This window comes from Prunus mume, linkage group LG8 (genome assembly GCF_029339155.1).
Source record: "Prunus mume cultivar Tortuosa linkage group LG8, ASM2933915v1, whole genome shotgun sequence".
Classification (NCBI taxonomy): domain Eukaryota; kingdom Viridiplantae; phylum Streptophyta; class Magnoliopsida; order Rosales; family Rosaceae; genus Prunus; species Prunus mume.
Genome location: NC_142705.1, coordinates 18,277,928 through 18,350,016, shown reverse-complemented (window position 1 = coordinate 18,350,016; position 72,089 = coordinate 18,277,928). Strand labels below are relative to the sequence as shown.

Genomic DNA, 72,089 nt, shown 5'->3' with positions numbered 1-72,089 from the left:
AGAGCAAATGACGCATTATTGATGCCACAAATGACAAATTTCTCACCCTCACAAAAAACAAATCAAACCCAACAAAATCAATCGGCAAGAGTGAACTTACCTCTCAAAGTCAATCGAGCTCCAAGTCAGTCGACTTCAAAGAATGTGGTGGACATTAGAGAGAATGTGGGAGACTCCATCTCTACCAAAATCGAGGAACAACTGCAGCAGCACGAAAAGAGATATGCTACTTTGTTTTCATCTGGAATCTCTTCTGCTGAAAGAAAAAGAGAAGGGGTTTTCACTTGAATCATAGAATCAAAATAGGGCAATAGCTAGGTAAAAGCCATTAATCATCATACCGAGAATACCATAGATCGCAGGCCTCCCAAGGAGCTGATGACAATGGAGCGATTATAGAGTTTGGGAGCTTTGGATCTTTCTAATTGTGAATTTGCATTACATTAAAAAAAAAAGAGGATTGTGTTCTTGAGTTTTTCACAGAGAGGGAAAAATCTTTAGCTGAAGTTGGGTTTCCAAATGGGTCAGATTTCAACCCGGTTCTACATGCACCCTCTTTTAAAACTCACCGTTGGATGAAATCCAACGGCTCTTACATACCCTCAAAAAAACCCTTATAACTTTCCACTCACTATAGAAGCACTCACCTCTAACACACAAGGTTCGCCTCGTGGGGAAAAATCCCTTTGTCCCATCGGAAGTGTAAATCCTGAAAAAGGAGAAGAGTCCCATCGGAAAAGTCCTCCCCGAGGAAAAGTCCCATCGGAAAATTCCCCTCTGTCCCGTTGGAAAAATTCTCCTCTTCGGAAGCAAAGAAAACAATCGGATTGTTCCTGTCCCCATCGGGGGCCAAAGAAAACAACAAATGTTCCTTCGGACGCAAACTTGACTCTGAAGAGGAGATGGTGGAAGAGTCCGCATCGGAAGCAAAGAAAATAAATTGTGTCCCTTCTTCGGAAGCCAAGAAGACCAGCAAAGAAAATAACCTATAGAAACAAAAGTGCGCATATGCTAAGCAGTGAATATCGATGGTGAAATATGCCAAATTGAGCCTCTACTATCTGTTTGATGAAATGCCTCTATGAGGGTCTCTTTGTCTTTTCTCCTTTTCTATTAGTACGTTGGCTGAAAAACAACTGAATTTCAAAGCCAAGAGAAGATTTCGATTTGTATGCAATTGAATAAGAGTTTCACTTGTTTGAAAATTTTAAATGTCTCTCCATTCAAGTTTGTTTGAATTTGCGCTTGGATTCTTTTAGTTAAGAAATAAACCACGATATGCCTCTCTTAGTTAAAGTTGCAATTCTTTTAGTTCTCAAGAAGTACAAGGATCACTTGAATTCAAAATCATTTGATCATTTAATTAATGGTAGTTATTTTAGTGTTTTCTTGAAAATCATGTTTGTCTATTTTGTTGATCACAACTAGATGTGTAAATGATTTCAATTTATCTAATTTTTTTTGTAAGGATGATCTCTTAATAATGACATGAAAAATATATAATTTGAATTGTTGAAAAAAAAATATCATAATGGACCTTGAAAGGTATTCTTATTTGAGGGATCCCGAGGTATCTTTAGGTTTGGTATTTTTGTATGTTTGTGATCTTAAAAAGACCCTTAAAGGTATCCCTCAATAAAATTCTATGTATGCGTATGTTACATGTTCTTCACGTGTAATACGGATAAAGGGTCATTCGGAAAGAAATGTCCTTGAAATCCATGAAATTCGACCTGAAGTTTCCTTCGGAAAAAAATCCCTTTGTCCCACCAGAAAAAGGTCCCTTCGGAATCAAAGAAAACAAGCATCTACACAATCCTGTGCTGAGAGAATAAGTAAAGAGGCACTCGTAGGTTTGTTAGTTCTCTCTCTGGCATGGCTCGTTTCTTGCTCCATTGCGCAGATACACTATGCCACACTAATTGTGGGAACACATATTTTGCTAGCCAATAAAAAGACGACACATGGAAAAGGAATAAGTAAATCTCCATTTCTATGTTTCACTTTCAACAATCTTACACTACTACATTTTACTATTTGCGCGATGAAGGGAAATTTGTCGCGCAAAACACACTCTAGCGACAGGAAAAAAAATTCGTCGCAAGCAAGACGAAATCTTGCGACGAAATATTTGGTCGCGCAAAGACGCTAGCATAACAAACAATTGGATCGTCTCGCAAAATGGGGAAGAAAAACTCGGGTAAATTTTTTTTGGTGCCAAACATTTGGGTGACGAACTATATCGTCGCGCCAGGATATCTTGCGCGACGGTTTCAATTTTCGTCGCGTAAAAAAACTTCGATCACGGGTTTTTTGGCGGCAAATTATTGCGCGATGGGGATACGTTTCGTCGCGCAAAGTATGATGTCGGCACGTTCCCGGGTGACGGAAATTTGGGAATGCGCGACGCCGTTTAGAGTTTGCACGATGATAGAGATCTTTTCGTCGCGCAAAAGTCTGATGTTGATAGGTTTTTGCGTGACGAAAAAAGGTTATTTCACGCAACGAAAAAAATGTTTTGCGCGACAAAAATGGTGTTTCGTCACGCAAACTTCTTCTACATAACTGAATATGCCATTGCAGAGGCATAAATCAAAAATTTTTAAAACCTCTCTCTGTCTGTCTGCGCTGCTACCTCTGCTGGGAATTCAATACGCTCATTGGGTAAATATTATTTGTCGTTTGTTTAAAAGTATTAATGTAAATTCGTACTAACGCTATTAATTTTGTTCTCATTATAGATATTTGTAATTTGCAATTGATAAGATATGTTATTCATTTTATATTAAATTAATTACATTATGTTGAACTTAGTTTGTTATATTTATATTTTTTGTTGTGAAATTATATTTATATTATGTTGTTAAATTGTGCGTGACGTAGCACAATGTGTTGTGATGTACGAAGTTAATTGAAATTAACTTCGTACTTTTATTATTGTTTTTTAGTAACACTTAGTTTCCCATTCGAGATTAGTTGGATTTCGTGCATGGATGCGTAAAGCATGACTGCGGTCCAATTAATTCTTGAATTGTCCCATTATTTGGACAGTTTGGTAATGCATAGTATTGTCACGTAATCTACGGCTACAGGATTAGGTTTCGATTGTGGAGATTTCGGTGTCATCTCGCACGTTCTTGGGTGGTACGTAGGTATTTATACCTATGGCAACCTCAAGAACTGATCGAGATGCTGACGAAAATTCATCCACGTCCGAAATCTAATCTTATGTAGCCGTAGGTTACGTGGCAGGACTATGCATTCTCGAATGGGATAGGGCCCTTACCAGAGGCATAAGGTGACATTATAACTTCGTATGAAGTTGTTGTGATTGTTGTGTTGTGATGGTGGTTTCAGGAATTATGAGGAGAAGGTGGATACAGAACTCGAATATATGCGCAGACGAATACTTGGATGGAATCGAGGATTTTATTGAGTTTGCACGTAGACACAACCCGGGTGGAACTAGAATCCGTTGTCCTTATAGGAGGTGTAACAATATGTTGTGGGAGACAATTGAAAATGTTGGATTTCATTTAGTAAGGAATGAAATGATTGAGACATATAGCATTTGGAACCTTCACGGGGAACAATTAGACCATGCTTCGTCTTCAAATGCCACAAGAGTGGACAATATTGAACCTATTGTGGATCATAATGATCAAGTTATGGATATTATACAGGATGCTTTTCCATTTGCATCGACCACCATCAATCAAGAAGGGGAAGATGACGTGCCTACACCAATAGATAGTACGGAGTTTGAACAATATGAAAAATTGTTAAAAAATGCCAACCAAGAGTTATACCCGGGGTGCGAGAGCTTTTCCGTTCTCAAGGCCATTGTGGAGCTAATACACGGAAAAATAAAGTATCGTATGTCGAACTTGTGTTTTGATTACTTTTTGGGGGTTTTCAAGAGAATACTTCCGACAGACAATTGTTTGCCGAAAGACCATAGACAAGCGCAAAAGGTGTTGAATGGTCTTGAATTGAGTTATGAAAAAATCCATGCTTGCAAAAACAATTGCATGTTATTCTACAAAGAGTATGAAACATTGGATACATGGCCTATATGCAAAGAGTCGAGGTTCAAGATAACATATCAGAATAGAACGACTAAGATCCCACAAAAAGTCATGCGTTATCTGCCCCTAAAACCTAGGCTACAACGATTGTATATGTCGACTCATACTGCCACAGACATGAGATGGCATAAGGAAAACCGGGTAGACGACGAAGTGATGCGACATCCTACAAATGGGGAGGCATGGAAAGAGTTCGATCAAACATTGCTCGAGTTTGCTGCTGATCCCCGAAATGTTAGATTGGGACTTGCCACTGACATATTCAATCCGTACGGGTTCTAAACCAACACCACAACATTTGGCCGATTTTCGTATTCCCATGTAATTTGCCGCCTTGGAAATGCATGAAAAAAGAATACATGATGATGACTGTTTTGATAACTAAGGATCCTGGCAGGTCAATCGATGTTTACTTAAGGCCGTTGGTTGATGAGCTCAAGGATTTATGGACAAACAGTGTGCGCACGTACGATAAAGCTACTGGGAAGATGTTCACTTTGCGGGCAGTAGTGATGCGGACTGTGAATGATTTTTCCGCATATGCAATGGTTTCTGGGTGGAGCACAAAGGGTTATATGGCATGCCCTGTATGCAAGGAAGATGTAACTTCTGGTTGGCACGCTGGAAAAGTTTGTTGTCTTGGTCATTGGAGATGGTTGCCATGGAAAAGCATAAAGAGTTTGACGGGAACACAAAGCATCGCCTCAGACCTAGAGAATGGTTCATGATGAGATCTTTGAACAGCTTAACCGCTTGATTTTTCTCTGTTGGGAAAACAGTTACTTGGACCAGACCTTTTACACATTTGAACTGGAATCACAAGTCTATGTTTTTTGAGCTCCCATATTAGTCGAAACTAAAATTGAGGCACAATCTCGACGTTATGCATGTTGAGAAAAATGTCTTTGACACATTGATGGGCACGATTCTAGATATCGAGGGTAAGACAAAGGACACGATCAAAGCTCGTCTTGATTTGGAAAGAATGGGCATACGAAAAGGTTTATGGATAAACATGGACGGTGATAAAGCTAGAAGGGATCTGACATTTTTTTCTATGAAACCGAATGACAAAAAAGATTTTCTAAAGTTTGTATCGTCGGTAAAGTTTCCCGATGGGTATGCTTCTAATATCGCGCATTGCTTGAATGTTGACAGGAGTACATTTAATGGACTAAAGAGCCATGACTGCCATGTGTTTATGCAACAGCTACTTCCTGTGGGTATTTGACACATTTTGCCAGAAGATGTAGTGAAACCAATCATGTTGTCCAAATTTTTTTCCCAACTGACGGCAAAAACATTGCGAAAGACAGACATTAATCAGTTGTGCCATGACATTGTCCAATTCCTATGCAAGTTCGAGATGATATTCCCTCCAGCTTTCTTCACAAATATGATCCACGTGATGGTTCACTTGCCAGAAGAGACATTGCTCGCTGGTCCTGTCAACTATCGCGGAATGTATTCAATAGAAAGGTATATAATCCTCATCATTTGTTTATGCATCCTTATATCACGCTCGCGAATTTGTATCGTTTCTTTTTATTTTGCCAGGCTTCTTGGAGAGTTGAAAACTGACGAGTGCATGGCCCGAAGGATCAATTATAGAGGCTTGGGTTCAATATGAGTCGCTTACTTTCTGTGGAATGTATTTAAAAGATGTGGACACGGCTTTCAATCATCCTCAGCGTAATAATGACGGAGGTCTAAGAAATGAGAGACTTTCTGTTTTGCCCAAAGCGCACGACCTTTTGGAGATCCGGTACGAGGAGAGTCGGTTTCCAGAAATGACATGGAGGTAGCGCATTGGTTCGTACTTTACAATTGTGATGAGATAATGGCATACTTAGATGAGCATGAAGTGATGATGAAGTGAGAACATCCATCACATTTGTATGCCAAGACACACTGTGATTTGTTTCCACAATGGTTTTTGGAATATGTAAGTTATAAGTGTTTTGTATTTGTTATATATATATATATTGTATTATTTAATGTTATCAAACTACCATGTGAATTCATTTGTATAATATTAGGTGAATAAATTGAAATCATCGAATTCACCCTCTTACAGTGAAGAGTTATATAATTTGGCGTTCGGCCCGATTCGCGCTGAATTATTCTCGGGTTGCCATGTTATCGGCGTCAAGTTTTTGGGGACTGCACGAGATGACAAGTTGAGTACGCAAAACAACAGTGTCTATGTCCCAGGTGGTGGTGAAAGTACAGACATTGAGTTCTATGGCAAACTCACAACTGTCGTGCAATTGCTTTAGAAAGACCGATACCAAGTGATCATGTTTAAGTGTCGATGGTTTGATACAAACCCAAATAGGCAGGGAAGTGTTAAAATAGACCATGGCTTACTATCAGTGAATATTAACAGAACTTGGTATGATGACGACCCTTACATTTTGGCAAACATGGCAAGACATATTGTGTATCTAGATGACCCTAAAGTCGGAAGCGGTTGGAAAGTTGCTCAGCAGATGGATCAGAGGAACGTGTATGCTATACCAGAACTAGACCCAACTGACAACGACGTCGACAACGTCACTGACCAATGGTTGGAATCTTCCATGGAAACTGATGCAGAAACACTTTGAGATACAAATGTTATACAAGACCCGTTTCAGCTTCAAGGAGTGTCTTCAATCGAAATACCGATTCAGTCAATTACAATTGACCTCGGTGATCTTCCGAGATACGAAGTTCTAGTGGGCCCGAACAACGAAAGTGATGAGGAGGAGGATTGGGAGACCGAAAGTGATGATAGCGAGGATAACGAAAGTTATTATAGTTCAGATGATGAATATTGCAATTCATTAGCGACTACCCATGTAAAACATAGTAAATGAAATTTGTTGTAATTTAATTATGGTAGTGTAAATATGGCAATCACAAATTACAATCAAGTTGCACACAAAATTTGCAATCACAAATTAAATTACAACATGTAATATATAAATTTAAATTTAGATATATACCTAAATTTGAAAACATATTTGAATATGTCTATTTGATTTTCAATTGCCATTTATGAATATAAAAATTACGGTTTCTCTTTTTTGTGTTTAAAATCTTCAAATTGAATGAATACCACTTGTAGATGATTTTTTCATTTTTGGTTTTGTTTGAAGGATATTATAATATTAAACACTATTGTTATAAATTTATTGTATATTTCTCCATGTATATATATATATATATATATACATATAATTTAATCACATATGTCTCAAGTTAAATTGATTTATCATAATTGATGTTAACATTTTAATATAACTTACACCTTTGACCCAAAACAAGACTATATATTTTTTGCCAATAGTCTTAAATTAATATACTCCTATGTTAAAATTAATCTATTGGAAAAAATTATATATTTTTGTAGAGAAAAACAATGTATATTTTTTCTTTTTTCAATAGTCTTAAATTAATATACTTCTATGTTTAGCATATGAATATATGAGTACTGAAATAAAACATATATAAGACCTATAAACAAAAAACAATGTAATTATAACTAAAAATTTGAAATTTTCGGAATTTCAATGAAATAACAACCTTTGCGACAAAATTATTAAATATTCATCGCGCAAAGTGCACATGAATCTATTAAATATTTGTCGCGCAATCTCATTCAGTCCTTTTACAAACCTGGAACACTTAGCATAAATTTTGGCCAGAGGTTTGTGCGACGCACAATCTCTTCTACGTCGCGCAAAGTGCACAGAACAAAGACTTGCGCGACGAATTTATTAAATGTTCGTCGCGCAATCTCATTCAGTCCCTAAACCCTAAACCCTACTCCCCTCGGAACACTTAGTGAAATTTGTTTTACCAGAGGTTTGCGCGACGCATAACTCTTCTATGCCGCGCAAAGGGCACATACCAAAGGTTTGCGCGACGAATCTATTAGATGTTCGTTGTGCAATCTAATTCAGTCCATAAACCCTAAACCCTAAACCCTACTCTCCCCTTGAACACTTAGTTGAAATTTTTTTTACCAGAGGTTTGCGTAATGCATAACTCTTCTACGTCGCGCAAAGGGCACAGACCAAAGGTTTGCGCGACGAATCTATTAGATGTTCGTCGTGCAATCTCATTCAGTCCCTAAACCATAAACCCTAAACCCTACTCCCTTCGGAACACTTAGTTGAAATTTGTTTTACCAGAGGTTTGCGCGATGCGTAACTCTTCTATGTCGCTCAAAGGGCACAGACCAAAGGCTTGCGCGACGAATCTATTAAATGTTCGTCGCGCAATCTCATTCAGTCCTTTTAAAATTGTGTGAAATGTGTATAAAGTGATCAAAATAGGCAGGGATTATGTTCTATGTACATATACATGAAAATGTAAATAGTGTGATCGCATTTAGTTTCTCAAGTTTTAGTTACAAAGATAAACTAATTACATGTTTTATATACCATTTGAAAAGTGTCTATCTATTTTTGGTTATAATGAGTATACATAAGAAGTAGACACATGCCTATATATATATATATATATATATTAAAAGTTTATTATTATACATATATTTGCATATCTATATGAGTATATATTACTTTATTAGGACCATGTATTTTTTGCCAATATGCTTGTTTGAATATAATATGTGTGGTTATTATAACCTAACAAAAACATAAATCATGATAATTAAGAATATATAACTTTAAGACTATATGTTTTTGAAAAATATACTTGTTTGAATATAACAAAAATGCATATGTGTTTGTTATATCCAAATATAGGGAGTCTAATACTATTCCATTTTGTACTCTATGCATGCATGTATTTTTTGTAGTTTATAGGAAGTTTAAAATTTAATTTTTTTTAAAAAAACACTTACAAAAAAAGTTTATTAAATGGGACCTAACAATTGTAGTATTCTAATTATCTAGAGCAAACATCAAGTTATATTTATACAAACCAAGATTAAACATATATTTAATTACATGAGACATAAACTCTCTCCCTATATATATTAATTAAAACATACATATAATTATAAGTAATATGTAATTTATAGGAAGTTTAAAATAAAATATATATATATATATATAAACCTTTGCCTTTTGTTGGTGAATAGGACAAAAATTAATTAAAAAAAGCAAAGGGCAATACGGTCATTTTACTGTGCTACCTACTAGGACAGAAAAGAACAAAGAACATAAGTAGGGCAAAACCGTAATTTCACTATTCCTAAGTTACAGTGTAACATATTTTTGGCGGAATAACAACCTTGCGCTGATTAAATAAAATATTGTTGTCAGCGCATTGCAAGAACAAAGGCTTGCGCGATTTATTTGTTATATTTTCATTGCGCAATCTCATTCAGACCTTTCACTCTCACCCCCCCTGAACACTTGGTTGAAATTTTTGCCAGATGTTTGAGACAATCTTGCGCGACGCAAATCTTGACTTCATCGCGCAAAATGATCATATCTTTCAATAAACCCTAAACCCAAAAATTTCTGGCGTCATAAGAAGCTTGCTCGACGGTTTTGCCCCTCGTCATGCAAGGTCACCAAAATTTGGGCGGAAAACAACCTTGCATGACGTCATTTTTTTGGTTCCGTTGCGCAAGGTTGATTAAAACGGACCTCGCGTGATGCATTGTACCCGTCGTCGCACAAGGTCACCAAAATTTGGGCGGAATGTAATGAAAATTTGGGCGGAAAACTACCTTGCACGACATTATTTTTTTGGTTCCACAAGGTTGATTAAAAGGACCTTGCGCGACGACTGCACTCTTCGCTGCAAGATCCGTTAAATTTTCAGAAAATTGAGACACCTCCTTTCTTCCTCACTCTCCTCTCTCGCTCTAAACAAATTTCTCTCCGCCACCACCACCCCATCGCTCGCTGGAAAAGGACAGGTCGCCACAACCTTCGGCCCAGAGGTTCTGCAGTCAATCACGCCGAGTTTCACCGAAAGCTTGGTTTGGCGATTCTTCGCTCACGACTTCTCTCCTCCGCCACCAATTTCGACGCCTGTATGGTTTCTGGACTATCTTTTGTGCTCTAGCTGATGGTTGATTAGGATTTGGATAATTGTGTGAATTGGTTTCTGGAATTTAAACCCTAGGTTTTGGCCGATTTTTGAATTCAAATTCCGGCCACTTTCGGCCATTTTTCGGGGTAAGTCCAAGAACAAAAGTGCCTCCAAATGATGTTTTGAACCTAGGGTAGGAACCTTGGCCCTTAGTTTTTAGAATTTTCAGGCGATTCTTATAGCTTTGGACACCCAAAGATCGCCACGGATGTGGTGGCGCGTGGGGACTATGGCAAGCAAGCATTGGGTCCCGAGCATATTCCTATTTGTCATGAGCTTGTAGGTGTGCTCGGATTTTAATTTGGTTACAGTTTGAGTCTCGAACGGATTTCGCCTATTGTGCAATTTTCAGGTTTGATATGTTCAGACCGTTGGATCGAACTCAAACTCACGTATGTTGTACCTTGTATTTCTTTGATCGTGTAGGATTCGACGGATCGTGGATCGGAGTCCCGGATACTTTGAAATTGCAAACCCTAGGTTATGCTCGTAATTAATTATTTAAAATTGTTAATGAAATTGTATAACTTATATATATATTCTAAATTGTATTAATTTGTGTGTGTACCCTTTGGAAATTGTGCAGATGTCAGACCTGATTAGACGTCGAGGTCGGTGACTACTACACCGAAGTTCGAGCCCGGCCACCGCATATGCTAACATCGCACCAAAGATCGATGGCATCGCGCGCTTGTCCTGGGCCTGCGTCATCATATTCATCGCTGGCGCAGTCGGTTAGTGCTAGGTGGCGCATCGCCTGCTATAAAGACCGGACGATACTTCATCGCCTCGATGTCACAAACGGTATAGATATCCTTCAACTGCAATTTTTTTTTTAATTTTTGTGTGATGAGAATTTTATAGTTAAATTTGTTATTTATTTAACATTAATGTCATATTTCTTTGTAGCCAAGAAGAACACCGAGGGCGTGTCGCCACCGAAGACGGCGAAGGTCACCCGTGACCAACATATATCAAGATCGGATACGACGCGCACCATCGCTGCACCAATGGTGGAGTTGCATAGCTCCTTGGCCCACGACATTGGCCACGTCGTTCGGACCCATTGCCCGATGCAATGGAAGTCTTGGAAATGCCTGACGAGATCAAGATGGAGGTTCGCGGCCATTTGTCGGTGTGTATCCTACCTTTTAATTATTTTTCTTTCAAACTTTATATATTTATATTACTTAATATATGTAATTAATTTATTGCAGACGAACTATAACTTAGAGGACCTCGACAAGGAGTCGCGGCGACGTCAATGCACTCTTCGTGAGAGGTACAACAAAGGAAGAGTGATGACTTGCACCACCATTTTGAGGACTTTGATGATTCGCAAGTTGCTCTTCAGAGGGTTGCCGGAGGAGCCGGAAGGCGGGAGGATAGTTTGGTGTGACTCGCTACCATTTTCAGGCGCCCGATTATGTGGTATTTTTTAATAATATTTGTTTAATTATTACATATTTCTTATTAATGTTTATTTCATTTTTTATATTTCATTATTATTTAATTTTTTATATTTCAACTAATACGTTTTATTTTTTGTATATCAGAATAAAGCCCAAGTGAATAAGGGCAATAGGAAGAAGAAGGCTCTTCTCCACCATTCCTGTTCCAGGCCCTTCTCATATAGGATGGATGCAAGACGGCGGGTAATAATAAAATATTTAATTTTTAATTTTTAATATGTCATTATTATTAATTTATTTTTTTCATACTAATATTTTTCTTCTCTTGTTCAATTTAGGGGGGGTCGAAATTCCCAAAGATCGACGTCTTTGGTGACGTTTATGTTCGGCCTGAGAATGAGTTGCCCGAGTTCCTTCATGTAAGTATTATTTAATTTTAATTCTTATGTTACGCATTCAATTGTATGCATGTTTTAATTTGTATTTTATGTTATGTTAAACAGACGACGATGGTGGAGAAGAGCTAGTTGGTTCTTCAGGAGTCCGCCTCCCAACTTCCTCCCGAGACTCCAATCAAGTCTATGGATCCTCCACAGGATGCTGAATTTCAGATATTGACGAACGCATTGGATCAGACTCTCGGGAGGAGGCCGGGAACATATTGTCGAGGGATGGGGAATGCCCGACAGAGGGAACCTAGAGCACGGTCATCGTCGCAGGCAAATAGTCAGGTGACTGTTTTGACATCACGGGTGGCCGAGTTTGAGGGTCAGATGTCGGTGATTCTGTAGTCCTCGCACGTTCGCATTCCAATCCCGAATTTTGTGCGCTGACTGAGCCCGCCCAACCCGAGCATCCCCAATGACCACAGCCCCGAGACCCCCAGATCTCCGAGCCGCATATGCCAGACGACCATATAGACTTCGGAACATTATTTGATTTGTTTTTTATTTTCATAATTATTCTTTTAAATATTTCTCTTGTAGTATACATTTATTTTATTTTATATAATAAATGTATTCTTTACAATTCATTTTAGTATTGCAATTTCATTTTATTACCCAAAAAAAAAACCAAATTTATTTTTTTACAAAATAAAAAAAATGTAATATTAAACTTAAATTCGCTTTTTAGAAAAAAAAAACGTAAGAAATTTGTTTTTAATTACATTTAATTTACGCTTGGCGATTTAGCTCACGCCTAATAATATATGCGCATAACTGATTTTTTGTTGTGCAATATGTTCGTCGCGCAATGTTTGAGCGACGAATTTCACTTTGTCATGCAAAACAAATTAATCACTCGCGACGAAAAACTTCGTCACAGGTGCAAAGGTTTGTGTGTCGAATGCCTGTGTCGCCCCTAAACCTTTCTCAGAACGGTGTGCTATGTTGCACTTTGCGCGACAAATGTGAATAATTGGTCGACAAACCATTTCTGCACTTGCTGACGCAATGTTTTGTCGCTACATACATGCGACTTATAAATAACTTTGCGTGACAAATATACTTCGTCGCAGCAAGTTGTAAAATGGTAGTGTTAATACTTGGCATTACCACACACGATTTGCTCATTTAATTTCTTGTAAGTTCTTTCATTTTTACTATTCTGTTCGTATGCGCCTCCATGCGTGCGAGGTCTTTTTAATCACACGAGACTTAAATTTTCCATATATATATATATATATTATGTTTTCTATATTTAAATAATGTTCAAATTTGTTTCCATCTTTGCAGGGCATGATCAGAAATCAGTCTCGAGGAGTATGAAGACAAGCATACAGATTCATCTGTAGCCCATGTTGAATTTTTCTTCATCCACTAAAATTGGCAAACCACTTGGAATAATTGTTATCAACTTTTATTCATCCACTATATTTTTTCCAGCACTAACGCATTGTTGAAGCTTTTCTTTCTCCGATAAGATTTCTTCCTTTTTATGCCCGCTTTTCATAGTTGTTTGAATGGTTTGGTCTTGTCTTGTCCATAGAAAATTTTCCAACACCAATGCAAATGGAGCTTTCTTTCACACTATCAAAAGTGGCCTCTGAATTTTTGAAACATTCTCATTTTGAAGTTATTTTCTTTCTCTGATATATAGCTTTTGTTTACTTTGTGTCGTGGATTAATAGGTTGTGTCATGTATTGTCATGCGACAAATTTTTTCGAAATTTTTTGACATAATACGATGGCAGAGATCAAAATGTGCGAGTCAAAAAATTAATGAGCACATTCATGTGAAGACTTTGGAAAAAAAATAGTCCACCGTGAAGCTTTGTCTCCTTTTTTTTTTTTCTCCCTGTAATGACATCTTCGCGTTTTATTAACATTCAAAATTGTGTTTAGAGTTTTATGCATCCACTACAATTTTTCCGACACCAAGACAATGATGGGTTTTTATTTTCTTCCGTGATATGATTTCTTTCTTTTATTCACACTTCCAAAATTGTTTGACCTTTTCACTCATCCATTATCCAACACTCACAGTAAAGCTTAATTTTTGAAGTGGCTTCTGTATTTGGTTCTTCTTTTATGCATTCTTTATATAAACGAAACTCTGTTTCTGATTTTGACAGCAAAAGAAAAAAACACTTGGTTCCTGATTCCATTGATTTCTGCAGCTGGGTTGGCTTACATGCAACCATTCCACCAACTGGGCTGTGGGTAAGCTTGTCCCACATCGATCCATCGGCCGAGTTAACTCCTTATAATTGAGCTCTAACACACAAGGTTTGCTCGTGAGGAAAATCCTTTGTCCATCGGGTGGAAATCTCAAAAGGAGAAGAGTCCCATCGAAAAAGTCCTCCCGAGGAAAAGTCCCATCGAAAAATTCTCCTCGTCCCGCTTAATAAGTCCTCCTCTTCGGAAGCAAAGAAAACAATCGGATTGTCCTCGCTCCTATCGGGGGCCAAAGAAACAACAAATGTGTTCGGAGGCAAACTTGATTCGAAGAGGAGATGGTGGAAGAGTCCGCCAGCAGAGAAATATCCCACGAAAGGCTAGGCCCTCGTGGAGTTCAACTTGATAACTCTTACGCTATCGTAGAATACAGAGAACCCTCGCAAAGTAATCCACACACGCCGCCAGCGCGGCGCAGACGAGAAGGTCGACCCTGCAAACCAACGAGGAAGTTACTCACCGCCTAAATCGTAAAGGCTCCGCCAATGTGACCGACCAGCCATGTGCAAGACGCTGAAAAGCTTGTGAACAACCGACTTCGAGACTTAAAGATTGGCGGAAATTCCGAAGATGCACTACGTGTTGAGGTAGATGAGCAAATTCTCACCTTATCACAAATCGAAAGGTGCTTCCTCCAACGATTCTCAACATCCTCTTTCACATGCTTCAAAGAGATTCCATCCCAATCCATCCGCATTTCAAAAGCCTTATGATCCTCTACAAAGCTGAAGATGCGTTAATGTGTAAGGTGTTTGCAATGACTTTGCAAGGAGCAGCTCAGGATTGGTTCCATACCCTGCCATCCGGGTCGATCAGCAGCTTCAAGGAGCTTGCTTACGTCTTCACTAAAGAATAAATTTTATCGTGACGATCAAGAAACCCCTCGATCATCCGTTGAATCGCGTATGAAGCCCAACGAATCCATTCGAGATTACATCAAGAGGTTCAAAGCAGAAAAGGCCAACATCATAGGGTGCGATGACCAAATCGCATCCTCTGTATTCAAGAAAGGTCTTCCAGCAGAACACGAGTTATACCGCGAGCTGACTATCACTCCCAGCCAGACTCTGGCAGAGGTCTTCGCGACCGCGGAACGCTATGCGCTCTAGGATGATGATCGAATAGCCGCAAAGAAGTCCGCTGAGCAAGAAGATTGGCCGACCAAGCGGGAAGACCAAAGAGGTGACGGGCTTGACAGCAGGGACAAAGACAAACGCAAATCACGCCCACAAGGTGATGCCATGACAAAACAGAACTACACCAAGTTTTCCATCCCTATTCACCAAATTCTAGCCCAAGTAAAGGACAAACCTTGGGTAAAAAGACCGCCACCCTTGAAAGGAGATCCGGATAAGAGGGATACCAGGAAGTATTGTGCCTTCCATGCGACACACAGACACAATACGAACAATTGCTTTGCTTGGAAAGCACATCTTGAAGAGCTCGTGAGAGAAGGTCACTGCACAGAGTTCATCGCGAAGCAGGCCATCCAGCAGATAGAGGACCGCGATACCGCCAAAGAGCCATCCCAGAAGGTCATAAGGATTAACACAATCCTAGCTGACTTCGAGGAGTCCGGGCTGACCAACAAAGAAAAGAAGAGAAAAATCAAACAGGCCACCATGATCTCCCAGGTCTCCACTAGTTTCCCACTAGCAGAAGATGACCCCGTGATCAGCTTCCAAAAGAAAGATCTAATTGGCCTTGATCTACCACACAATGACGCTCTTGTCATCAGAATTCAAATCGCCGAAATGGTCGCCCAATCCATGCAGACGAAGGCAGTGCAGCCAACATCCTACAATTGGCGGTCATCCAACAGATGAGCTTAGAGACAAAGATCAATAAATCAGCCAAGTCGCTAACTGGCTTCAATGGCGCAACAACGGTTACCGTGGGCACAATAGATCTCGACGTCTACTCCCCACCAGTAATCAGCTCGCAAACGTTCATGGTCATTGATGAAGCCTCACCCTACAATGGCATTCTAGGTAGACCATGGATCAGCAAGATCAGCGCCGTCACCTCCGCCACACATTAGAAGATTCGCTACCCAACCCTTGGGGGCGGTATCGGTCAAATCAACAGCGATCGTGCAATGGCGAGAAATGCTCAATACAAGAAAAGGCAAGCAAACACTGCTCCTCCTGTAGAATCAAGCATCTAAAGGAGTAGATCAAACAGAGGAGAAAGCAGATCCCGCTCCCGACGGTCGAAAGCAGCTAAAAGGAAAGGAATAACTACTCCCAATAGCAATCAAAGAATCAGACTCAGGTCGAGGGAATCCATCCGCACGCCTATCCCAAGAAGGAGGGAAGCCCGAGGAGGACGCTGAGCTAGTACTTGATCCCGATGCCGTAGAGATCAAGATGGATCGCTCGCCTAAGCCGTGAGGAAGGCGTAGCTTATAGCCTTCCTCCGAACAACAAAGACGATTTGTATGGTCACCATCCGACATGCCCGCATCGATCCCCGCATCATCCGCCATCGCCTACACGCCAACACACCATCAAGCTCGTAGCAGGGAGACGCAACTTCACCTCGAGCGGTCGCCATCGCCAGTTCGAGATTGGCGCGTCGCCATTGCATTGAAGAAGTGTCACGGCGAAATTGCAGTAACGTTGTTCTAGTTGCAAAAAACGATAAAGTCCTGTGGAGAGTGTGCGTCGACTATACTGACCTCAACAAGGCATGTCCTAAAGATAACTTTCTACTACCGAGAATTGATCAGCTCATTGATTCAACTTCCGGCAATCAACTGCTAAGCTTCATGGACGCCTACTCCGGGTACAACCAGATCATGATGCATGAAGACGACAAGGCAAAGACCTCTTTCATAATTGAGAGGGGTATATATTGCTACAAAGTCATGCCTTTTGGGTTGAAGAACGATAACTGCAGGTTATTGTGCAAAACCGGAGACAAATTGGCAAGACTATGGAGGTCTACGAATGACATGCTAGTCAAAGCCCTTGAGCGAGCCACCACATCAAGAACCTTGTCGAGGCATTCAAATTACCTAAAATAGAGAAGCTCATTTTTTTCGCTTGTGGTTTCTGCGAGAAAACTAAGGCCCTACTATCAGGCACACTGAATTATTGTCATAACATAATTTCCTTTGAGATCGATCCTTCACACCTCGACGCTTTCTCGACTCATGAAATGGGCTATCGAACTCACTCAATACGACCTCCTCTACCAACCAAAGATTGCTATAAAAGCCCAAACTTTAGCAGATTTTGTTGTAGAGTTTACTCCGACATCCGAAGAAAAGAAGATGGTCATGAAAAGCAAGGAAAAAGCAGACGACACCTCCCCCACCGATCCGAACCTACCTAACGACATGTGGTAGTTGCATGTAGATGGAGCATCAAATCACAAAAGGAGCGGGAGTAGGAGTCGTCATAATCACCCCAGACGGAACCTTGTTGGAACAAGCTATCACACTAGGCTTTTCTGCTTCAAACAATGAGGCAAAATATGAGGCATTGCTTGCAGGACTGCGCCTAGCGAAAGAACTGTCGATCAAGAGATTGGCCATCTACTCGCACTACAACCGATCACTTAATCGCTTCCTCAAAGTAGTATATGGCAAAGCATCCAAGAATGATCCAATACCTCGACAAAGTCCAAGGACTATTGAAAGAATTCCCTACTTTCACCATCCAACAAGTTCCACGCAGAAAACACTCATGCAGATGCATTGGCGAGTTTAGGATCAAGATCAACACCTGGGCCAGACGCCCATCCCAGTTGAACACCTTGACCGGCCAAGCATCGAAGAAATAGAGCCAATCGACTCAATGCAAATTGATGAGGACCCCAGCTGGCAAGACCCCATCATCGACTACTTAGTGAATGGAAATCAGCCAACGGATAAGTCCGGTTAGGAAGGTCCAACAAAGCCGCAAGATATTACATGCAAGGCGATAAGCTCATTCGCAGATCATACTCCGGCCCTCATCTCACTTGCATAAAATACCCTCAAACACTTGAGGTCCTCTACAAAGTTCATGATAGCGAGTGTGGCAACCATTCTGTAAGCAAAGATCGCTAGCCCAAAAGGCTCTAAATGTAGGCTATTTCTGGCCCACCATGCGCCATGACTCCACTAAATATGTCAAAAGATGTGATCGCTGCCAACCTGACAAACCAATTCCTAATCTGCCGCCAAGTTTACTATCCGCAAACAGTCCATGACCATTCATGCAATGGGCCATCAACTTTGTGGGTCCCCTGCCACCGGCACCCGCCAAGAAAGAAATGATGATTGTCGCCACCGACTACTTTACTAAATGGATCGAGGCCGAAGTTCTATCCTCTACTAAAGAAGCCAATGTGAGCAATCTATCCGAGGAATATCATCTGTTTGCTTACGCCTACACAACATCGGTCAATGATAATGGCTCAGCTTCATTGGCGCGTATCACCGCTTTCTTCAAAAAGTATGGCATTGAGCAAGATCTTTCTACTCGAGATATCCTCAAGGCAATGGCTGTGCCGAGGCATCCAATAAAATAACATTGGACTATTTAAAGAAAAGATTAGAAGGCGTCGAAGGAAAATGGGTAGAAGAGCTCCCTGAGTACTATGGGCTTATCGCACTACCAAGCTAAGATCGATCGGCGAGACTCGCTTTCTCGCCTATGGAACTGGCGGCTTATCATTCTCATCACGCCATCGTTCCCTATATAGGCATTGAAGTGGGCAATATTGAGCAGAACTCCGAGTAGATAAGACTCAACCTTGAAGAAGGCCATTGTCCGAGTCGCCTCCTATCAACAGCGGTTGAAGTCTTACTACGACAAAAGAGCCAAGATCGATAGTTTCTTCAACCCGGCGACCTCATGCTAAGAAAGGCCTTCATCATTGCACAAAGACAAGGGTATAAAAAGATGAAATCCAATTGGGAAGACCCTTATGTAATCAGCCGGTCCGGAGGCAGAGGAAGCTATACGCTTGACACCATGGAAGGAAAAGAGATTCCGCGACAATGGAACGCCTACCACCTCCAAAGATACTATCCATGACGCTTCCTCCTACCTGCCAGTCCCCAATAGATGACTCGAGTAATCGAGCATTTCAAGAAGAGAAGCAATCGCGGATTTCCAATTTCTTTATTCGCTTATTTCCACTTTGAATAAAGCAATGTAATCTAATGAAACATCAATAAAAGTTCGGCTCATTCTAGAGTGTTCGAAAAGAAGAAAAATAGTTGCCTATAAGCAAAGCTCCCTCGAGAGACGCAGGCTATACTCACCAAAAACATCCGCTTGAGACGAGCTCGCAAAGAAGGCCCTTCAGAGATGCAGGTGCACCAGAATTTCCTAAGGGGTATCCCTAAGGGTGGCGCAGGTGTGCCTCCTATCCGCTTCCTAAGGGGGCTTGCCTAAGATAGAGGTGTACAGCTTGTGTCATAAGGCCATCTTAAGGGATAAGACGATGGCAACGATCGAAACATCTTAAGCATTTTCTAGAAAATGCGTATACGCTCGAGTCCTCAAGGGGGACCCCGCTTTGCCAAAATCCTAAGGGAAACATACGTAAGACACTAGCTTGCTGCTCTAGCAACACAAGACACCGCAAATTGAAGTTGAAAATAAAGACTAAAATTTATAGCAAAGTGACCAACCGCCAAGTTCAAACAAAAGAAGATGGTTAAGTAAGACCAATTATTCTAAACAAAAGTAGACTAGAAAAGTCAAAAGAAATAAAAGATTCTTCGCCTCATCTCAAACGCCAATAGGAGATCCGTGATCCGCAGCCTCTTCGCCGCCCACCCGATCACCTCACTCAGCCCGCATGCTCGATCTATGACGCCCGCCACCACCTCATCGGCCGCATCCTCCTCCGCTTCCATCCTCTTCACCACCGCCTTTCACCATTTTCTTAGCTCATTCGTGTTCACAAGATTGGCCTCCTCGCTGTGTGCAGAGGGCAAGTCAGATAGAACATCTCGATATCTTCATCTCCAATGGCGAAAAGGGATCATATCCATTTTTACACTCCAAGTAGCCCAACTTGTATGCATCCATGGTAGCTTCGGACTTGGATTCTTCAGCAGACTTATGATAGGTGTGAAATTTAGCCAAAAGCTTGTCATAACTATGAGAGAGGTGCATTCTTGCGCCAAGGCGTATAAGCATCTTTTCGACTTGCAAGTCAACAACAAGAGTTTCCTGAATTTCCAACTTCTCAAAGAAGGGAACTCTTCACCAAATATCATCGCTGCAAATCGACGCCTTCTTGTCATAACTAGTCCGCCTAGTACAAAGTTTGCTACCTAGTTTCGCATTCTTCTTCCAACGCACCGAGCCGAGGTAAGAGGGGTAATAAAGCAGACGAGTTCAATGGTCTCAAAGAAGCAAAACTACTCCCTTTGAAGGATGAAGTGTCGCTTCCTTTGTTTTTCCAAGGAAAGACTTGAGAAAGCACCAAGATTTCAATTTAACGGATTTGGTCAACCACCAAGACAAGAGGATGGACTTGATAGAAATTGCGCTTTAGTGCATCGTACACGCCGCATCCCTTACAAGGCTAGATTTGTCCACCTTTGATCGCCGCTGACGCTGCAAGAACTTTGTCCGGCAGATTGCTTTCCTAGCCTCTCGCCAACCTCACTTCCAAAGGAATTTGCGCATGAATCAACTCCATGCTTGATCGCCATGACTCAACACTTGATCATGACTGATAGATGAGCGCATTCTCCACATCGACTTCACTCTTCGACCAGCAAACGACCCAACTTCGGGCGTAACACGATCTCTTTGTCTTTAACAGTGAGCTAGATCGCAAGACGACCACTTCGCGAGTATCATGATCTCCAAGCTCGCAAGAAGAGGCTTAGGGGAGCATCCCTTATGTTGCGATATCGCCAATCTTTTTGTCGTCATGCCAACAAGATGCTTGACTGTGCAAATGAGGCAGAACAACTCCATCGATCTTCTCAACGTATGGAGCTTTTCTTCCTCAATGGAGACACGCTCGCCCGTGAAGAGGTAGCTTGAGTTCCTGAGACTTGACTTCAGCCTTCCTTTTTTATGGGGGTTTAGCAGAGCATGCCTCTTGTTCAGCAGACAGATCATCAAGGTTCGGACCATTCTGCTTCCATCTTTTGACATCCTTGGTAGGGGGCAGACCACCGTCTTCCTCCGATACTCGCTCAACAACCAACGCCACTCACGAAACTTTTGGGGGATGTTCAAAGCGCGACGGACCTTAGCCATGTTAAGCTCAAGCTCCAATTTCTTGCTGATGTCGTCCGCTACAAGCAGAAGACAGAAGTTAGTCAGCTACACTTCAAGAAATTCAAACAAAAAGAGAGCAGATAGAAGAAAAAAAAAAAGAGTACAATTGCAATAGGTGAGGGGAACAAGGGGACCATCACCAACATCGCCTTCCCACCGTCCGCTGACTTCCAACACATCATCATGCTACACGTGATCTCCCCGACTAAGACTGCCAAACACCTTGACATTGCAGTGCGGTTGGGCATATTCTTGAAGCACCTCACTTTAAAAAATAGAAGAACTCTGATCGCACCCAACATGAAGAAATGGCTCATTTCAAACACATGATCGCCCTGTAGACGCTCGAGTACATCGACTTGGAGCACACGCCATGGCGCAATACCCCTTGAAAAGCTGACAAGGGGAATTTGAAGCCCAAAGAGAAGTAAAGGGACGTAAGGTGATGATTCGCATTCGGATCATTCGATCCATGGGCACGTTGTCACCTAAAGGCTTCGCCAAATTGACATGCACGCCGCAGAATTGAGAGGCAAGCCCGCCACCGAATTGATCTTCATTTGTAATGCGGTGCAGGTTGGCCACAAACCTCTTCTTGTACACCTCGGAACCTCCCCACAAATACAAAGGCACCTGAGAGCTTGAAGCCTTGCTACCGTCTCTGGAAGGCATGGTTGGTCAACGAATAACTGCAAGAAGAGAAGAAAATTCCACAAGTTAAAATCCCAAACAAAGCCGCAGCAAGCAAAAAAAAAAAAAAAAACCAACAAAAAAGTAAAAGAAAAATATTAAAGCAGCCTAAAGATGAGCAACATTACGTTCAACCCAAATGCGGCATGCGCCCACGTCGCTCAACCTAGTGCCTTCTCGCCCAAACGCCAGCAGCGTGGTCTCAGATGCTCAACAAGCGCAAGCCCTCGACTCAAGGCCTGCCTCTCACCATTGCTTGAGCCCGCCTCCTCCACGCACTCTCTTCGAGCTGACTCTTGCACTGTGCAGATGCATCAGCTTCATTTGATTCGGCCACAGAATTCTCCAGCTTTTGTCAACTATTTCCCACGGATTTGCAGCTCATGCTAGACCACCTCCTTGCTCCCAAAAATCAGAAAAAAAAAAATATGTGCATATATATTTTCATGAGCTCGACTTACTCCGGATGCACGACAATTCCTCTCTTCAACAAAGCAGTACAAATTCTCTAAGATCTTTCTCAAGCTAGAAGGTAGAGAAGTTAAGTTTGTGATGTGAGAAAAGTGAAGAAAAGCCCTGTATTTATACAGGTTGGACAACCCAGGTCAAGGAGGGATTGCAAGCTCATTCCTACAGGAATCCAACTCCAACAACATCAAAAGCCTACACCAATTGGAAATCGATATGCAAAGGAGTCCAACTCATAGAAAAAAGGCCCATACGCTTGAAGAGCCAGAAAATAATAATAATAATAATAATTTCATCTCCTACATGCCACACAAGCGCCATGCATAAGTGGGGGGCATTTGTGGAGCATATATTTTGTCTCCAATCAGACACGCCACGTGGAAAAGAAGATTATCTCTTACATTAATTAATTGAACCAGTTTATCCGGCCAATTAATTAATTGGGATAAATATCTTAATTAATGGGATATTATCTTTATTTAATGAGATAAATATCTTAATTACTCCAATCTATTTTATAGGAATCGAGGAAGAGAGAGAAGGAAGATCTTCATTCATCATTCAAGGTACATCTAAACCTACTCCTTATACCCGAGAAAAATACCCGAAGCTCCTGCCATCCGGCCGCCCGGTTCACACCCTACATAAACACTACTCCCCTTTGCCAAACACTCGCTAACACCCCTATCTCTCCAATCTGTGAATCGAGGAAGAGAAAGAAGGAAGATTAAGGATTTGTGAGATTATTTGCACAAACAGGAAGTAAAGAAAATAAATTGTGTCCCTTCTTCGGAAGCCAAGAAGACCAGCAAAGAAAATAACCTATATAAACAAATGTGCACATATGCTAAGCAATGAATATCGATAGTGAAATATGCCAAATTGAGCCTCTACTATCTGTTTGATGAAGTGCCTCTGTGAGAGTCTCTTTGTCTTTTCTCCTTTTCTCGTTAGTCCACAATGGAAAAGCAACTGAATTTCAAAGCCAAGAGAAGATTTTGATTTGTATGCAATTGAATAAAAGTTTCACTTGGTTGAAAATTTTAAAAGTCTCTCCATTCAAATTTGTTTGAATTTGCACTTGGATTCTTTTAGTTAAGAAATAAACCACAATATGCCTCTCTCTTAGTTAAGTTGGAATTCTTTTAGTTCTCAACAAGTATAAGGATTCTAAGGATATGTCCGCGCCCGGATTCAAGAGAAACTTTGATATGTCTGATTTTTATGAGGACAAGAAAGATCACGTGGATGACGATGATGAAAAGTTTCAAAATTTAGAGAAGAAGATTTTTGAGGGGGAATACCTGACAAAGTTTCAAAATTTAGGGAAGAAGATTTCTGAGGAGGAGTACCCGACATGGGACGATCGAATAGATGATTTTTCGAACGACGAATTGACTAAGCTCATTGCTTCACTCGAATCTAAGATACAAGTTGCGACCAAGAAGATTGATTCAATGGAAATATATATGGGGTTTGCTAAGAAACAAAATCAAAGTTTCGTTTGGGAAAAGACTAATTATGATGAGCAGCTGGCCTATCAAGTCCCTGCTTTGATGTCTCCTCCATCACTCGTGCATTATCCAGTGTTGCCAAGTGCATGGGTTTCAAGCTCATAATCGAAGAAGAGCTAATGAAAACTTGACAACCTCAGTTCGATTTTGATCCTTTGTAATTGAATTTCTAGTATTGTTTAGTTCGATTTTGATGTACCTTTTGGCTAGGGATAATATAGCCCTATAATTTTTGTTCACCTTCCATGAAGGTCTCATATTTAAGGCCAGAGCTTAGCAATTATTTCATGTTTCTATTCAATTTAATTATGATGTCCATAAAAATATATGGTTTTTACCACGAGTCCAATATAATTCTGTCATACATGAGCAGTGAGCAGTTCTTCTATCTCTCTTCGAGGTTGTATGATGAAGCTAAGATTATTCTCTGAGTTGGTACGATTAAATAATGAAACGCATCAGTGAACAAGCCCTCTATATGTTGATGAATTGGTGGTAATCTCAATCCAAGGTTACCAGAAACATTACTTCATGTATATTTATTTATTAACTGTATTAATGATTGTGTGGATATTAGAGAACTTTTTTTCAACATTAACTTAGTTTGGTGGAGGTGAATATTATGCTGGAATGAGTTGAGGCTCATCATCTGATGATTGGGAAGATAATATATAGATGGGGACTCAGAACCAACGCCAATCCATAAAGCTTGTTTTCCTGCTGCTGCTCATCAAGGGAAGGTTGGTTAAGGTTGTTGTGTATGGTTTTGGACAGGTTATGATTATATTTGGTTTGATGGTCATTATAATTGTTTCATATGACGGACGTTGTTAGTGCTTTGTGGAAACAGGAGCTGGGAAGAAACTAGCCTTTGGTTTGCCCATTTTGCAATGCTTGTTGGAGGAAGGAGAAAACACTATGAAGATTCTTGAAGAAAAGTGTTCACCCGCTTTGTTTCTCGCTGTGATGGAAGGGTAAAATTCCTCATTGCCTTGGAAACCATTGACTGGTCAACAAGCACTTTCTTTGGTATGCGAAGTGTCACCTAGTCTTGAAAATCCTAGCAGACTTCTTTAAAAGGGATAACTTGCGCCCCAAATTACTGATTTCTAAACAAGTGATTGTGAATTTGGGTGACGAATATCTCCCAAGTAAGTTCTTTTCTTGCCTCAAACTGGTGAGGACTTCACGATTTACCACAAGTATAAGATTGGTAGTTGGCCAGAATAAATGATGATAAAGAGGACTGTTTTTAGGCAAAACTGCCCTTTACAAGGCTTGGAAGGAAAAAATGAACTCTAGAAAGATAAAAAGAAGGCTGGAATTCCATTTCTGCTGGATAGAAGCTTCGATCCGGCCGGACTGGGTATGTCTGTGTTGGATTGAACTCAAACAACTTCAATGCCAAGCCTCAGAATAAATCGATACCAAAGCTTGATTTTGACAGAGGTTTTAATCTATTTCAAGCTCTGGAAGGCTTTTTGAATGGGCAAAATTGCAACCTCTTCAGTCTAGACGGGACAAAAGTGGTTTGGACTTGAGGATTGCTTGAGCCTAATCTGCACTATGGTACTGGTTTTGCTTAGTCAGGGCTCTCCATAAATTTGTTGAGGTTCACATATTTATGAAAACTCATGCTCTTCTTGTCTTGGCTGTTGCTGAACCAAATTTGTAACGAGAGGAATCTTGTTTTGAATGGCTTATTTTCTAAGTCTAAGCTTGGAAGTTCTGAATCATGGCTGGCTTCTTCTTTGGCTTGACTGGGCTCTTGGTTGCTTCAGTTTGTTTGGGGGTTCTCAAGGATCAAGTGATCATTTTGAGTTCTTATCTTGGGTTGATTTTTAGTTGTTTGATTTTGTTGTTGAATTGAGTGTGTCTTTTTCTGTTCACCCTCTCTTCTATTTATAGGAAATGTTTTCTGGAGTAGGGTAATTTTTTTAATAATGGGCGGCAAAATTTCTCAAAAGATCTTTTAATTTTAAATACAAAGAAAAATGGATTTTATCAGTTCTGGCAGATAGACTTTCAACAATACCTTATGGCAATCAATTCTCTGTATTTTGAAAGAGAATCTAACCCCTTTCTAATCCCAACTACTCCCTGTGAGAGCTCAAAAAACCGTGATGGTTAGTTTGATTTTCCAGTTTGAACAACTTCCTGTCCTCCTGCTTATCTCATTTTGAAAACATGACCTGCTTATCTCTTGGGAGAATCACCATCTTTAGAGTAGAAACAATTCATTTTTATAAGAAGGGATTTGATCTTCTGGTGGCAGATTTTTTCAGAGAAGTCTCTTCATGTTTTGCTTTTTTTATTATTTATTAACTCCCTATCAACCTAGTTGAAATTGTTGACAATTCAAAGTTTTGGTTCAGATTAGTCACGTGGAGTCCGCATCTTCTGATTTCTGGGTTTATTCATGCCAGGCCCAGTTTGAGGCTATGGGCTGATTTCCTTCTTTTTCAAAGCCCAAGTTTTCATCTTTTAGATAGATCATGGACTAGAGCCTTCAATGCTTTGGGTTGAGTGTGTATTATTGGCCCAATTTCAAAGGAATGTTGGTGGCTGCCAAAAACCAAGATGGGCTTTTTATTTCCTTATACTGGGTGTGCCAAATTAGACTCAAACAAAAAGGGGAAGGAAGAAGAAAAAGTTTGCTCCAAAAGGACTTTTAATAGGCACTTATTATTACTCCCACAAGAGAACTTTCACTTCAGGTAATATAATGTATTGTAAGTTGCTGCTGGAGATTGTCAAGTTTGAGTTCAAGGGTTGGTAAGAAGTAAGCCAAAGACAGATGGAAAACAATAGTTTGCCTTTTCTGAAAATCTTATTAATTATAGCTCTGTTTTTGAACTTAGAATCAAAATGAGTAGGAATCAGAATAAAAGGGAATGACAATAGGAAGTAATCAAAACAAGGCATTTCCACTAATCTGAATGAGGGATTTCTTGAGAATGATTCCCATTCCATGTAAGTAAGCATAAAATTACAAATATTATATTAATCAGAAAGAGGTCTTACTTAGAAACCAAATAGAATGATATTTATGTACAGACTCGCTAGCATTATGTGTGTAGTATGCACATGTATTTCATGCCTAATCTCATCTTCAGTATTACAAACAACTGCTTGGTTGAATAGTTGCAACAATCTTTCCATTTGCATTGGCCCAATCAGGGACAGATCCAAGAATTGCAAATCGGGTGGGCTAAATTTACCTTAAGTACAAATGTATTAAGAAAATTTGGTGAATTTTGGTTGGTTTTTGTAGATTTTTAGGCTTGGACAATAGATTTTAGGAACTAAAAACTAGAGGTAACCCACAGGGGTGGCTATATTTTTTTTGGGGTAAATCATAAGCCCTAGTTTGTTATATTTTTATTTTATATAAGCATTTTTCAGTATATTTTCTTCATCGTATTTATAACTTTTTGTTATTATACGACATTTGAAATAGAGAAAATATTGGAATTATTGATAATATTGTTGAAATATTTGGAAGGGATTGAAGGGAAACAAAGAAAGAAAAAAGAAGAAGATATTTATAAGGAATTGAATTTAAAAAAGAAAGTAATAATAAAATAAAAGCATCCTATTTTGTGGGGCAGTGCACCTAACAAAATAAAAACACATCTCATCCCAACATATCTCCCCCCTCTCTCTTTTTTATTATATTTTCTCATTTCTTTTTTCCTCCTCTCTCTCTCTCTCTCTCTTTCTTTATTCTTTCCTTCTTCCTCTCTTCTTCTTTTCTTTCTTCTCTCTCCGTCTGCTCCATCTCTCTGTTATTTCTTCTTGCAGCTTTGGGATGGGCTATCTCCATTAAGTTTTTTTTTTCTTAAGAATACTATATGGTATTACAAATACAAAAAAATATTCAGATGGTCAGAGCCTGCAGACGCCCACTATGTGGATCCGTCCCTGGGCACAATGTGACTAAACCTCTTGATTACTAAGGTCAAACTCACATTTTCAAGTCTTATCCCTCTACATGGATTTGTTGAGCTATAATCAAATTTTATTGCAATGGCTGTAGCTGATGTTCCTTGAATGTTCCGATACACGACATTACTGACTCTCACACCTGATACCTATAATATTGAAACAAGATGAAATGTGCATTAGACATTTAGTCAAGGCATACGTTTATGAATGAGTGCATGCTCAATTACTACGTAAATTGTGATTATAGTTTTCATTACCTGAGCAGGGCAGTTGATGTTGTGTAGGCAGTACGTAGTTTTGGTCTATTATGATAGGATTTTGGACATTTAACATTACGACATCAAGGAAATTGAGCACCTTGAACAAATCAGTTGCTCGGCCTTGCCCAAGACTTAATCCTCAAGCAATTTTGAGTACCCTTGAAAATTGCATTTTGAACTGTCACATTTTGGACCCCTTCCTCTTCCAAGTCTTTGGCTAAACTCCCTATGCTGTAATCACCACACCCATGTATGTATAAGCTAACTATAATATTAACTGTTACGAGGTTTTCATATGGAAGCAATGCAATATTCCAAGAGCTATAAAATCTGACCTAATGCCATGGCACAAGTAGGACCACAAGTCCTTTGTTCCGGGGCCAATCGAGACACAATCATCTCCAGTTTTGATAGAGGTGTTGAAGATTGCAACATTTCTTGACAATTGGACATGGATGCCATCAGTGTTTGGGCTATTTCCAGCTGCATTGACTTTGATCCCTTTGATGCGAACATCTTGGCAGCCGTTTATCACAATGTGGAACATCTGGCTGTTCAATGAGATTAGTCCATCGATGTTAATGTTTTTGGAGTTCGTAAAACTCAGACTCAGCGTATCAGTGCGAACAAAAATATCAGAATTTAGGAAAAGACAACAAATTTAAACAAGATTTCACCTGATCGACAAGAAAGCATAAATTACTAACCGTGGCTCCTCCGTTGGGGCAATCAGTGCTTCGAGCTAACTTGCATGCCCACAAGGAGGTACCTTTAGTGTCAAGGGCACCTCCGATAATGGACACACCGGTAACTCCTTCGAAGCTTAGCAAGTTGTTAGCTTGGCCAAGGACTCGGTAATCAGACGAAGCTATCAATGTTCCATCAATTCGAAAAGTAATATATGAGCTTTTGCAGTTATCACCTTTGAAAACCATAGCATTGTGAAGCAATTACCTCCCTTTTGGTACACGTATAGTAGTGGAATCAGAGGAGGCACATACTGCAGTCCATACATCCAGAAAAGCTTGTGTAGAATCTATTGCACCGTTAGGCTTGGCTCCAAAGCTTAGGACATTGAAAATTAATGTACTCTTAGCAACACATGATTGGTGTAGGATATATAGGATGAGTAATGCTACTCTGCTAAAACAACTTGTTGTAACCTCAGCCATTTTCTCCTTTTCTATTTTTCCTTTCTGTTTGTGTGTGTGTGTGTGTGTGAGAGAGAGAGAGAGAGAGAGAGAGATATTAAATTAAACCAATGACGTCGATGGTAACGAATGAAGTTGGGAACTGAGAGGTTGATGGAGAAAACTTGAACATTGTAGGGTACTTATACTCTTGACGATACATGCATGCAGTAAGTAATTAGGTTGATATAAGGGATGTTTGTATATGATATTATATATACAGAGAGAGGTGGTGTAGGTTTAAAGAAAATATAGTTATGGTATATATGGATACATATGTTGGAAATATGAGTGCTAAATTGCTATAAAATAAATACTGCACATAAAACAGATTTTTACAAAAGGAGAATTGAATTAGAAGAACCTTAATTGAGTCGAGGCAAGTGTTGGACACTCTGACCTTAAGACGAATTACGCCCCACACTGGTGCTTATGGTTCACTAGCGTTCGCCTCCCAGGATACAACGACTCCCCTCCTTGTGAAAGAAGCACTGCAATTCACAAGGAGCTTTGAACCTAATTATGCAGGAACCTCTCTTTATGAAAACTCTAATGCTTTGTATATGTGAAATTTTGTATGTAGAGAATTAAACTGAATTCCTAAAACTGCAGGGGGATTGCTCTATTTATAGATGATGAAATACCTTTTCCAAAAAGGTATCCCTATCTGAAAAGGCAAACAATGCATCCCTTGGTTTGAAGAGTTGTCACCCCCCATGTGAAGATGTCTTTAACCCAAGGGTCATGTCTTTAACCCAATAGATTTTATTAATTTCCATTCAAATAGGAAAATCAATATTAGTTAATATTAAATTTTCCAACAATCCCCCACATGAATGGAAATTGACTCAACAATATGCAAACAAAAAATGAAGACACTAGAGAGAGTTCCTATTAGAAGAATACTGCATCTGGATAGGTAGCTTTTGGCCTTGAACCTTCCATAGTGAAATACTATCGGATTTACTTGGCTAATCAGTGAACGTGATGTCTTGAACTGTTCAGCCGTTTGTGTAAACCCAGACAATAGCACTCACACAACACCCTTCTAAACATATCTGGTTCGATCGGTTGTGCTCATTTTGGCCCTGAGCGATTCCTGGTATTCATGAGAGCTTTAGAGAATTCAAGCCTTAAAAAATTCTCATAAAAACGGCCTCATTTCACACTCACATAGGTGACTTCCTATTAAGAGTATCCTGCACTACCCCACTTGGATTTCCAAGCTATAGGAATCATTAAAATCAAAGATTACCCTAAAACACGCTACAGGCAGCACTGTTTCACTGTTTCATCATAGGACATGGGTAAGAGATGTAATCTCGGCAGTGCTACTACTTAGTCATCCATAATTTGGTTGTCCCTTTTGAACCTAGATCTTGGGATCTCCAGTCAGCTAGGTTGGGTATCCACTATGGAGACTTTAAATATTTAGGCTTATACTCCCATTCCCCTCGATGATCAACTAACTCTTTAGTCTGACCTTTAAATATTGGATCCACTAGGTTGACTATTTCTGTAATATATTGCCATAATGAATTCATATATGGAAATAAATTACATTCAAGAGTAGTTTTAATTTATTTTGTTAAGACTTAATAATTGTGTCAACTGAGTAACCTTCTAATACTCGGTTAGACACCCCCACATTTGTGGTACTTATAGGAAGGTCTCTAACCTTCTCATACCTTGTATAAGAGAAATTTAAACTCTTATGAACATCAAAGCCTCTCTCCACAAAAACGTGGTGCTTATGTACTAATCTAGAAAACTTCTATTTTCTTTGTCAGGAAATAGAATTCCAAATTTTCCTTCATGCCTGTCACCCCCACAATTTTCACATAATTGTGGAAGGTATTAAGCAATCTGTTAATCATTTTTTCATATGCCTAAGAAGGAGAAAACTTTTACTTTATTCTAAAGAATGAGATAATATTCTATAGTATTAGTTTATAACTTCCTTTAAATCAATTCAATGTTGCATTAGTAATAGAACCATGTTTATAACATAATTAACATGTTCTAGTTACCATACCCTCATTAATTGATTAAAGCAAATCATTATAAAACTAATTTTTCTTTATAAAGTGCACATCAATTTATACATAGGGTAAGGCTTTGGTACCCTTTGTACATATGCATCTCATTCTATAGGTAGTATATCTCCAACAGCCCCAGCACATTGCATGAACCTAATATTCTATACAAAATCATAGAATATATGTTTTGTCATAAAATGGGTTGCCTTCACAAAATTTTGTTTTGCCTAACACAGCAAAACTTCCAGATTTTGATGTCCACTTTCCTTTAATTTAGAGAACTTAATATCTAAGTATCAAATTTTCTAACAAACATCGACTCAACCCAAAATCTGGTTTTGTGTTACCAATGGACATCTTCATAGCCTTAAGACCCGTTTATGACAGAAAACATCAAATGGTTTCTTAACAGTACCTTGAAGGCATCCAAATCTGCATAATGACAGTGGAACTTGAAACCACTTAGTTTGGTCTGCAATTCGTCATGGCGAATATCATAGCAACTTTTAGTCTGTTCCAATGCATGGAACTGTCACAAATATATACACTGGCCATGACAACTCTTAATTGATTATGACATATCCAAGAGTCACAATATGAAACAACTTAAAATTAGAGTGCAGTAAATAGCGACAGCGTATTCATTCAAAAGATGGAGTTGAAATTAAACTAGGCATTCGATATAAGCAACTAATTTAATCTCAAGTCAACGATGCACTAAAACTGTTATATGCATTAGATTCAAAATCAGTGATGCCAATATACATAAATTCCCTACACGGGTGCAGACTACATATGCAAACTGTTTTGCACCTTTTTCTTAACAACAGAAACATAAGGCAATCAGTGTTTGTGGCAGACTTTATTGAATGGTCCCGATTATTTAGATTTGTTTAACTTTGAATTGTATAAAACAAAAGAAACTAACAGGAAACCAATTCAATAGAATAAACAACTCATTAAAAGATGTTTTTCTGTTTGTACCAAAATCAAACCTTTGCAACGTTAACATTTAAATGCACAAACACAGATTAATGTATATGGCAATTAAACACAGATTAATGTATATAGCAATTAACACATATAATTCGTCTTAAGATTGTTGGAAATATGAGTGCTAAATTGCTATAAAATAAATACTGCACATAAAACAGATTTTTACAAAAGGAGAATTGAATTAGAAGAACCTTAATTGAGTCGAGGCAAGTGTTGGACACTCTGACCTTAAGACAATTACGCCCCACACTGGTGCTTATGGTTCACTAGCGTTCGCCTCCCAGGATACAACGACTCCCCTCCTTGTGAAAGAAGCACTGCAATTCACAAGGAGCTTTGAACCTAATTATGCAGGAACCTCTCTTTATGAAAACTCTAATGCTTTGTATATGTGAAAGTCTGTATGTAGAGAATTAAACTGAATTCCTAAAACTGCAGGAGGATTGCTCTATTTATAGATGATGAAATACTCTTTCCAAAAAGGTATCCCTATCTGAAAAGGCAAACAATGCATCCCTTGGTTTGAATAGTTGTCACCCCAAACAATGCATCCCTTGGTTTGAAGAGTTGTCACCCCCCATGTGAAGATGTCTTTAACCCAAGGGTCATGTCTTTAACCCAATAGATTTTATTAATTTCTATTCAAATAGGAAAATCAATATTAGTTAATATTAAATTTTCCAACAGCATATACATATGGAAAGCATATATGTATTAAGAAAGCTGCGCCGGCACCAATTTGGTGGCTACTCTTTTGTGTTTTACTGTATATATAAGTAATATGGATGAATCAATGAATCATATAATATTATTACTTTTGCCGTTGACTCGTTAAGGAATCAATTCATCCCAAGTGGGACACACCTTCCTGTACTTAAATCCCTACACATTCCTCGTTGGAGTAACGCGCAAGATAATTTGTAATTTCAGTATTGTATAGGTAGTAGATAGATATATGCGAACGAGCATTTTGAAATCACTAATGGGGTATCCTAATGATGGCATAGGCTTATTGTAAAGTCCCACATTGAAAAAATACGCAATAATACGAATGCTTATAAGGACATACATGACATCTTGTAATTGCCGAGCCTAATAGAGTGAGCTTGTAACTAAGCAGGGCATTAAAGTGATTAGTTGCTTGAGCAAGCCTTGTTAAGTGAGGTGTGGTGGTCTTGCACTGTTCACCTTGGTAAAGTCACACAAAGCACGCCTCCTCCCCTCGGGTTAGTAGGGCCACCCATCCTCAATGGGTGGGTAGCAAACCTCAACTTGGTATTAGATTGGGGTGTTAGGTACGAATACTAAACCTCACGGGTCAAGAGCTATCACACCCCAGCGTGCTGCCTAGCTTGGCCTCTCATCTCACAATCACTTTTTTGAGGAATTGGAAGTGGTCTCTCATTTTTGTTCAATAAAAATGGAGATAATGTCTATTTCTTTTTTAATGCTGCCAAATCATCCTTCTTATTTATTGTTATTTTCCAGCAATATGTAGACTGTGTACAGTATTAATTAGGCTCCATTTGGATTGATTGATATGAAAGAAAAAATTTGGATTTGACAACAATTTGCTACAAAAACAAGAACTCAATTAGATTAAATGTATACGAACTAACTAGATGATAACACATATTCAAAATGGATTTGAAATAACTATATCCAAAGAATAATTTGAAATTCATTTGTTTTCTTTGTTTCTTTATAGTCCCAATCATGTCATTGATGTCCAAACAAAAATGAATGGGTGGTCCCATTTGGTTCGAGAATTAGGGACTAAACTAACCATATGATAATTTTGAAGAATACTAGTTTTTAAAACAATGTAAATTCGTTGTATTTCCACATTCTTTTTCTAAATTAATCTTGATCATTGGAAAGAGCATGAATTCCAGCTTCACTATCCGGAGAAGAACTAATGACAACTTGACAACCTCAGTGTATCTAATCTTTTGTAATTGAATTTCTAGTCATGTTTAGTTCGATTTTGATGTACCTTTTGCCCAGGGATAATATAGCACTATAATTTTTGTTCACCTTCCCTCGAGGTTTCGAATTTAAGGCCAGAGCTTAGCAATTATTTCATATTTCTATTCAATTTATGGGTTCCGTAAATAGATAATGAGCCAAACCACATAAGTATAATAATGCCTAATACGCTATAGTAACAAAATTACGGAAATTCTCCTATTTGAATGGTTGTCATTGTAAACATGGCATCCGCTCGGTAATAATTTCCAGACGTTCTCTTAGAGAATTTCTCTAGTTTTGTTAGTTTAAAATTATATTTTTAATATTAAATTTATCTTTGTATAATGTTTTCCACATTATCATAAGTTTTTTAGTACATATGAGGACTATTGCTAACCCTGACCCCTTTTCTCCCAACACACAATCCTAGAGCCGTTTTCACTTTGAGAGGGGAGGAAGAACACTCCCTACGGAAATATTCTCTTGCCTAGTGATTTGCCATTGTAAACATAGAGGAAAATTGGGGGGATACATGTTATCCGCACGGCAATCTTCCATAGAGAATTTCCTAGTTTATTTAGTTTAAAATTATTTTTAATATTAAATTTATCTTTGTATTTTCACAAGACATAAAGGTCTCTCCCAACAAAAAATCCCTAGAGAGGGGAGGAAGAACACTTGTCTTCATTTTGTTATAATAATTTTCCTCCAACCATCACAGGCGGCTGCGTCTCGACGTTGAATCTCCACCTGCTTTTCGGTGCAGATTTCCACCTGCATTTTGGCATCAGATCTCCATCATCATCCTCTTTCTGGTTTCTTTCGATATTTCCTCAAAGATCATCTCTGCAAAAAAAAAAAAAAAAAAAAAAAATCACTTGAATTCAAAATCATTTGATCGTTAATTAATGGTAGTTATTTTAGTGTTGTCTTGAAAAACCATATTCGTCTATTTTGTTGATTACAACTAGATGTCTAAATGATTTTCAATTTATCTAATTTTTTGTAAGGATGATCTCTTAATAATGACATGAAAATAATTGTTGAAAAAAAAAATCGTAATGGACCCTGAAAGGTATCCTTATTTGAGGGATCTCGAGGTATCTTTAGGTTCGGTATTTATGTATATATGTTAGTGATATTAAAAAGACCCTTAAAGGTATCCCTCAATAAAATTGTATGTATGTGTATGTTACATGTTCTTCACGTCATTTGGAAAGAAATGTCCTTGAAATCCATGAAATTCGACCCGAAGGTCCCATCCGAAAACAATCCCTTCGTCCCACAGGAAAAAGGTCTCTTCGATCGGAAGCAAAGAAAACAAGCATCTACACAATCCTGTGCGTGGCTCTTTTCTTGCTCCATTGCTTGGGTACACTATGCCACACTAATTGTGGGAATACATATTTTGCTAGCCAATAAGAAGATGACACGTGGAAAAGGAATAAGTAAATCTCCATTTCTATGTTCCATTTTCAACTATCTCGATACTCTTGGTGCAGCATTACTAGAATACAATTTGCTCATTTAATTTATTGTAAGTTCTTTCATTTATACTATTTTCTTCGTATGCGCTTCCGTGCATGCAAGGTCTTTTTTAATCACACGAGACTTAAATTTTCCTTTATATATATATATAATGTTCAAATTTGTTTCCATGTTTGCAGGGCATGATCAGAAATCATTCTCCAGGAGTATGAAGATGACAAGCATACAGATTTATCTGTAGCCCGTGTTGAATTTTTCTTCATCCACTAAAATTGGCAAACCACTTGGAGAATTGTTATCAACTTTTATTCATCCACTAAATTTTTTCCAGCACTAACGCAGTGTTGAAGCTTTTCTTTCTCTGATAAGATTTCTTCCTTTTTATGCCCGCTTTTCATAGTTGTTTGAACGGTTTGGTCTTGTCTTGTCCATAGAAAATTTTCCGACACTAATGCAAATGGAGCTTTCTTTCACACTATCACAAGTGGCCTCTGAATTTTTGAAACATTCTCATTTTGAAGTTATTTTCTTTCTCTGATATATAGCTTTTGTTTACTTTGTGTCATGTATTGTCTTTTTTTTTTTTTTTTTTTTTTTTTTTTTGGTGTGGTTAATAAGAAGCTTTCATTAGCAGGAGAGCAAACCAAACAGATTACAACTCAAAGAACAAGGAAAAAACCAAACCATGATACATAACAGAAGTGCATGTAAAGCCATAAACTCAAATAAAACTCATACAAGCTGCTACAAGGAAGAGCCCCACGAAATGGGAATGGTACGACAATCCAGAATCAGAGAGTCATGGCCATCTTGAAACAGCGCAAGCTATGTGGAGGCTCGAGGAGGCAGGGAAGACCATCACGATTTAAGATATGCACAGAAGAGGTGGGGGCCTGGATATCCGGACTTTCGGACTCGACCTCGATAGTGCCGACGCAAGGTGATATGTCGCTTCATTGTTTTTCCTACCAGTCCATGCCCAGTTACAGTTTGAGAAGATGGAGTTGCATTCACGAATCCTTGATAGAAGTGGGTATAGATTCCATCTTCCACGTTTTATGTTTCCTTTCATGCTCTCAACCAGCTCTTTGGAGTCAGATTCAAAGCAAACCTCAGATAAGCCCAGCTCAGATGCCTATTTGCAACCTTCCAAACCAGCAATTGCCTTAGCCATGATCGCAGATTCCGCTTGAAAGGATAGGCATTTCGCTCCCACGAACTCACCATTAGCATTTTGTGCAATAAGACCTGCTCCTGCTTTGCCAAAGGATGCCAACCAAGCATCATCAAAGTTAACTTTAATAACATAGGGCATCCGAGGCTGTCCAAAAGGTAGGATTTGGAGAGGGTCCTTCGCAAAGCCTCCTCACATTCCTTTAGTTATTCAACGCAGCCAGCTCCTCCACTTGAGAAAGAATGGTTTTGATGGCCAAGAGAGGTTGTGGTTTGCATTGATCAAAGACAAAACGATTCCTTGATTTCCAAATAATCCAGCAAGTAACAGCAATAATGCAAGATATGCGCCTTTTTTCCTCCTTAGATTGGAACCCATCCGTGGTACATTTAAGCAACCATTGGTCAAAGGTGATAATTCCCTTCTTGTCAATTTTATAATTAAGAGGGCATCCAAACCAAATCAATTCGACCCACGGGCAAAAGAGGAGCAAATGCTCAATAGATTCCTCATGAGCTTGGCATATAGGACATCATGGGGTTCGAGCAATTTTGCATTTGTGGAGAGCCATCGCCGTAGGTAGCCTATCATGGGTCGCACGCCATAGGAAGTTTTTTATCTTTGGCGGGACCTCAGCTTTCCAAATATTTTTCCACACCAAGGGGTCTATCCGTGATGAGGTGGAGGCTTTTCTGGCGGTGGTCTCAACCTGCAGGGCATGGATGCAATGGTACCCAGATCCCACAGAGAATCTGCCGTTCTTTTCCCAGTGCCACACTAATCGCCTTCCTCCCTTCCATTCCCTATAGGGATAAGCTGGACAGCAAGCTTCTCCTCATCAGTAATTGAAGCTTGAATCGGGGTGAAGTTACAAGATTTGGAATCCCAATAAATTAGAGTTTCCACTCTAGTGTTAGGATCAACTGAGGCTTGTAAGTGGGGGTGGAGTTTACCATCGTGAAGGGAGGGAATCCAACGGTCTGTCCAAATCTTTGCTTGTCTACCATTTAGAATTTGCCACCGAGCTCCCTGGAGAATGATCTTTCTTCCCTCAAGCAAGCTTGCCCAAGCCCATGAAGCACGACTGCCTTTCTTTGCCTCTAAGAAACTACATTCCTGGAAATAACGAGCCTTCAAGAGTTGAGCCCATTTGGAATTCAGCTCCATGATTAATCTCCAACATTGTTTGGCTAGCAAGGCCAAATTGAAATCATTAAAATCTCTAAATCCCATGCCTCCCTGATTCTTTGGAAGCCCCAAAGTAGCCCAACAGATCCAATGCACTTTTGTCTCATCCTGTTTTAGACCCCACTAGAGAACCTAGCAATCTCATGTTCCAGCTTTTGTGGAAGGATTTGGGGAACTTAAAAATTCCCATGGGGTAAGTTGGAATCGCCTGAGCGACTGATTTAATCAGAATGTCTCGTGCTTCCATCCTCCAATCTTTCGCAGCAACCTTTCCTTCACAAAGTTCAGAGCCTCACTTTTTGACCTGCCCCAAAGAGTAGGCAAGCCTAGGTACTTTCCAGTAACAATGCATGCTAGGATAGTTCCTAGCTCTCTTTTCAAGTCGTCGGGAGTGTTGGGACTGAAGAAAACACTAGATTTTCCCAAATTGATCTGTTGCCCTGAGGCTCTGCAGTACCCATTTAGAAGATTCATCATGTTGCGACAATTTTGAGCATTTTTCCTTAAGAAACAATAAGGTATCGTCCGTGAAGAGTAAGTGAGAAAGGATCGGGCCATTCCTACAAAAAAAGAGACCTGCAATAGTTATGCATCACAAGCTTTTTTTTTATTAAGGAAGATAGAGCCTCTCTTACAAAAAGGAACAAATATGGTGAAAGGGGATCGCCTTGACGAATCCCACGGGTAGACTTGAAATAGCTTCTTGGCTTGCCATTAATAACCAAAGCTAACTCCACAGATTTGACCAAGCTCATGATCAGCCTCACCCACTTATTAGCGAAGCCCAACTTCCTCATCATGGCCTCCAAAAAATTCCATTCGAACCCTGTCGTACACTTTATTCATATCCAGTTTCATGCCCAATGCATATAACTTGGTGGACTTTCTAAGCTTTAACAGATGAAAAGCCTCATGAGCAAGAAGGATATTGTCTTGTATTTGTCGGTTTGGGACAAAAACATTTTGAGCAGGGGAAATTATCTTGGGAAGAAACTGTTTCAGTCTATTGGCCATCACTTTTGAGATAATTTATAAGAATAATTACACAGGCTAATTGGGCGATACTGAGTAACAAACTCAGGATTTGGGACTTTGGGGATTAATACAATGTTGGTGTTGTTTAGGGTAGTGGGATTACAACTTTCAGCAAAAAAATCCTTCACAATGCCTTGAACCTCCCTGTGGATTATGTCCCAGATCTGCTGGTAGAAAATCCCATGATACCCATCCGGCCCCGAGGCCTGAAGAGATCCCATTTGCATTGCTGCATCTTTAATTTCTTGAGAGGAGATTTCCTGTAATAATGTAGTGTTAATGTCCTCTATAACAACAGGATCCACACAAGATAGAATATCCAAGTCATTCCTCCACACACTCAGTTGAGAAAAGACCCTTAAAATGTTCCTCAATCACTCGTCTTGTAGCATTTTGCCCGGAGTACCACTGGCCATTATTCCCTTGGATTCGCAGAATACGGTGTTGTCGCCGTCGAGCAATGGTGGAGTGGTGCAAAAAAGTAGTATTCCTGTCTCCTTCATTGAGCCATTTTACTCAAGATCGCTGGTGCCAGTATGTCTCCTCCCTAGCCCAAGTCTCATTTAAGTTACTTGTGATCCTTTTGATCTCCTCATAGTTCTCCTCTCACCTTCCTTGTTTATTTCAAGCGACAAATTTTTTCAAAATCCGATGACAGAGACCAAAATGTGTGAGTCAAAAAATTAATGAGCACATTCATTTGAAGACTTTGGAAAAAAATAGTCCACAAAACTTTTTCCAACACTGTGAAGCTTTGCCTTTTTTTTTTCCCTGTAATGACATCTTCGCCTTTTTATTAACATTCAAAATTGTGTTTAGAGTTTTATACATCCACTACAATTTTTCCAACACCAAGACAATGGTTGGTTTTTAATTTTCTCCGTGATATGATTTCTTTCTTTTATTCACACTTCCAAAATTGTTTGACCTTTTCACTTATCCATTATCCAACACTCACAGTGAAGCTTAATTTTTTAAGTGCCTTCTGTATTTGATTTTCTTGTATGCTTCTTTATATAAACGAAACACTGTTTCTGATTTTGACAGCAAAAGGAGAAAAAAAAGAAAGAAGAGATATTTAGTCATATACCCATTTTTGGAGTCCTATATTGAGTATTATAGTGAATCTCCAAAAAAATACACTCGGTTTCTGATTCCATTGATTTCTGCAGCTGGGTTGGCTTACATGCAATTATTCCACCAAGTGGGCTGTGAGTAACCTTGCCTCGTGGGGGAAAATCCCTTTGTCCCATCGGAAGTTTAAATCCAGAAAAAGGAAAGAGTCCCATCGGAAAGTCCCCCTCCCCGAGGAAAAGTCCCATCGGAAAAGGTCCCTCTGTCACGTTGAAATAAGAGTCCCTCTCCTTCGGAATCAAAGAAAACAATCGGATTGTCCCTGTCCCCCATCGGGGGCAAAGAAAACAACAAATGTTCCTTCGGAAGCAAACTCGACCCGGAAGAGGAGATGGTGGAAGAGTCCCATCGGAAAGCAAAGAAAATAAATTGTGAGGGCACTCGGAAGGTGGCCTTTGAGTTGCAACCAAGAAGGATTGGTTCTATGGAAAAGATATATGGGGTTTACTAAGAAACAAAATCAAAGTTTGGTCCGGGAAGAGACTAATCATGATGAGCAGCCGGCCTAGAGCTTGGCAATTTATTTCATATTTCTATTCAATTCATTGGGTCAATAAAAAAATATGGTCAAAGTGGTTGGAGCTCAAACCTCCTCTCCTTTGCACGAGTTACTTTATTCCTCATAGCTTCACTCTTTTCTTTTACAACCTATGTTAAAGTCTTATTATTATTGATATTCTGATTATTATTAATAGAATTCTAATTAGTTAGTAAAGTATTATTAGGTATTAAAAGTCTTTTTAGTTATCTATGAACTAAACTAAAGGATGAGTTAGAAGAGTTATTATGAGTTATAGCAGTTTAAGAGTTATAGCATTAGGGAGTTATGAGTTGCTAATTGTCATTCTCTTTAGTAGTTACTATGATAAATATAAATCTTAGTTACCGGTATTAGAAATATAAGTAATATAAATATATTGGTAATTCGTATCTTATTTGGTGGAATGTCTGGCTTTAGGGTGCCCATCAAGTGTCCATTAGAAGGCTCGTACATGTTAATACTCCACTGGTATGAAAAGTTCTTAATGTTAGTTGAGTGCCGGTAATAGATTGACAATAATACTCTCCCAATTCAACCAGTCGCCATGAGTGGGGCTCCTGCCATAACATTCGCAGATCCAAGATGTACTCTTACAAGTGTCGGATATTGGTTGTGTTTGAAGGGTTATGAATCGATTGACAAGTCCAATACCAATATCTTGATTTCTAACGGCAATGCAGTTATATATATATCGCGTTTGTATAAGGATCATCCCAAGGACTCAAAATGCCTCGGATGGTGCCACAATCTGTTCTCAACAACAATGTGTTGAACTACTTCAACAAGTCTGCGTGTAAGATATCCTCCGATGTGGATCCACAACTCTATAACAAGAAATGATATATTCTGTTAAAGACAGGTCCTACGTAAATTGCTTTGAATAGGTAAATCAATCATTTGTCCTTGTGGATCCGACATTAATCCTCTCATACCTACTAATTGGTGTACTTGGGATGCAGAAAAGGACATCATATGGACTGGATTACATCCTAAAATTAGGATTCATTTCTTGTCGCAAATATTCACTTGTAGCATACCATATCTCAATAGCGTAATTTTTCTACACATTCCCATAATGATGGTGTTTTTCCAAAATAAAACTTTGTTGTTCAGCATCTTGGACTAGCCACCCCTTAGAAGGTATTGTTAAAAGATCATCAATTCCTAATGAAATGGATGGAGTGGCTTGTCGGATGCCCATGAACGTGTGGGATAACAGGCTGATCTTCAAGAGCTCACATCGACGGGAAGGTTTGGCACGCCAACAACATGTTAAGATGCTGAGATAGAGTTAGGCTTAATCTATGAAGGATAATTATCTTGGTGATTTATCTGAGTTCTCTTTCATAATGTACTCAAGTGTCATGTTATGCCTATGTCACTTATGAATTAGCTCTTGGAGAGTTGCGAAAGGAAAATAATTTCCTAAGAAGCCTTTGGCTAGTAACTAATCCATCTTCAAGTCAAGAACATCTTTTACATCCTCAACTTTTACAAAAGCCCATTCCTTGCTCGAGGGTATTTTGACCATGTAGGAGTGTAAAACGTGATTCCATTAAGGACGTTAAGGACGTCATGTCCTTTCTATAAAATGTTGTAGATTATGAACATATAGTGGGAAATGTGAAGTTTTTGTATTGCCATTGTATTGCTCCCCTATTGCATTTCTATTGTCATCATATTGCCATTGTAGTGTTGTGGTAGCACTTATATTTGTTTCCTTATCACCTGTTTTTTCAAGTCTGTCTTGTTAAGGAACTTATAAGGATATTTTGTAAAAGAAAACGCTTGATTGTGTAAGTTTATTTTGTAAAGGAAAATGCCAAATCATTATTCATTATCATATAAATAAGGTACAACAAGCACAGTATATGTATATCTTCAATATGATTGATTTGTGTTCAGCTATTGGTGTAAGAATGTGATTCCATTATGGCTTTTTTATTGATTATTTATTATTGTAAGAATGTGATTCCATTAATGACGTCACGTCCTTTTTATAAATCAAACTCATAGTTGCTTTCCCTGCAACAAATTATATTAATTATGAAAACCAACCAAAAAGCAATACAAAAGTAATGGCATATAGATTATGAAATGATAACAGACATGCAACACAAAAACAATATGACAGCAATAAAGTAACAATAGACAAGCAATAAAAATACAATAAACAAGTTGGGGGCTTTTCTTTTTCTTGTGCAATCTGAAAAGAAAAGGGGAAAAAAAACAGAAATTGTCAAGAAAAAACTGCATAAAGAAACAGAAAGTGATTATATCAGACATTTCTCCTTACAAAATTTTATACTGATAATGATAGCCACCCCAAGCTAAGGATGGCTCGGCATAAATTAATACAACTTTATTCAGACTATGGCATTATATATATATCCCTTGAAATACAATATACAAATTGCTGGCTCAAAGAAGAGTAACAAAATTTTGATTCCAAATCCAGCATTTTAGTACAATGCTGGAGGAAGTTGCAACAAATTGATGACTATAAGTCTGCGTCCATCTTGAAGATGAAATTCTTTCCACCATCTTGGAGGCCTGACATAATGCTCTTTGATAGTCACCCACCCTTCTCTAAAAAAAGTTCGTCTTTCCTCTGCAGAAAAAAGAAAGAAAAACCAAGATCAAGATCAATTGTCCTCCAAAAATATCACTTAATTCTGAAGGAACAAAACACTGTGTCCTGGTTACTGCAGATGTATTCTTAGGGCCAACTGTCTCCCATTCATCTTCTTCTGCAGAAGATACTAGAGATGATTTGAGGCCATTAATACTCAAGGGCTGTCCTTCAAGCTTAAGTAATTCATCATGCATCTGATCCATAATGAAGCTAAGGAACTCTTGGGCATCTTCTTGTCTGAAAAACAAAAATAGTTTCACTAGGCAACTTAAAATAGAAAGTAGAAAATAGACATGCTGCCATAAATATTTACACTAGACAGAGAAGAAACTAAACAATGCAAATTTAACCATTTGGTAATTACTCTTGAAGTGTTCTAGGTTTCTTCTTTCCTTGGTCCATGAAAATATTGGTGAACTCAGAATAATACAGAAGATTGTTAACCTATTTGTTACAACATTTTACTGATCACAAGTTAACTTCCAAAATATCTCAGTTTAACCCATTATTTCACATTAAATGGGTTGCAACAGGTGTAATAAACCACAACCAGATAAATAAATTGGAAAAGAGTGTAGCATGTTTTCAGAAAATAAACAATTTAAGTGGAGACACTGTAACTGCAGGCATTTTAGTCATGAGCTATGTCAGGCAATGGCACTTTTTCAAGCCATCAGACAAATTGTAAAGCATGAGAATTATCAATCAAGCCTAATAATACTGAAGGAAAACCATTACCGATCAATACAAGATTTATGAGAATCACAAAGTAACAAAATTGCACTACATGTCTGACCTTTCTTGTTTATTTGGAAATAATAGTGAAAAGACATTAATATAAGGACAGAAAGGACACAGTGCATAAGGGATTTAAAAGAAAAAAAGTGGCAGCGAAGGACAACTTTTGTGACTACAAATAGATGCATGTGTCTAAAAAAAATTCCAATTTTCGTGCCTTACAATTTCAGCCAGCAATGCCATCAAGGATTAAATTTGCAATAAGAAGGCTCAACATAGAAATAAAAAAGACAAAAAGAAGAAACCTAGAATAGAAAATTATTGACCCAGATCAGATACAAACCTTGGCCTACCCAAGATGCTAGTTGGTACATCTGGAGTAAAATTTTTAAGAACGCCTTCAAACATGGCAGGGCTAAAAGGCCTACCAGTCTCAAGAACACTTGCATCTTTGTTCTTTGAACTTGAACCACTAGGCTCGTCAAATTCAGAGACGAACTCTGCAAATGCACCCAATGTTGGATAGCCAACCTAATAAAATCAAATTCAAATGGACAACATATAAGTTAAGTGATTAGCCAGAAAAAGAACAAGTATTAGGCAAAGTAGCTTCCTATTTTCTGAGATCAGCAGTCTATATAAATTTTGTTATTTGCAAATAGCAATTCTAGTAAAACCACATAAATGCAAAGTAATCGAATAAACAAAACAAACCTTAGGCACTTTGCGAGTTCTCAAAGTCTGTAGAAGCTGAACAAAAGGAGAACATATGACAATCCTAGATGACAATAGCAAATTGAGGCACTTCGTCATCCATAGAGCAAAATCAATCAGACCAATAGAAGTTTCATCCAAGCATGAAGTAATTCACAGTTAAAATACAAAAATTTCCAATCTCTCTAATTACTAAACTTCACAAAATCAGTCACAGGTTAGTGAAATTATCCTTCTCAAATGAAAACCATTCAAAAAGACAAACTAGTCAATAACAAATACAAAACTCACCTTAGAATCACTCGTTTGGCTCACAGAACCGAATTGGAAATCCCAGAAACACCTAAAGAAAAGCACGAATTTTGTCTGTGAGAGGATTGAGAATGAGGAGGAAGTAGGTGAAAAAAGTCAAAACCGAAACCAAGAATTAGGGTTTTTTGAGGCCCTGAAGGAGCAGAGGAGAAGAGAGAGAAGTCGATTGAAGACATGAAAAGAGAGGGAACTGAGAGACTGTTGAAGAGAGAGAGCATTTAACGAAGAAACCATCTCTTTCACCTTCAAGAACCCCTCAACAAACCCTGACATTACTGCAGAGAGAGAACGAGAGAGTCTTGCTTAGGTTTTCGCGATGAGGGAGAAAAAGAGTGGTGGTGGTCGATGAGAGAAATCGCTGAGAGAGGAAGAGAGAACCGTCAGAGAGAGCTGAGAGTGAGACAGAGAGAGAAGTCAGAAGTGTGAGGTCGGCAATCAATGGCCAATAACTCCACAATATATATGTTTTTATATGGAGGGCACTTAGGTAATTTCACGTCCCCAAGTGATTATATCTGAATAGGATTTGTAACGTGATCATTTCAGAATTGAAGTTGTGAAACGTGATTATATCAATATATTTTTCCCTATTATATTTTGGGTTTTCCTCATTAAATATGGAAACTACCTTTCTATAAATATTAAAAATTAAATAAAAAACCAGAAACATTCCCATTTGAATTGAGTTTCCTTAACCGCCTCCTCCTTCCTTCTCTATAAAACTCAATCACAACCCCGACCTTCACTCTCATATTAAGATCCCCGAAAAACCCAAGTCACAGGTACTTTCTTCAACTTGAACAATCCAAGTTATGTTTTTTTGCGCTAGTTTTCTTTACTTTTTTCTGTTTTTTCAAACCAAAGTTTTGCAACAAAGCTTCTACTTGTTTAGAGTCTCTAGATCCAATTAGATCTCTGCTATTATTTTCTTGGGTTCATCTAATCTAAACATCAAATTTTTTGTCTCTCTATGTTTTGTGGAATTATAGAAGATATGGTGGCCCCTTGAAGACGAAAGCTCCTCGAAAACCGTCGTTGTTTTTAAAAAGACGACGTTCTATAAAACCGCCGTGTAAGAACAACTTAAACACCTAAAAAATGGATATTCCAATGGTTGTTTCTAAAAAACGACACACCTAATTAAAAAACCGACGTCTTATTGAAATACGATTTCCGCAGAGTAAAATCTAAGCCAACAAAGAACGACAAAAGGTATGAATAGACCGACTTAGAAAGTAAAGACGACGATGTCAAAAAAAGCCGCTTTTTTTCTCAGAAATTAACACGACCAAGTTTTCGTATAAGGCGCCGTATAATTACAAATAAATCTATGGCGGTATAATATAAAATACCGCCGTATATTAAATTAATGTACAACTACGGCAAAGATAAATTTATCGACGTCTTTCTTGTATGAGTTCTAAGCAAGAAGAAGCTTAGAACTCATACTCAATGTACTCATCTAGGTTGTACAGGTATTGGTCTGGGGAAATTGGCTCGGGTTGGAGGTTGATAGGGTGGTGGGTTGTTGTTGGAGAGAGAGGAGAGAAGGGTAGTAGAGATTAGTGCATGTGGTAGATTGTGATCTTATAATATTACATAAACACCATTGGCTTATGCATACTGCTTGATTTGTAAATTATAAACAATTTTCATTTTTGATAATGTCCTCATATGAAATTCGTAGGATTTGAGAGTTTTGTTATATAAAAAAGAAAAAGAAATATAGCAGGATCTCTTGTTCCATATCTATAACGAGTTATTTACACCAACACCATCTGAGGTTTCTTGTGTTTTCACAAAACCCCATCAAGTCTCAAAAATTACATGAACACCTCTTAAGGTTTTAATTTGTTTTCAAAAAACCTCTTGTCGTTGATCGTTTGTTCAAAAATTGATGATTTCATTGAATTTTTTTTATGCAGAAGACAAAATTAACCTCAATAAAGTATATGCAATCTAATCTCAAAGCACAAGTTTGTCATTTGAAGAATATTTTTTTGTATAAAAACATCAATTTTTGGTTGAAAAATCAATGAAAATGAGTTTTGTGAAAACAATTTAAAACCTCAGGAAATGTTCGTGTAATTTTTAAAACCTCAAAGAGTTTTGTGAAAAATCCAAAAACCTCAAAGGATGTTTGTGTAAATAACTCTTCTATGACTACGTCATATAGTTTATTTGAAAAATATGTGATGCAAGTATTCTTTCGGAAATTATTTATCTGACTTGTACTCCATATTTGTGGTCATAAATATCCCATTGACTGAAATTACTACTTTAAACTTCAAAGTCATTATCTGGCTTAAACTTCCAACTCAACTTGACTCGGAAGTCTTTTCATGCATGATCGTAGCAATGTCATTGTCGATATTTTATCTTTATCAGAGACTTGGACGTCGTTTAATCGATGTTGACACAATTTGTGTAGGTAGGGATGGGATTATGGAAAATTTTCATTCTTGGTAGCGTGTATGCGACGCATAATTTTGAACAATATTCGAAGTGTACAAAAGCTCAACCATTTGAATTGTCATTTACTCCTTTATACAGGGCATCTCTGCACTCTTAAATCTTGCAGACTCATATCTTTAGTCCTACCGATCATCCCATTGCATAAGAATCGTGGGTCATAGCAGTGCTAGTGCTTCCATCCACCTTGTCTCACTAATTATACTGTCATGAATTTTATCCCTTGAAACCATTAAACTCGGTTTCTACAGTGATGATCATAATGTAGGATGCATAGATATAGAGAGGAAAGCCCTTCTCAAGCTCAAACGAGGCCTCACGGATCCTTCCAGATGGCTTTCGTCTTGGGTGGGAGAAGATTGCTGCAAATGGAGTGGTGTAGGCCACAACAACATAACTGGACGTGTCAACAGGCTTGATCTTGGCAGTGGCGATTGGTTTGATGATCGTGGAGAGCATGCATTTGGTGGTGAGATCAACCCTTCTTCGCTTGTTTTGAAAGATTTGGATAGTGCTCGTCAATGGGCGGGGCCGGGCAAATTTAATGGGCTTGGGCCTGGCCGGGCCAAGTTTTTTAAAAATTCAAAACCCAAGCCCGACCCATGGACCGGGCTTGAGAAAACCCATCGGCCAGACCGGGCCGGGCCTAAACTGGCCTACTTCATTAAAAAAAATCATAAACTTAATCATAAGGGCATTTTAGTCTAAATTTGAGATTAAACTCACTTAATTCCAATATTTTCACATCAAACCAAATTCATAAAACACCCAATAAAGTCACACAACTTAATAAGATTTTCCACAAAAATAATAAAACCAAGTATTATTTTTTAGGTTATTACATAATTAGACCGTAATACGTTTAAAAAAATAATAAGTATCAAAAAAATATTTTTTTAAAAGGATGGTATGAATAAATATGAAAATTTTTAGTGATGTGTTCAAGAAAAGCATGATTATATTTGGTGGTACGATTATGTTTCGTGATATGATTATATTTAGTGATGTGATATGTTGTACATCTTATATATATATATATATATATATATGTATATATAATTGTTGAATTAATAATTGACACAAATTAATGTGCTAATCATCCAATTATAAACTAGGAATGAGTAAAGAAAAGTAAATGAAATGAAGCAAATTATATATGTGATTTAAGTGATATAATTATACATGTATGCGGGCCTAACAGGTCGGGCTTTTGTAGATGGGTCGGGCCGGGCTTACTTGGGCTTAATCAGCCGGGCCTATGGGCTGGGCAGCTTTAGACACCCAAGCCCAAGCCTAGCCCAGCCCAAGGCGGGCCGGGCCATCTCAAAGCCCATAACAGGCCGGGCGGGCCCCCATCGGTCCATGAGCCCGCGGGCCAAATGATGAGGCCTAGATTTGGATTACTTGGATTTGAGCATGAATTCCTTTGGAGGTGTCTTTCCAAGTTTCATTGGATCACTAGAGAAACTGAAATACCTCGATCTCTCTTATTATCTTTTGTTGGAGTCATTCCCCCTAATCTTGGAAACCTCTCAAGGTTGCTTATCCTAATCTTAATAGTTATGGAACTCATGAGACTGACCTTTAGTGGCTTGCAACTCTTTCTTCCTTAAAGTACCTTAACTTGGGAGTAGTGAAACTTATTAAGACTACATCTTATTGGCTTCCCGCTGTTAATATGCTCCCTTTGCACTTGTTGAATTGCATTTGCCCTCTTGTAGACTTTCCATGCTTCCTCTCACTCTTCCTTCCATCAATTTCACATCCCTTATAGTTCTTGATCTCTCTAGCAATAAAGTCACATCCATGATACCTCCTTGGTTGTTCAATCTCACTAAACTAGAGATGTTGAATTTCGAATTTAACAGTCTGATAGGAAAACTGCCTGATTCTTTGGGATATCTTAAAAGCTTAAGATACCTCAAATTGTCGGGTAACTCACTTCAGGGTTCAATCCCAAAATCGATTGGAAATTTAACATCTTTGGAGGAGTTTAACCTTGGAGGGAATCAAATGAGTGGGATCATCCCAGAAAGTCTTGGGGAGCTCTCATCGCTGGTTTCACTTGATATCTATGGCAACACATGGGAAGGTAGGGCTCGTCCAAATTTAATGGGCTTGGGCTGGGCCGGGCCAGGTTTTTTTAGAAAATTCAAAGCCCAAGCCCGACCCATGGACCGGGCTTGAGAAAACCCATCGGGCCAGACCGGGCCGGGCCTAAACGGGCCTACTTCATTAAAAAAAATCATAAACTTAATCATAAGGGCATTTTAGTCTAAATTTGAGATTAAACTCACTTAATTCCAATATTTTCACATCAAACCAATTCACAAAACACCCAATAAAGTCACACAACTTAATAAGATTTTCCACAAAAATAATAAAACAAAGTACTATTTTTGAGGTTATTACATAATTAGACCGTAATACGTTTTAAAAAAATAATAAGTATCAAAAAAATATTTTTTTAAAGGATTGTATGAATAAATATGAAAATATTTGGTAATGTGTTCAAGAAAGCATGATTATATTTGGTGGTACGATTATGTTTCGTGATATGATTATATTTGGTGATGTGATATGTTGTACATCCTATATATATATATATGTATATATATAATTGTTGAATTCATAATTGACACAAATTAATGTGCTAATCATCCAATTATAACTAAGAATCAGTAAAGAAAAGTAAATGAAATGAAACAAATTATATATGTGATTTAAGTGATATAATTATACATGTATGCGGGTCTAACGGGCTGGGCTTTTGTGGTCGGACCGGGCCGGGCTAGACACCCAAGCCTAGCCCAGCCCAAGGCGGAATGGGCCATCTCAAAGTCCATAACGGGCCCAGGCAGGCTTTTTACAATGGGCGGGCGGGCCCTCATCGGCCCATGAGCCCGTGGGCCAAATGATGCGGCCTATTTCACGGTGTGGTTTCACTTGACTTGTCGACATAACTGTTGTGCATGTATTTTTAAAAGAAATTAAGTTAAGTGACATATTTGTTTGCGGTATAACTCTAAATATAGGTTCCAGACCATTTTCAATTTTTATAGATATTTTTTCCACTCCATTCTTTTCTTCTTCAATCAACACCATCCTCAATTTCCTACAAGTTTCAGAGCTTGACCATCAGCAGCATAGAGAAAATCACATCACATCTGGAGAGAGAGAGAGAGAGAGAGAGAGAAGATGATATGACTTATGCGAGGATGGGTCTCTGGTTTGTTTGGGAGGATGGGCGTATGGGTTTTGTTTTAACCGATTCTATGTGAAACCTTATTAAAAGCCATGTTTTAATCCAGCCGTCCAATTTCATCCAACGGCTGCTATCTGTCCGCAAATAAGTGTCCGCAAGAAAGAGAACGGCTAAACCTTAGGAATGAATGAAAGCAGACGTGGTGGAATAGAAATAGGAAACTGTAGAATTATATTTTGGGTTTTCCTCATGAAATATGGAAACTACTTTTTTATAAATATTAAAAATTAAATAAAAAACCAGAAAAATTCCCATTTGAATTGAGTTTCCTTAACTGCCTCCTCCTTCCTTCTCTATAAAACTCAATCACAACCCCAACCTTCACTCTCATATCAAGATCTCCGAAAAACCTTCACTCTCATATCAAGATCTCCGAAAAACCCAAGTCACATGTACTTTCTTCAACTTAAACAATCCGAGTTATGTTTTTTTACCCTAGTTTTCTTTTTCTTTTTTCTGTTTTTTCAAATCAAAGTTTTGCAACGAAGCTTCTAGTTGTTCAGAGTCTCTAGATCCAATTAGATCTCTACTATTATTTTTCTTGGGTTCTTCTAATCTAAACATCAAAATTTTTGTCTCTCTATGTTTTGTTGAATTATAGAAGATATGGTGGCCCCTCGAAGAAGAAGCTTAGAACTCATACCTAATGAGGGCACTCGGAAGATGACCTTTCGGAATCGAAAGAAGAGTATATATAAAAAGGCCGACGAGCTTTCGAAGCTTTGTGGTATTGATGTTTGCTTGATCGTCTACGAAGCCGATCAAAAGAAGGGGAGGGCAGTTCAACCGGAGACGTGGCCGCGGGATCCGACTCAATTCAAACGCATTCTCAACAAGTACAAGGATTCTAAGGATACGTCCACGCCTGGATTGAAGAGAGACTTTGATATGTCTGATTTTTATGAGGACAAGAAAGATCACGTGGATGAGGATAACGAAAAGTTTCAAAATTTAGGGAAGAAGATTTTTGAGGAGGAATACCCGACAAAGTTTCAAAATTTAGGGAAGAAGATTTCCCGACAAAGTAAAATTTAGGGAAGAAGATTTCGGAGTACCCGACATGGGACGATCGAATAGATGATTTTTCGCAGGACGAATTGACTAAGCTCATTGCTTCACTTGAATCTAAGATACAAGTTGCAACCAAGAAGATTGATTCTATGGAAAGATATATGGGGTTTAATAAGAAACAAAATCAATGTTTCGTCCGGGAAGATACTAATCATGATGAGCAGCCGGCCTATCAAGTCCCTGCTTTGATGTCTCCTCCATCACCTGTGCATTATCCAATGTTGCCAAGTGCATGGGTATCAAGATCAGAATTGGAGAAGAGCTAATGAAAACTTGACAACCTCAGTTCGATTTTGATCCTTTGTAATCGAATTTCTAGTATTGTTTAGTTCGATTTTGATGTACCTTTTGGCTGGGGATAATATAGGCCTATAATTTTTGTTCTCCTTCCGTCAAGGTCTCGAATTTAAGGCCAGAGCCTAGCAATTATTTCATATTTCTATTCAATTCATGGGGTCAATAAAAAAATATGGTCTTTACGTTCGTGTCCAATAAAAGCATGGGGTTTTGTCCAATAGTCCTGTATGCATATGAATCTATAGAGAGAGGTTTCAAGAGAGAAATGTTAAAATATCAACACCAGCTCAACGCATTAATCCGCCCAAGAAAAATAAAGCCCAACCCATGGAAGTTTGGTAACACTAGAACTAGATAATTATAGAAAAATCTGGAAAAGTGAAGAGAATACCACCGACTTAGTAACTAGATATTGTATCAGAATAATATAGCTAATTCTAGAAAGTTGCATAAGCGTGGCTGGAAATGAAGAAGCCAAGTCGGTGGGCTTGGACTATGCCGGCTAGGAATTTCTATATATGGGCATGAAGCCTTCATTTATGTAATCAAGAAGATAGAAGAAGAAGAAAAGAAATAAGCTACAGAGCTTAAGCTTGAGTAGCGTTTGTGAGGAGTGTGATTGTTCTAGAGTTTGTCTCTAGAAAGTGAGAAAGAGTGTTAGATTTAGAAATTTTGGGCTTTTTATGCCCGATTTCATAGTTGTTTAATGCTTTGGTCTTGTCTTGTCCATAGACAATTTTCCAACACTAATGCAAATGGAGCTTTCTTTCACACTATCATAAGTGGCCTCTGAATTTTTGAAACGCTCTCATTTTTGAAGTTATTTTCTTTCTCCGATATATAGCTTTGTTTACTTTGTTGTGTCATGGATTGATAGGTTATATCATGTGCTGTCACGCGACAAATTTTTATGAAAATTTTGACAAAATACGATGACAGAGACCAAAATGTGTGAGTCAAAAAATTAATGAGCACATCCATCTGAAGACTTTTGAAAAAAATAGTCTACAAAACTTTTTCCAACACTCTGAAGCTTTGTCTTTTTTTTTCCCCCTGTATAGACGTCTTCGCCTTTTTATTAACATTGTTTGAGAGTTTTATGCATCCACTACAATTTTTCCAACACCAAGACAATGAAGGTTTTTTTTATTTGTCTTCCGTGATATGATTTCTTTCTTTTATTCACACTTCCAAAATTGTTTTGACCTTTTCACTCATCCATTATCCAACACTCACTGTGAATTCTGCAGCTGGGTTGGCTTACATGCAACCATTCCACCAACTGGGCTGTGAGTAAGCTTGTCCCACATCGATCCACTGGGCTGTGAGTAAACTCCTTATAATTCTGCCTCTAACACACTAGTTCGCCTCGTGAGGAAGAATCCCTTTGTCCCATCGGAAGTGTAAATCCTGAGAAAGGAAAAGAGTCCCATAGGAATAAGTCCCTCTGTCCCATCGGAAGCGATGAAAACAATCGGATTGTCCCTGTCCCCATCGGACGCAAAGAAAACAACAAATGTCCCTTCGGAGGCAAACTCGACCCGGAAGAGGGAGATGGTGGAAATCCCATCGGAAGCAAAGAAAATAAATTGTCCCTTCGGAAGCCGAAGGTAAACCAGTCCTATAGAGATAACAACAAATGTGTGCGCATGTTAAGCAGTGAATATCGATAGTGAAATATGCCAAATTTGAGCCTCTACTATCTGTATCTGTTTGATGAAATGCCTCTGTGAGAGTCTTTTGTCTTTTCTCCTTTTCTTTAGTCTGCTGGCTGAAAAACAACTGAATTTCAAAGCCAAGAGAAGATTTTGATTTGTATGCAATTGAATAAGAGTTTCACTTGGTTGAAAGTTTTGAAAATCTCCATTCAAGTTTGTTTGAATTTGCGCTTGGTGCAAATTCTTTTGTGGGGATCTTGAGTCCTAACATTCCACCAGGCTTCTGTACCCAACATCCTCATTGGCCCACTCTACTGACACTGACCTGATGGTATCCCTTTCCTTTCTTTGAGACGGCTTCACTCACCTATCAGAAGTATTCAATGACTTGAGTATTATTGCCCATACATAACATCATTTTAATCTCAGCCTATAAGTCGCCCCTTCAGTGGATTTGGGCCCAGTTGTGTGGTGAAACTAGGCTCTGATACCAAATGTCTCATGGGTAGAAATTGTCCTTAAAATCCGGCTTGTAAGAAAAGGGTGCCCATGAGCTCTTAAACCACTATAGGATATGCTATTTTTCCAATGTGGAATCTTGAGTCCTAACAATGCCTCTCTTAGTTAAGTTGCAAGAGTATTAGAATATTGATTTTGGTTGTTTGAGGAATTCATAATGGCACCTATATGGGTTTTATGGAGTGCAAGGATCGAAAAAATCGTAGTGCTGTAATTTTTTCATACACCTTCCTCCCCTCGATGGCTGCAATTTGTGGGCGTGCGTGACAAGCTTTCAATGGAGTTATTGGGTTACCAATTTAAGAGAGAGAGAGAGAGAGAGAGAGAGAGAGAACAAGCGGAATTTTTTGCTCATCAGGCAGGAAAAAGGGTGAGTCAGAAAGAGAAAAGATCAATTTTTCCATAAGAATTTCCACTAGCTAATATTTCTTGTGGAAATATGATCAGATCTATATTTCGATTTTGAATCTTTTGTTCTGTTGTTTGAACAAAATTTTATTTACATTTCGGTTTCAGTCAACAATGTTGTTCAAGATTCTATCAAATTTTGGATTATAATTAGATTTAATCATATTCGCATTTTACCTATTTGAAAAACGTCAATCTTCTGTAAGACCTGCAAGTTATAATATAGGCCGTATATGGTGTTGGCTGTTTCCTGCACAAGATAGATATGGCATCATCCTGTGACAATTTTCAGTGCATATGGTTCTTATATATTTTCCTTCTTGTTCAAAGAGTTGGTCTGTATATCCTTGAATATGAAATTTCTAAATGGTCTGAAGAAAAAAAAGAAAAAAAGAAAAAAAGAGCAGAACATACTGTAGTCAAAATGAGGCTGAAACGAAACCTACTACATCAATAGATGCTCAATGTTGTTGAGCAGGATGGCATTTGTATTGTGCAAATGGTTAAAATGGCATAGCTGGAACTTTCTCTTGTCCAGGTACTGATGGGAGCAATTGTATTCAAATACTTACCTCATTGTTGTTCTAGTTTGTATGGCATTTGCGTTATTTATCACGTCTAATACTTTATTGCTCTGTGCAGGCTAATGACTGCTATTGTCCTTCCTTTTAGCAAAGGGAGCTGAGGACTGGTTATCTCACAATGAAGAGTTCTATAGCTCACGTGATAGATGAATGCAGGAGTCCAGATTCTTGAAAAAAGAAAAAGGCAATGTTTAGCTTGGTGGGGTAGCCTACCTCCAAAAACAATGGAATTTCCTAGAACCCAAAAGTCCAAACCAGGACCCAGTTCCCCAATCATCTTCCTTGTCATCTCCATAGCTGCCATTGCACTCCTCTTTCTCGCTTCCTCTCTCATTTCCACTAGTGGGTTCTCTTTATCCTCTCTGAAAACCCTCGAAAGCAGACCCAAAGTAAAGAACATGAACCAGAACCGCCAAACTGGCCACGAGAAGTACCTCTACTGGGGTGACAGAGTTGATTGCCATGGAAAGCACTGCAGTTCCTGTGCGGGTCCGGGCCACCAGGAGTCCAGCCTCAGGTGTGCTCTTGAAGAGGCTATGTTCCTGTTTGGATACAGTTTCTAGGTACATTCCAAGTTTTTAAATCTCTTGAGTTTTTTTTGTTTTCTTATTTCTGTTTTCGGAGTTGATGTTGTTTTCTTATTTCTGTTTGGTTGCTGTGCAAATGAGGACAACAGAGAATTGTGGAAGAGATCAGATTTGATATCATAGGGACGAGTTAAATGGGTTTCGAACCCAACTGTCTTACAACTTCTATTTTATTTTCTTTTATTGTTAGAAGCTTTAAGATTGGCTTCTTTGGGATGGTAAAACTTACTTGCTTGTTTCAAGGTGTGGTTTCACTCGACTTGTCGACATAACTGTTGTGCATGTATTTTTAAAAGAAATTAAGTTAAATGACATATTTGTTTACAGTATTAACTCTAAATATAGTTTCCAGACCGTTTTCAATTTTTATAGATATTTTTTCCACTCCATTCTTTTCTTCTTCAATCAACAACTGCCTCGATCCTCAATTTCCTACAAGTTTCAGAGCTTGACCATCAGCAGCATAGAGAAAATCACATCACATGTGGAGAGAGAGAGAGAGAGAGAGAGAGAGAGAGAGATGATATGACTTGTGCGAGGATGGGTCTCTCTCTGGTTTGTTTGGGAGGATGTGTGTATGGGTTTTGTTTTACCCGATTCTACGTGAAACCTTATTAAAAGCCATGTTTTAATGCAGCCGTCCAGTTTCATCCAACGGCTGCTATCTGTCCGCAAGAAAGAGAACGGCTAAACCTTAGGAATGAAAGCAGACGTGGTGGAGTAGAAATAGGAAACTGCAGAATATAGACGACGTGTTAATCAAGAATTATATTTTGGGTTTTCCTCATGAAATATGGAAACTACCTTTCTATAAATATTAAAAATTAAATAAAAAACCAGAAACATTCCCATTTGAATTGAGTTTCCTTAACCGCCTCCTCCTTCCTTCTCTATAAAACTCAATCACAACCCCGACCTTCACTCTCATATTAAGATCTCCCAGAAACCCAAGTCCCAGGTACTTTCTTCAACTTGAACAATCCAAGTTATGGTTTTTTGCCCTAGTTTTCTTTTTCTTTTCTCTGTTTTTTCAAACCGAAGTTTTGGAACAAAGCTTCTAGTTGTTCTCAGTCTCTAGATCCAATTAGATCTCTTATATATTTTTTTCCTGGGTTCTTCTAATCTAAACATAAAAATTTTTCGCTCTCTATGTTTTGTGGAATTATAGAAGATATGGTGGCCCCTCGAAGAAGAAGCTTAGAACTCATACCTAATGAGGGCACTCGGAAGATGACCTTTCGGAAGCGAAAGAAGAGTATATATAAAAAGGCCGACGAGCTTTCGAAGCTTTGTGGTATTGATGTTTGCTTGATCGTCTACGAAGCCGATCAAAAGAAGGGGAGGGCAGTTCAACCGGAGACGTGGCCGCGGGATCCGACTCAATTCAAACGCATTCTCAACAAGTACAAGGATTCTAAGGATACGTCCACGCCCGGATTGAAGAGAAACTTTGATATGTCCGATTTTTATGAGGACAAGAAAGATCACGTGGATGAGGATGACGAAAAGTTTCAAAATTTAGGGAAGAAGATTTTTGAGGAGGAATACCCGACAAAGTTTCAAAATTTAGGGAAGAAAATTTCTAAGGCAGAGTACCCGACATGGGACGATCGAATAGATGATTTTTCGCAGGACGAATTGACTAAGCTCATTGCTTCACTCGAATCTAAGATACAAGTTGCAACCAAGAAGATTGATTCTATGGAAAGATATATGGGGTTTAATAAGAAACAAAATCAATGTTTCGTCCAGGAGGATACTAATCATGATGAGCAGCCGGCCTATCAAGTCCCTGCTTTGATGTCTCCTCCATCACCTGTGCATTATCCAATGTTGCCAAGTGCATGGGTATCAAGATCAGAATTGGAGAAGAGCTAATGACAACTTGACAACCTCAGTTCGATTTTGATCCTTTGTAATCGAATTTCTAGTATTGTTTAGTTGGATTTTGATGTGGCTAGGGATAATATAGGCCTATAATATAGTTCACCTTCCGTCAAGGTCTCGAATTCAAGGCCACAGCTTAGCAATCATTTCATATTTCTATTCAATTCATGGGGTCAATAAAAATATATGGTCTTTACGTACGTGTCCAATAAAAGAATGGGGGTTTGTCCAATAGTCCTGTATATGTATGTATGCATATGAATCTATATATGTGTACCTATGATTTGGAGTATATATGTTCATTGAAGTGAGCTCGATCATCCGGGAATAGCAAAACTGGTTGCTGCACATGCAAAGCCACCCAATTACATATGTATTTCTTTGAATTCTTTAAGCCTCCAAACTTATCGGAGAAATTACATACGGAAGAATGGAGTCCGAATATCAATCATACATGAGCAGTGAGCTAGAAAGATTCATATAGTTTATGTCTATGCTGCCCACACTCTTATGGCTGAGCTGCCATTCAGTCATACATGAGCAGTGAGCAGTTCTCTCTCTCTCTCTCTCTCTCTCTCTCTCTCTCTCTCTATGAGGTTGTATGATGGAGCTAAGATTATTCTGTGAGTTGGTAAGGTTAAATAACGAATAAAAAAACACATCAGTGGACAGGCCCTCTATCTCTATGTGTTGATGAATTGGTGGTAATCTCAATCCAAGGTTATCAAGTTTGAGTTGAAGGGTTGGTAAGAAATAAACCAAACGTAGATGGAAAACGGCAGTTTGCCTTTTTTGAAAATCTTATTAATTAAGCCTTTGGTTTTAATTTCTAACCCTCAAAAAGTATGAAAGCTCTGTTTTTGTAATCGGAAGTCAAGTACTTTCCTTAGTAGTGGACAAATCATATTTTATTGCGACGGGCTGTAGCTGATGTTCCTTGAATGTTTTGATACATGACATCGCTTACTTTCACACTCGATGTCGATACCTATAATATTGATACACAATGAAATGTGCATTAGACATTTAGTCACGACATACGTTTATGAATGAGTACATGCTCATACTTCACGCCTCGAGAACAATAATAATTTGCTACATGCTACTTAAGCCATATACACTATGAAAAAATGTAATTTCTTTGACACAAATTATATATATACTAAAGCTCAATCCAACTAAACACTGTTCCTAAGCACAGTATAATGACGGAAATGCCCCTCATTTTGCTATTGTTTTTGTTTTGTTTTCTCTTCATAACAGTGAATTGACGAAACTGCCCTCAACTAAACATCTTCTTCTGTTCCCTTTTGCCCCTTTCCCTCCGCTGCGAACGTTTCGTTGCTCAGAAGGCGTCCATTTTCAGTCCATTTCGAACCAGCTGGTTGGGGGCAGCTATGGAAGATCTGCATTCATTGTTAGACATGCGTGAGGGGTCGATTTTCGTTTGGGAGGTGGGCTGCAAATCCAGCCGCACTTTTAGTCTTCGTCTCACAGATTTGTGGTCGGGAGATTTCTCATCGTTTCTACAGCCTTCGACTGACGTCTTCCATCTTTCTTGCTTACGAGTTTTGCATCCTTTGTCTTGGTATGCATCCCGTCAACTTTTTAACAGATCTTTTGGTCTTCATTTCATGAATTTGATTGTTGGCTGGGATTTTTTTCGTCCTTTGGAGAGCGTGGGTGTGAGCCATGTTCTATCTTTAGGGTATTTTTGATTTATTTTTACGAATTTGGGTTCATTTATTTGGTTAATTTGATTTCAGGTTCTTGGGTAATCCCTAATGCTATATAAGAGGAGCTGAGGTATTTATATTTCACAACATATTGGGTTCTATCAGGAAGGGGATTGAATCTCACAGATTAGCTCAGGTATTTCCATCGTTCTTATTATTATTATTTTTTTAATCAATTGTCGATTCAATGACTTTGCTCTCTCGGAGAAATCTTAGAAATGGAAATCATTCGCAATTTCTGTTTTGGTTGCCGATAACACACTGGAAAGCAAAGACCAAGCGTGCTTTAAAAAATAAAAAAATAAAAATTTCCTTTTTTATCTGCTTTTGGTTGCTGTATCCTAAATATGGAGAAAAAAATTAATGATAAAACACAAGGAAAAAAGAAGTGAAGATTAATCAGGTTTCGTCAAAATAGAAATTGGGAATGATTAACCAGCAACCATACTGATAAAGTGCCATCTTCCCTTCTTTGTGTACTCTCTAAGTTCTGCTCACGTCAATTTTTTCACCATATGCTCTGAGACATGGCTATGTGGCTTAAACTTTGGTTTCTGTATATGAAAAATATAGTTCTTGATCGAAGCTTTTCTGTATATGTCACAGGTTCTTAAATTCTATCCTAAATTCCCTATGTTCAACTAGAAAGAAAGGTTTCTTTTTATCTTCTTGAAATAATTCATGTTTTAAAACCCATTTATCTAGATTGACTCTCAAGCATATGGTGTCTAGGAAACATATGGTTTACTTTGCCAGTTCAATATGCTTGGTACATAAGTTCTGAAAATTGTATGGCCTGATTGAGCAGGCATGCTGTAGAGTTCTTGCTTGAATGTGTATGTTTTGTCCTTTAAAATTACAATTGAACATAATATCCTAGATATTAGGATTGCCGCAGGCTTATGTTGATCACAGTCTGTGCAATGATTCAATCCTGAGTGAGAGAGTGGTTTTGTGATTTTAATTGTTTAGGGTGACTTTTGATTGAGATGTTCGATTGAGTTGTCAGGACAAAGGGAATGTAAATCTAGATCAACGCTTACAGAAAATTAAAGTTATATATTGAACTTTTTGGTTTATAGAATTAGAGAGGCTGAGAAAACAGAAATCATGCTACAATATACCTGGAATGAAGATTTTTGCTGCCTCCTTCAAGGAACCTAGATCTGTTATGTCTTTGGCCCGTCCAAGTTAGCATATATTAGATAAACTGTAGATTAGTATTTATCAAGCAGTTTAGAAAGTGTCACCTTATGAACAGGGCCAAATCCTCCCTCTCCCAGTTTATTCGCTACATTGAAGTTGTTTGTTGCAGCTAAAACTCTTTTTAAATTGAAGAGTGGTAGTCCTGCATCATTCTTCGCAGCTTCAGCTCTTTCTTTACTTATAGTCTCGCTCATACAGCCTTCCGTGCTCCCTGTTTCATTCTTATTATTAGAGCATTGGTTGTTTGGAACACTAGAATATATGTGTTTGTGTGAGTGAGAAAGAGAAAAAGAAAGAGAAGGGTGGTAGCACTATACCTTCCATTTCCAAGTATTTGTTCCATATGAAGAATTTGTTGGCTGGGAGATTTTTTGTCAAGAGACTTTCTTTCTTTTAGTGGTTTGATGTTCATTCGACAGTTGAAGGCTATGAAAACAAGCTAATATATAGAGTGACGGTATAAATAGATGGATCATGGATCTTGGTGCAATTCTCTCTGTTTTTTTGGGTTATTTTTTATGCTGTTTTCATTCATGGGTTGGTTTTTATGTATTTTGTTTTAGAAGTTGGACTTTTTGGAATTTGATATTGATATGGGAATTGAAAGCTTTCAGTTCAGGATAATGCTTTTCAGTGTGTGTTAATGAAATTGTTCTGTGGCTTTTCCTTATCTGAAAAATGCCAATTTTCCATGGAAACAAAGGAGATTAGGATATTATATAGAAACAAAAGAAATTGTTGTGTTATGTATTGCAATACAGTTAGTCAAAGAACTTTTTTTTAATAAATGTTTTTTTTTCAATTCATAGTGGAAATAACTTTAATTGTAGGCTGAAATTTCCAATTAATTGTTTTAAGTTTTGTGAATAGAGCTTAGGAATTAGCTAATGGTGTCAATTGACAATTGGTTGGGATAAGTGTGTGCTTCTTATTTTTTCTTCAAGTCCTAAAGAAAGATGGCAACCGTACAAAAATAGACTTCAACAATTTTCAAACGCAAAAAAAGGATTATATGCCTTATGAGAAGAAGAAACTGAATTTTCAGTTTTTGCGTTTTTACAAATGCTGTATAACTGTTTTTTAGACTGTTTGGTAGCTCTTCCCATTGCTGCTAGACAACAGGTCAGTTTTCTATTCGTCTTTTGAAGAAGTCTTGCATATCAAGTGTGGCTAATTGGTGTTTGGATATTGTGTCTTTGAAAATTGTTATTTCTATCATTGTGATGTTATTGCTTATATGGTTTGCTTGATTAGGCTATAGAAATTGTATTTAATTCGTTTTCATATGTTTGTTTTGAAATTTTTTATTTCTATAGCTACAATACTGTTGGTGTGCGTCCATTTTGCTTGATTAGGATATAGATGTAATAAAAATATTGTAATTTAACTCATCCATGTTTATTTTTTCCTTTCCAGCCATCGATGTGTTGGTTGGAATTTGTAATTTTTGAATATGATGCCTAAAAGAATTACAAAAACCAGAAAAAGCCTGAGTTAAATTATAATAGATCGATATTGAATGCATTAGTGCCAAGGAAAATGTTGTTGAGTTGTAAACAGTTACTCAAAATCTTCCACCGGTTTCATACTTGGTGCATCTACATTTAGCATCTGTTCTAAATTCTTCACTAAATGGCATCAAAATATTTATTAACCAAAAATAGCTAAATACAATGAATAGTGAAATTTCCACCAATGACCAAAAAGAAAACTTAGATGTTGTAAACTATGCAGTGCTCTCAAAGTGTTGGCTTATTTTACTGGTTTGGATAGAGGTTTTAGGTTCCTACTTTTGGTTCTGTTAAGCAAGAGGCAAATTTCTTGGTTGAAATTAATTGGCAAAAATTAATTGTTTTCCATTTTGCTTGAGCCAATGGCATCAATTTCCCATTTGTGTTGATCATTTAGGCATATGTACTGTTCTTCTTAATTTTTTAATGATGAATTTTTGGTATGCAAGTTTGATATCAAAGCATCCCCTGTGAATATATACATTAACTTTTTAGTAAGAACCCATGTAAATCAGCTACACGGTGCTTGATTATTATGCATCAAAGTTATTCAAATTAAAGAACACATTATTAAAAAGCATGACATTATAATCAGTAATCGTGTACTCTTTATTTCAAATGCAGCATCTAATAGTTTTTAAATAGACAGTGTAGCATCTCCATTGCAATACAGTTAGTGAAAGAACTTTGTCTTAATAAATGTTTTTTATGTTTTCTATTCATAGTGGAAATAACTTTAAAGTGGGAAAAGATCGTCAATTTTTAACAATGAGGATGAGATTTTTTTTTTAAAAGGTTGGCTATATATCAAAACACTGTCAAAGATGTAGCACATGTGGCACTAATGCTCCAATTGGGGATCACCAAGTTGTTCAGAGCCCTGTTTTAGAATCTAGAATGTCTTTATTTTTCGCTCTTTTGATTGTTGCTTAATTTTATTTAAAATTGCTCCTCTGCAAATGGTTGGTTGCAAGTCACAATTATGGGCCATTGAACTAATTTCCAGAAACAAATTGACCACATTGGCTTAACTAATTATATAGGGTTTGGTCGATGTTTGGTTTTATCGAATTTGTTTTTTACGGAACATTTGGTATTGGTCTACACTGTCTTGCACGCATATGGATTTTGAAATGAGTTGTGATGTGTTTATTTAGTTTTCTCTTTATGGTGTTGGTTACTTTTCAACCAATTAACATGTGATTCTCCTCTCAAGGAATTTGAAAAGAAACCAGTCTTCAATTCGTATCGTAATATTTTCATGTTTTCATTTGTTTGTGTAAGAAAAGGAAATGTAACAAATAGTTTCTGTTGGTTCTTAATATTCTTCAATACGAAAATCAGTATTGAAACAGATTCATTAATTGAGACCGTCTTATCTCACAAGCAAAACCAGAATTATACTTATTAGCCTAATTTTGTTTTTCTGTCTTTGTATTTTAGATAGCTGTTGTGATCCTGCTTTTGTGTGGCTGTTTTTCGAAGTGCTTGATAGCTTCTTTGACTACAGGTTAGTGTTTTATCCATTTTTCAAAAGATTGCATGCATGGTGGCTGTAGCTTATTGATTGCCAAATATTATGACATTTGAAAATTCTCATTTCTTTGGTTCTGTCAATATCACGGTGCATTTGCTTATAATTTAAAATTGTATAAATGCATGTTTTTTCTCCTTTCCAGCTATCAATCTGTTGCTTGGGGTTTTAAATTTCTGTGCATAATGCGTAAAATGACTAGAGATAGCAAACGAAATCAGATGATGCAAGAAGCTCATAGTTTTGCCATTTCAAATGGTATAGAAATCTCTTATGAAAGTGTTTGTCTTGCCGATGATAAACATAAAACCAGAGAAGAAAATGTGTGAGATTCTGACAATTTACTAATTATCGGTTTGAAGAAGAAAAAAGCCCAAGGCAGTTCCAAAATTGCCTCTCCTACTTCCACATCAGAGTTTATGCTCTTTCCTTTTCAATTCATTCATCTCATTAATGTACACATTATATACATAATATTTCATTGTTCACAACTTATTTCCCCACTCAATTTCTCTATATTAAGTGGTAGTTGATTGCATTGAATTTGGGCAAAGTTTCCTTTCTCATAATTGTCTTCAATTATGATTCAATTTTAAAGAAAATCTATCAACTCTTCTTTTAAAATATGATTTTTCTCAAACGTCTTTTAGAATGCAATTTGGTTTCAAAACCCGCAGCATGGCGCGGGTGCCTTTGCTAGTAACAAACTATAAAGCAAGGACCACTTCAATACTTCAAATACCAAGAGAATTCCAGCAAACCAAAATCACTCTGTTACAAAAATATGCTATGGTTGCGATCATGTCTTTCACTAACATTTCAGAAATCTCAAAACAAGATAAAGATGAACCCGTAACGGAGGTAAGACCCATTCTGTTCAAAAGACATTATGGTCAGTAAATACAGGAGGCAAGGATCTCTTTTAGCATTTTAGAGGTTACTCTAGCTCATAAGCATCAATACTTGCATCTTCGGTGGTAGAATTCCATATCCATAAAGGCCAAATGAAACTAACAGCAGAAGCTTGGATATAGATGAGGCTAAAAGTTCTTCCACAAAGCAAAAACGAGTAAAGCAACATACTCAAAGCAAGGAAATAAGTAAAAGATTTCTTCTCATCACGCCACAGCAAAATGTCTGCAACTGCAGGCAATACATTTCAAGGTCATTTTACAATCACAATCAAACATTTTACGGTTGCAATCAAACAATATACTAGCGCATATGATGGATCATGTTTGATCTGACGATGTGTTCTAAAATGCAAATCCTTCCTGGTGCTATACGTAGTCCGTTTGACGTTATACAAAACCCTGTTCAAGAGCCTAAGTAAAGATGTGGATTAAATTACATAGTACTTAGTATGGCACCATGCAAGAACAAACCACCATGATGCGTACCACTTGCACCAAAATTGGGCGCAAGTACTTTTGAAAATAATGTGTAGCTGATATCAAAATAGCGCACAACATAATATGGTACAACGGAAAACAACCTTCTCCTCCTTTGCCTAGCAGCTTCTCCACTTTTGATTGCTCATTAGAGTCACTGTAACTTGTGAAAGATGAATATTTGGCTAAATGAGATTGAGTTAATGGTTAATGTGACACCTTCCTGTCCTGTACACAGGTAATCGGCACTGACGAACCAGATTTTTATACCTTGAATTTTCATGCTTTCCAATAAGCAATAACTATATGACAATACATTGCAATGCCTACTTCATATCCAACAAAAACCACTAGAAATCATTTTCAAAACGAAAAGAATAGGAAGCAGCCTTCATTAAGCTTCTGCTATGTGCTAGAAGCAATCAAATATTGGGGCCTGACTAGCCTGCCAAGACAACTTTAAAAAAGTTGAGAAGGTTCAATTGGATATCTAACAAGAAGGATGTTATCCATTTAAGAGAGGTTTCAAGAGAGAAATGTTAAAATATCAACACCAGCTCAACAGATTAATCAGCCCAAGAAAAATAAAGCCCCAACCCATGAAAGTTTGGTAACAGTAGAACTAGATAATTATAGAAAAATCTGGAAAAGTGAAGAGAATACCACTGACTTAGTAACTAGATATTGTATCAGAATAATATAGCTAATTCTAGAAAGTTGCATAAGCGTGGCTGGAAATGAAGAAGCCAAGTCGGTGGGCTTGGACTATGTCGGCTAGGAATTTCTATATATGGGCATCAAGCCTTCATTTAAGTAATCAAGAAGATAGAAGAAGAAGAACAAGCAACAAGCTATAGAGCTTAAGTTTGAGTAGTCTTTGTGAGGAGTGTGATTGTTCTAGAGTTTGTCTCTAGAAAGTGAGAAAGAGTGTTAGCTTTTAAAAATTGTGGGCTTTTTTTATAGAGTTGTTTTGTTGTAATATTTTGTGAGTTTAATAGAAGTAATTCATTTACTTGTTCTGTCTTCAACAATTAAATATTAAAGTTGTGTACTTTAATTTCTCAACAATTGGTATTGGAGCGGGACGGTTCGGAACCGATTCTTCTAGAGGTTCCTTGAGTCATGAAGAGTTCGCCTTTACAAGTTTGTATCTTTAGATCAAGCTTATTCGGTCTACCAAAATCCTGCCGACACGATGGGTGATTTTCAAGTAGTTGGAGAAATCAAGAAGCTCAACAATAAAAATTACAACACGTGGGCGACATGTATGGAGTCTTATCTACAAGGTGAAGATCTTTGGGATGTCATCGGCGGTAATGAAGTTACACGGCCTAAAGAGGACACCAATGGCACTTTGCGTAAGTGGAAGATTAAAGCAAGTAAAGCTATGTTTGCCCTAAAGACCACAATTGAAGAAGAAATGTTGGAGCACATAAGAAATGCCAAAACACCAAAAGAAGCATGGGACACATTTGCAACACTCTTTTTAGGGAGGAATGGCACGAGACTACAGCTTGGCGCAACACTTTTTTTGAGGAGGAATGACATAAGGCTACAACTTCTAGAGAACGAGCTGTTATCTGTTGCACAATGCGACATAACGATTGCTCAGTATTTTCAAAAGGTAAAGTCGATATGCAGTGAAATTTCTGAATTAGATCCTACTTCTGCTATTGTGGATTCCAAGATAAAAAGAATAATTATTCATGGTTTGAGACCCGAATACCAAGACTTCATTGCCACTGTTCAAGGATGGCCGACTCAACCATCACTTGTTGAGTTTGAAAATTTGCTTGCCGACCAAGAAGCTATGGCTAAGCAAATGAGAGTGGTCTCACCGAAAGGGGAGGAGGAAACGTTCTACACCAAGAAAAGTAAAGGTAGCTTTAAGCAACATGTCGGTGGTGGATCTAAAAGAAATGGTGGCAAGGTGAATGGTCATCAAGGAGAAGGAAGTTCCCGACCAAGGGGAGCTCCAAAGTATCACGACAACTGTGGTCAGTCCAAAAATAATAAAAGATTTGAGAGTAAATGCTACAACTGTGGAAAGAAGGGCCACATGGCGAAAGATTGTCTGGTCAAACAAAAGGCCCACCGAGAGTAATATTGCTACTACTTCCAACCTAAAGGAGAAAAGTGAAGACGATTGTGACGCTGAAGCATCTCTCGCTTTAGAGGAAGATAAGTTAGCTCTCACAATAATGACGCATGAATGGATTGAGTATAAGTAGGGGTGGGCATTTAAATTGGAAAACTGAAAAACTGAGCTACATTAGGCCACAAAAAGCGGGTTGACCCAAAACTAGATTGAACTGGATTGATTTGGCTTGCTTTCGGTTCTTATAGTGAAAAAACCAAACCAAACCAAACCCAACTCTATATTTTTTAATTAAAAAAAAATATTTAAGCCTAATGCTAAATTTCTAAGCCCATAACTAATCTTCCCCAATCCCAACTCTAAATCACCTCTCTTTTCTAGGCCAAAACACCTCCGTTTGCATGAAATTAGGCCATTTGTGAATTTTTAAGCCCAAAAAATGAAATTTTAGTTGGACTTTGTTTATAAAAAAATAAAAATAAAAATAAAAATAAAAAGGGAAAGAGAGAACAAAATAGTAGCCCTTTTTGGAGCTACAATCGCTATTTACGGATTACCAAAAAAGTCTTTGAGCGCGTCTTCCAGCCCAATACAAAGGATTTTGACCTGCCTCTACACTTGTCCAGACTTGTTATCCTCAAAATGCTACCCCACTGGAAAAAAAGGAAACTGAACTTAAGGACAAACCAGACTGAACCAATTTTATAATTTATTTATTTTTTTTGTCAAAATCGAGCCTTACCGAACTAGATGAATAGTGTTGGTTATGGTTCCAATTTGGAGTGAGAACTGGACTGTGCCCCCCCTAAGTACAAGAATGGTTGGATGGTCGACTCAGGCTGCTCAAATCGTATAATGGTGATATACATAAGTTATAGGACCTTATTAAGTACAAGGGAAATCATGTAGTGGTGACAACCAACAACTCAAGATTATCGATAATCCATATCGATAAGGCAGCAGTTGTACTCTGTTACAATCCTAACCATGTGCCGCTTCAAGTGAAGAAGAATTTGCTTTAGGGGTGCAACTGACATCGTCAGGCCACTATGTCTTGTTTGGCCCAAGAGATGTGAAGGTGTATCAAGAAAATTAAGCAGAGAATACAATGAAGTTGGAAGTTGCATATCCGAAGCCTGAGTTAACCTTGGAAGGGGATGGGGAAGATGAAGTGATCGTTTTTAAGTCAATAGTGGCTGAGAAGCGGCCTGATGTGGAAAACACTAGTTGGGTAGCCGATGAGGGCCTCGAGCCTGGTAAAAATGCTTCTCCAGGTGATCTAAAGGTTAATGGCACTTATGTCGTAGTAAGCAGTAGTTCTATCTCTCTATGAGGTTGTATGATAGAGCTAAGATTATTTTCTAAGTTGGTATGGTTAAATAATGAAAAAAATAAACACATCAGTAGACAAGTGAAAGAAGAGTAAGAAGGAGGAGAAATTTAAGGTTTGTAAGAATTGAAATTGTATATTCAATGATTATGAGATTGTACAATTTTCTATATATATATATACACTTGAAATGGAAATATCTAGACTAAAGTTTGTTACAAGAAAGATGGAGATATTGACAAGAGTACAGTAGTGATGAAGCTTAGTTGTTTCCTCCTTTCTTTCTAGAACTTATTCCAGGCACAAGTCTACTATGCTCAATTCTATTCTTTGTTGTGTGCTCTTGATTTGTTGTTTTAAAAGACAGAGGCTGTATGAGAGTGATCTTTGTGTGTTCTTCATTGCAAGGATTAAAATATCGGCGGTGCAGATAATATCAGGCCTCTAATTTACGGATATTTCGAGGGATATATCGTTATCATTTTAGGTATCGGAAAAAAAATCAACAAAAATGATAGATATAGGCATTGAAACACATAATTTTGGTGTAAAACTTTCATAGATGTTATGTACATTATCAATGAATGTATTGAACAAATAAAACTCAAAATTTACTAATAATAAGATATACATATGATGAAATATAAGTGGTATGTAATGCGCGTTAATGAAAAGTTTGAAAATAAAATGTTAATTAGAATGAATAAACCATGCATAAATCTATAGTTTGTTTAAATATTGGATTACAATTTAGATAAGTGTCCATCTACATAAATGGAGAGCTCCTATGAGGTTCAAACAATGAGGAACAACCATCTAGATTTATACAATAGTCATACCAAGTCATGTAACTCGAGCAGTTTGTAAGCCATGTTTGAACATGGTGCACATAGGTCTCTCTTGAGCTCCTATTGTCCTCTCATATATTGGATAGTTAGGCTTAACCAACTAGTAGGTCCATAATCTTTTTTATCATCTTGAGCACCATAACTAGTTCCACTATAATCAGACATGACATAACCATAGCCATCATAAGATTCATTTCAGTTAGTACTATGTCTAGTTCCTATGCTCATAGATCCAAAATTGATCGCCATGTCCTCTTCAGATGGATTGGAGGTATGTTGGCAATGGACTGTGCATAGATTCTTCATATTAATAAATTATAGGGTTATGGGCAAGGATTAACTATTTTTGGGTTTCAATTTGCTTCAATTGCCTTCAAAACTTCTGAATTTTTTTGGGTTATGTTATGGATATCGGGAAATATTGGGGATATCGGCAAAATATCGGGGATATCGCACTTATCGGGAATATATCATTGATACAGAGGAAGATATGGCCTTATCCCCAGTATCAATGTCAACAGCTAATAATACGTAAATATCGGCAGATATATCGGTGTATCGGCTGATATTTCAATCTTTGCTTCATTGCTCTGTTTATCATCCCCCTTCAAGAGAAGACGAGAGACAAGTAATGAGCTTGGATCGAAGAGTGAGGAGGCGTTCAGTAGGGAGGCCCTTTGTAAAAATGTCAGCTATTTGTGAATGAGAAGGAAGATGTTTAATGGAAAATGTTTTTGGAGGTCACTAAATTTCAGATAAAGTGATAGTCCACTTCAATGTGCTTTGTCTGGGCGTGAAAAATGGGGTTGGCAGCGAGTGCAACGGCTAAGACGTTGTCGCAGTGAAATAATGGTGGATGGTTCAAGAAGACATGGAGTTCTTTTAAGAGAGAACAAATCCACAAGTCATCAGCAGTTGTTGTGGCCAATGTGCGATATTCAACTTTAGTTGATGAGCGAGCCATAATGGTTTGCGTTTTAGCAGACCAAGAGATGAGATTAGTACCCAGGAATATGCAGGGCCCAATAGTGGACCGACGATCATTAGGATTACCAGCCCAATCAACATCACAAAAGGCAGTGAGATGAGGCTTGCCTTTATGAATTGGTAGACCATAATCTGGAGTGGCTATGAGGTATCGAAGGATTCGCTTGACAACAGTAAGGTGAGTTGTGGAAGGAGCATGGAGAAATTGGCAGACTTGGTTGACTGAATATGAGATATCAGGGCAGGTCCAAGTTAAGTATTGAAGAGCGCTAACAATATATCTGTAGGAAGTCGGATTGAGAGAAGTTCACCAGAGTCCGAAGCCAATTTTGCTGTGGTTGCTGGAGAGGGAAATGGTTTGGTGTCAAGCATGTCGGTTTTGGAAAGAAGATCAATGATGTACTTTGTTTGGCTGAGAAAAAGGCCAGAGGCAATTCTATGCACTTCGATACCCAAGAAGTAGTGAAGAGCGCCTAAATCCTTGATTGTGAATTGAGAACCAAGCTGTTAATGTATGGTTTTTACTATTTTCTTTTAACTTCCCTTGACAACTTTGTAATAGGATGTGTAATGTAATTTATCAAGCTCAAGTCTATATTAGGGAAAACTTTTATTGGTGCTCTTCTCTAATCTCCGCTCTATGGTTGCTCAAGCAAGTTGACAAAGGTATTGAGCATTGCATATTATTACATTAAACAGTCTTCATAAAATGATGACTAGTCATCCGCTTTCTCATACGACTAGTCATCCTTGCTTCCAACTGGATAACAAACTGCTTTGTCCTATTCCTCTTTCTCTCTCTCTGCACGCCATCCTGTGGTTTTCTGACCTAACGAATTTTTTGGTCAGTAAAGGCCACGATTTTGGTCATTTGGCTGCTGTCTCTTTTGTGGAATTTTGGGGAAAGATCGTTTTGCTTTCTTTCTCTTCTTCCTCTAGAGAGAACCATATATTTTCATCTATGAGTTTTTCCAATTGATTTCTTTTTGAAAAACTGCTTTTGAAAACACGAATCTGCATCTAGCTATTCAAATCATCTCTCATTTATATCTAGGTCAGATTCAAGACTGATTTCTTCAAGAGTATGGTTTCTTGAAGAAATTGGTCATTCTCCTTTGAATCCAAATATTGGTTTCGGTCTGTGTTGGAACTTGCAAGCTTGTGCCATGGGATGAACGAG

General features: G+C 38.2%; 4 protein-coding genes, 2 long non-coding RNA genes and 3 pseudogenes across 7 annotated transcripts; 7 read left to right on the top strand and 2 right to left on the bottom strand.

Moving 5' to 3' along the window:
- Positions 1-15,479: 15,479 nt before the first annotated feature.
- Positions 15,480-16,279, top strand: LOC148914940 (uncharacterized). The gene is made up of 2 exons (XM_089043345.1): positions 15,480-15,872; positions 15,977-16,279. Exons 1-2 carry the CDS (start codon positions 15,480-15,482, stop codon positions 16,277-16,279), a joined length of 696 nt encoding a protein of 231 aa, XP_088899471.1.
- A 6,010-nt stretch (positions 16,280-22,289) lies between these two features.
- Positions 22,290-24,277, top strand: LOC148914939 (uncharacterized; annotated as a pseudogene).
- A 3,788-nt stretch (positions 24,278-28,065) lies between these two features.
- Positions 28,066-29,537, bottom strand: LOC103339166 (polygalacturonase-like; annotated as a pseudogene).
- A 9,099-nt stretch (positions 29,538-38,636) lies between these two features.
- On the bottom strand, positions 38,637-39,949 carry LOC148914938 (uncharacterized). The gene is made up of 4 exons (XM_089043344.1): positions 39,853-39,949; positions 39,457-39,732; positions 39,079-39,237; positions 38,637-38,971 (listed from the first exon to the last, which is right to left on the bottom strand). The coding sequence occupies exons 1-4, from the start codon at positions 39,947-39,949 to the stop codon at positions 38,637-38,639; spliced, it is 867 nt and encodes a 288-aa protein (XP_088899470.1).
- Positions 39,950-51,631: 11,682 nt separating this feature from the next.
- Positions 51,632-52,809, top strand: LOC148914937 (agamous-like MADS-box protein AGL82; annotated as a pseudogene). The gene is made up of 2 exons (XR_016122824.1): positions 51,632-51,649; positions 51,859-52,809. The product of XR_016122824.1 is annotated as an agamous-like MADS-box protein AGL82 (transcript).
- A 440-nt stretch (positions 52,810-53,249) lies between these two features.
- Positions 53,250-54,265, top strand: LOC148914936 (uncharacterized). The gene is made up of 2 exons (XR_016122511.1): positions 53,250-53,764; positions 53,876-54,265. It is a non-coding gene; the product is annotated as an uncharacterized LOC148914936 (long non-coding RNA).
- Positions 54,266-56,939: 2,674 nt separating this feature from the next.
- LOC103339162 (agamous-like MADS-box protein AGL103) lies at positions 56,940-58,468 on the top strand. Its single transcript, XM_008242451.2, has 2 exons — positions 56,940-57,339; positions 57,550-58,468. Exon 2 carries the CDS (start codon positions 57,555-57,557, stop codon positions 58,257-58,259), a length of 705 nt encoding a protein of 234 aa, XP_008240673.2. The 5' UTR covers positions 56,940-57,339; positions 57,550-57,554; the 3' UTR covers positions 58,260-58,468.
- A 3,777-nt stretch (positions 58,469-62,245) lies between these two features.
- On the top strand, positions 62,246-64,763 carry LOC148914935 (uncharacterized). The gene is made up of 2 exons (XR_016122460.1): positions 62,246-62,332; positions 64,165-64,763. It is a non-coding gene; the product is annotated as an uncharacterized LOC148914935 (long non-coding RNA).
- A 2,078-nt stretch (positions 64,764-66,841) lies between these two features.
- LOC148914934 (uncharacterized) lies at positions 66,842-67,750 on the top strand. The gene has a single exon (XM_089043343.1). It carries the CDS (start codon positions 66,842-66,844, stop codon positions 67,748-67,750), a length of 909 nt encoding a protein of 302 aa, XP_088899469.1.
- The last annotated feature ends 4,339 nt before the right edge of the window (positions 67,751-72,089 follow it).

Coding starts and splice junctions, on each gene's coding strand:
- LOC148914938 (XM_089043344.1), bottom strand. CDS start 39,949: ATGAAGGAGACAGGAATACTACTTTTTTGCACCACTCCACCATTGCTC. Junction 39,733..39,852: donor CAAGGGAATAATGGCCAGTG/GTACTCCGGGCA, acceptor CTGTTGTTATAG/AGGACATTAACACTACATTA. Junction 39,238..39,456: donor GTATCGCCCAATTAGCCTGT/GTAATTATTCTT, acceptor AGTGTACGACAG/GGTTCGAATGGAATTTTTTG.
- LOC148914940 (XM_089043345.1), top strand. CDS start 15,480: ATGACAAAACAGAACTACACCAAGTTTTCCATCCCTATTCACCAAATT. Junction 15,873..15,976: donor AGGCCACCATGATCTCCCAG/GTCTCCACTAGT, acceptor TCTTGTCATCAG/AATTCAAATCGCCGAAATGG.
- LOC103339162 (XM_008242451.2), top strand. CDS start 57,555: ATGGTGGCCCCTCGAAGAAGAAGCTTAGAACTCATACCTAATGAGGGC.
- LOC148914934 (XM_089043343.1), top strand. CDS start 66,842: ATGGGTGATTTTCAAGTAGTTGGAGAAATCAAGAAGCTCAACAATAAA.